Raw genomic sequence first — 72,089 nt, 5'->3', positions numbered from 1 at the left:
TGCGGCTGCAATTTTGCTGCTCGAGCAGCGTCTTAACAGGACATGAGGTAAGCCTCTGCCCCCCCCCCCTGTTTGTGCCGTTCTTTTATCTGCTCTTACTTAATTCCTACTAATCTTTCATTCACCTCTTCATTGCCGATACCCGTCCCATCTGCTATGTGTCTCTCTCGATCTCTGCTCTCAGGCCTCATCTGCCCCCGTCTCCCTTTGTTTTTGTTGACTCTCGCTTTCCTTCTGTCTGGGCTCTGTCTCTTCCCCTGGCCTTCCCTGTCTCCGCTCTCAGCACTCCTCCATCCCTGTTGTCCGTCTCCTCTCTCTCTCTGCTCCTAGCTTCCTTCTCCCTGGCCCTGCTCTCCTCTCTACTGCCCAGCACCCTCCTCCCACTCTCTGTTATGGAGACGGTAAACGTGCCATTTGACCTATAACTCCGCACAAGGCTAATCTACTGACAGCCCCACAGGATGCTCGAGCCAGCGCTTGAAGTTTGCTAACCTAGTTTTAAATTTTGCTTTACAGTTTGTTGGCAAGCTTGTGCTTTTATTTGCGTGCAGATTAGCAAGCAAGCTGGGTGTGCCCTTACCGTTTTAACACCCAAGTACACAAAATTAGAAAATGAGGCCAATATATTCTGCTGCTTTTGTCAGAAACAACCAAGTGTTTAATTTAGAATTGCTGCAGTAACAGGGTCCCTTCTGAAACAGTCTTTTCATTCATTAGCAGCGGGTTCTGCAGTAGACAGTATTCTGTTTTGCTGCTCTCTTCACTCAGCTGTGACACTACCTATTAGCGTGCCGTTCGGATCACTCACTGAGCTGAATTTCATTTCTTGAAAGGCAGCATGACACCAGTTTGAGTCCGCTGGCAAACTCAGCTTCCCCCTCTCCCGTAGGTCTGTAAATTCAGCACCATAATAACTGTGACAAGCTGTTACTTACAGTGCATGAAAAATTAGCGCTTTGTAAAATACAATGTTGCGTGTGTGAGGAAATGCCCCTCCCGTGCCGGTGACACCCGGCAAAGGCAGATGAGTTGACCGGTATGATTTCAATCTGTGTCTCTTTCCCCTCTTTCATATCTCTCATCTTCCATTATTTTTTCCTTTTTTTTTTACTTAATTCTTACTAATCTTTCATTCACCTCTTCATTGCCTATACCCATCCCATCTGCTCTGTGTCTCTCTCGATCTATGCTCTCAGGCCTCATCTGCCCCCGTCTCCCTTTGTTTTTGTTGACTCTCACTTTCCTTCTGTCTCAGCTCTGTCTCTTCCCCTGGCCTCCCCCTCAGCGCTCCTCTGTCCCTGCTGTCCGTCTCCTCTCTCTCTCTGCTCCTAGCCTCCCTCTCCCCTGGCCCTGCTCTCCTCTCTACTGCCCAGCACCTTCCTCCCACTCTCTATTATGGAGACGGTAAACATGCCATTTGACCTATAACTCCACACAAGGCTAATCTACTGACAGCCCCACGGGATGCTCGAGCCAGCGCTTGAAGTTTGCTAACCTAGTTTTCAATTTTGCTTTACAGTTTGTTGGCAAGCTTGTGCTTTTATTTGCGTGCAGATTAGCAAGCAAGCTGGGTGTGCCTTACCGTTTTAACACTTCCCTCCACTCTTCTGCTCAGCTCTGTTCTGCTTAATGATTGGTGTATACGTAAAATCAGGCAGCAGATCCCTGAGTTCTGAGGAATGATTGAAGCGTGCAATGTCGTACCATAGATGCGTCCATTCCTCATCAGAAATAAAACGGTGAATTAAGTCTTCCCACTTAAACATATACCGGGGGTGTAGGGAAAGCACTGTTTTAAGGTGGAAGCTATAGATAAATGAGATCACCCCTTTCATGTTAGCAGTCTTGGTGCGAAAGGCCTCAAATTTTGTGAGAGGTCGAGTGGCAGCCTCCCGTATCTGAGGTGTGAGGGCCCAGGGTATCAATTGGATATACTGATATCTTTCCGTGTTCTTCCATTCAAAGTCCCTTTGACATTGATCGAAAGTAAGGGGATCAAAATTGTGGAACAAATGTATTAGAGACAAGCAGCCTCCCCTTCTCCAGGCATCAAATGGTCCCTCATGTTGGGCCGGGGAGAAAGCTGGATTGAAATGGATTGGAGTGAATGGGGATGGAAAAGAAGTCCACCTGTCGTCGCCCGGAATTGAGTCCCATACTTTAAGAGTGGTGCGTGTGGGGCAGCTAAGGTCACCCTGGCAGCCGCCTTGAAGAGCAGGGAGGCTACAGCTATTTCCTTATGGCACCCGCGTCTTTGGAGACTGCTTAGTCTAGAACGTATGGCTGATATTTTCTGGGATAATTATAAGAATTTCGAATTTAAATGGGGCCCCCTTGTCTCCTTCCTCTCCCAGGGCCGTCCGTCTGCGGTGTGTCCCTCCACCATCAGAGTCCGCCATCTCTTCCAGTTTTGATCACAATCCCAGTGTCGACCAACCTCTCGTTAGTATGAACACACAGCCACCATGGGAAGCTCCTACACATATCGGGATCACTACCTGCTGTGGACTGCATCTCCTGCAATTTGTGCTGTTGCTGGGTCCGTTTTCATCCCCCTCCCGCTGCCGCACCAACCACCTAACGGCCGCCGAGCGGAGGGGGGCATCCAATACCGGAGGTCAGCGGGCCTGGAAACTACATTTCCCGCCAGCCCCAGCGGCGAGAATACCGCGACCAGATCGCCCCAGGCGGCGCTTTAAAGAGGCGTCACCCCGGTGGAGCGGGTGAAGCTCCTACACATATCGGGATCACTACCTGCTGTGGACTGCATCTCCTGCAATTTGTGCTGCTGCTGGGTCCGTTTTCATCCCCCTCCCGCCGCCGCACCAACCACCTAACGGCCGCCGAGCGGAGGGGGGCATCCAATACCGGAGGTCAGCGGGGCCTGGAAACTACATTTCCCGCCAGCCCCAGCGGCGAGAATACCGCGACCAGAGCGCGCCAGGCGGCGCTTTAAAGAGGCGTCACCCCCGCGTCGCGGGAGCGCCCGGGGCGAAGCCCGGGCAAAGGGCGGGCCCTCTGTGGCCCTCTGTGGCCGAGGTAGGCCGGGCTGGGCCCCGGTATTTTCATTTCATTTTAAGTAAGACCTTATAATGTTTGCAGATGTGTAAACTGTGAGGAGATATATCTGTCGACTGGCCGAGCATTTACATCAATTCCCTGTGGATTCGTATTTTATTGACTGTTCGTTTATTTAAATTTAAAAAACATTCATATATTCTGCTTTTACAAGCCTGCTGCCTGGTTAGAAATTCTCCACACATTATGACAGCAAAGAAATTACGCTCTGGAAGAGTCCTAGGGGGGAGGTCATGTATAAAAACCAGATCTAAACCCTTGAGGAATAAATATGAAAATAGCGTACAACTTAAGGGACAGATGCAGTTATTGCAAATTTGGGAAAAACCTGTGAACAAACCTATGGAAGTTCCAATAATAACTGATGATGAGATGATAAAACAGACGGAACCGCAGTCTGATGTAGTGAAAGATTTTAATCTTGAACTAACTGCGGAAAAAAACTCGCCTTCCCGGACTCCGACTAATGATGCAATCCTCCCAGTATGTTTATCCAAAGGAGACCACTCTGATCCTATGTTAACAAATTCAAAAGTACTTCAGCATAATACTCTTAAGGGCACAGAAAATCAGGAGGAGGATATAGGAGAAGTATCTATTTCGTCCAGTATCGATCTCGAACTTTGTGGTCGCTATATGGACGAGAGAATTTTGAACCAGCCTGATCCTAGTAAAACTCCAAATGGAGCAACGCCATCAGGATTACTGCTATATAGTAGCACTCCCTCTATAACATCTAATGACATCCCCTCAATGCAGAGTGATTTGAAATCTCCGCAACTTAATCTATCAGGGATCTGCTCTCTTACTGCATCTGGTTACCCAAAAAATGAAAAACCGATTTCTGATTCTCTGATAGCACTTGAACATTTACTGGCTTCTATATTACTCTTACTGGGTAAATTTGCAGGGAGTTCTGATTGCATTTTGGACTCAGTTACTGAGATATTGAAAGTATTACTGGCTAAAAATGCTGAGAATGGGACTATTCCCCCTACTGAATCTGTTATCCAAAATGTCATAGACAGTAATAATTCATTGAGAGAAAATGCACCGGTGGGGATGACATTAAAGGTAGATATTCATGAGCCTTCCAAGACCCCTACCCCATCTTCCTTAAACCGGATGAAAGAATTGGAACCAACCTTGAAGGAAGAAAGTTTGGTAGAGGTTAACCAAACTGCTGGAAATTAACTTTTTCCCATCTTTAATCAGGATAAAAAAGAACCTGAAGGAACTTTAGTGACTAAGGGAACAGTAAAAGAAAAAAGTAAAAAGAATAAAGGGAAAAATAGGAAGCCTGTTCACAAGTACAAGAAGAAAAGGAGGCAAATTATTTTTCAAAAGCACATAATAACTGAAGCGCCTGATGTTATAGAAATTGCAGATAGCTCATTATTGGATACTCCCGGTAAAGAGGCAGTGGGTTGTATCACTAACCCTGTAGTAGAAAGTACCCCTGTTGACAGCACTATGAATGGGGGAGTTCTATGTTCTGAGGTTAATGGGATAGAACCCCCAGCACCAGTTGATGAAGACACAAGAAATATGCCTACAGTAACAAGGGTACTTAATCCATCTGCACCTATTTTTCGGCTTCCATCTGAAGTGACTACGACTTTAACCATTCAGCCATTGAAAGTTTCTATCCCATGTGTGGATACCTTGACATTGGATTTTCTTCCCTTATTTGATTTTGACCTAAATTTGAACAGATCTTGGTTGCTTAATTGCCTTAAGGATATTGAAAGCTTAAAACTTATTCTGTCAAGTGATATTGACTTGGTCTCAGCAATAAGGTTTTAAAATGGGCAACAAGCAAGGGTAAAATTTTGTTCAAAAATAATTGCTAACCTTGTCTTCCAACAAGCGGAAGCATTTCAACGTAGAGGGATTGACGTGTTACCCTTTTTTAATAATGGAAAGCGTATTTTCTTTAGAGAAGGAACTACAAAGTTGGGTTCTAGGCAGGAAGACCCGTCCACCCATAATAAAGATCTAAAAATCTGGGTCTCTAGAGGTAAACGCATGGTTTCTCAGGTACTCCCTCTTCCTGAGAATATGGATATTCCTCTAACAGAAGATAATCAGCTGTGGAATTGGTTACCAGGAGTTTTATCGAATAACACATCGAACAATTCACGACTATTTCAACATCTTTAACAGACAACTAAAAGTCATCTCCTGGAATGCAGCAGGACTCCATAATTGCCCAGAGAAGCTTGATTTTCTATTTTCTTTGAACGCAGATGTGCTATGTATTCAGGAAACATGGTGTAAAAATATCCTATATGGGGGGAAAGATTATTTTGTTCTTGAGGCCGCCGCTACACCTTCAAAAAAAAGTCATGCAAAAGGTGGAATTGCCTGTTTTTTATCTAACTCATTACAATGGCAATTTTCCCATTACACGGACACTAGTAATCTTTTTCAATCAATAACTATCAATAATCTAGCGTCAGTAGGTAGACGGTCTTTGCTTGTAATTTTAAATGCATACATTCCACCTGAAGATACTTTTAACATTGTCTTAAAGCGAATGTTTTCTTATGTAAAACAATTATTAGAGCTCGATCAGCCCCCATATATCTTACTCATGGGTGACTTAAATAGCAAAGTGTCTAACTTTAGTTCAGACATGTTTAGAAACAAATCCAAGGAAGAAGCATATAATATACCTCAAGCAATCTTTCCTAGTAAAATAAAAACTAATAAAAGAGGAAAGATATTGCTTGAAGAACTTACCTATTTAGAGGGGCTAATTGTAAACGGTAGGATGCCTTCCGACATTCCTGCTAATTTTACACATAGGTCATTTAGGGGTGAATCCATCCTGGATTATGTAATTACGGACTATGATACGTTCTCTTTCATTCGAGACATAATGATCTCTCATTCCTCCTTGAGCGAACATAATATGATCAACATAACTGTCTCATTACAACCTCCAGATACTGACTCTTGGTCTTTAGTCAATAAAGGAGTTTCTATTAATTGTAAGTCTGGAAGATGCTTCTGGGACTCTACCACTATGAAGGATGTACAAAATATTCTTGCCCAAACTTTACTAGAATTAGATGAATGGCAGGGTAGGGAATTTCTTCACTTCGAAATCCTTATGAAGAAGCTTATCATGACAGCAAAGAAAATTAGAAATCCTAAGAAGTTGCACTTCCCTCCTAGTATATTATTACCTTTAAATAAGGAAATAAATAAACTTGTGAGGCAACAGTACCTTAATAGATCTAGGGAAAATGAGCATAAGTTAGCCTTACTAAAAAGAAGGAGGGTCAGACTGAGAACAAAATTAAAAAGAGAAAAAGAAGATTCCCTCTGGATTAGGCTAAGAGAGGCTTCGGCCTTTAACAAATCTAGAGAATTCTGGTCCATAATAGGGAAGGGATGTGGAGCAAGAACCACCCCCATCCCCATCTCTATTGCGGAAGATGTCTGGATATTATTTATATCTAGTTTATACGCATCAAACGGTGTAGAGGGTGATAATCGGGACCTAGCCCCGAATAGAGAGCATAATATAGAACTCCCGACCGAGAAATCCATAGCTTCCGTGATAAAGAGTATGCGCTCTTCCGGAGCTATGGGTCCGGACGAGTTGCCCATGTCAATAATTAAGCAAGATGTCACCTCTTGGAGTAGGATTCTTCTTCCAGTGTTTCACGCACGCTTCATATCAAGATCAGTCCCCAACTCTTGGAGGGGAAGTATATTAATTCCCATATTTTTTTATTTTTTATTTTTTTTCGGTTCAAGAAGTCTTTATTCGATTAATTCATCATAAAAGACATAAATACAAAATACACAATAACATATATAAAATCAGTATTAAATCATTGACATCAAATAACTTCATGCAGAAATATATAAAAGTTTAAAAGAGTTACAGATACCGGATACCACAATAATACAAAATAAAACAGTCACTGCTAATTTAGTTTAATAAACCTGCTTCTGATAACCCAGGCCCAGCCAAGGAACTTTGCAACCCCGACAACATTGAGCGGATCCAGATTAGTTTTTAACAATCTCAGGGCCTCAGCAGACGAGCGAGTGCCTAGTTGACTACAAACTGGTTTGAGCCACTTAGATCTGGGAGCAGAGTATAGGGGGCACACAAACAGAAAATGAGATATACTTTCCCCACACCCTTGACAGTTTGCACAAAGCCCCAGACTAGCTTTTCCCCATTTATTGGTGAAGTCCCCAATAGGGAGTGTGCCACATCTGAATTGAAAAAAGAGTTTACGGTCCAGAGGTTTGGTAATGGTTTCCCAGAATTTTTCTAACCTGGGTAGATCTTTGTGTACCAAAAATAAACCTGAAAGACTACTTGGGCTTGTTTTTCAAAAAGTATTGAGCAACACCCAGGCCCAATAACATTTTTTCAGCTCATTTTTAGATGGAAATGTGGCTGTCTCAGGCGACAACCACAACTCAGTGAGGCCCAAAGATTGAAGAGTAGCCTTGAGATCTCTGAACCATCCGATTTTTAAGGCTCCCGGAGAGTTTTTTTAACTCCAGACAGGCTTCAGCATAGTGGTGTAGGTCTGGGGTTGTCCACAGGCGTCGCCAGAATGAGATCGGTCGATATCTAGCACAATCGACCACCGAGTGACACCCCAGATCGTATAGAAGGGGGATTAAAGGTGTCGATTGTGGCAGACCAATTGCCATCCTTAGGAACTTGTTTTGGGCGTGTTTCAAGGAATCCAAGTTGCTTCCACCCCATAGCTCAGCACCATATAGCACCGCCGATAAAACCTTCCCACCATAGATCATCATCAGCGGTGACATAGGTTTGGTAAATGAGCTTTTATGTTCCTTGATCAAAGCTCCACCCAACTGTTGGTGTTTCAGGGTCAGGAGCTCGATCTGGTGGGACCAGTTTAGTGTGTCGCTAAATGAAACACCCAAATAGGTAAAATGCTTGGTCTGCTCTAAGGGGGAATTCCCCATAGTGACCCTAGCCTTAACCTGTTTGTGTCCCCTCATGACCATAAATTTGGTCTTGGCAACGTTCACCTCCAGCTCATGCTCACTACAGAAACTCTCAAACCTCGACAGTGCTAGCTGTAATCCCTGTCTGGTTATCGAGATCAGGAGAGTGTCGTCAGCGAACATGAGCAGAGGGATCTTCATGCCAGCCAAACTAGGAGCATCTGTGGGACAGCCCTCAAAGTACTTGGTGACTCTATTAATGTATAGGGAGAACAGGGTTGGTGCCAAAACACATCCCTGTCTGACACCTTTCAACACAGGAAACTTATTAGTCACCTCACCAGGTTTGCCCCATCTTACAAAGGCGTAGGTCTCAGCATGAAGGTTAACGATGATACGAACCAGAGAGGGAGGCATACCCAATTCCAGAAGGCAGTTCCAGAGCCCAACCCTCGGAACAAGATCAAACGCAGACCGAAGGTCTACGAAAGCCGCAAAGAGGTTACCTTTGCCCAGAGTGACCGTCTTCCAGTGTAGTAACATAAACCGAAAAGCCTGATCCAGGGTACTTACATGGGGTCTGAACCCTGCTTGGAGAGGGGTAAGAATATTATATTCCTCAATCCAGGCCTGGACCCTGGATAGGACAAGTCGTGACACTATCTTTTGGACAGCATCAATAAGGCTGATCGGCCGGTAGTTAGAAGGAACCGACCGATCACCCTTCTTGAAGATGGGCAAAATCTCGGCACCCGCCCAAGAAACAGGCACCTTTGCTCCCCTGGCCAGCGTGTTAGCCAGGTGCAGTAGATAGGGTACCCAAAGGTCTTGATCCTGTTGAAAAATATCTGCAGGAATACAATCCGGGCCGGGCGCTTTGCCCCTGGGGATGGTGTTCAGGACGTTTTCAACCTCTTTGGCCGAAAACACAAGGGTGTCAAAGGACAGCTTCCAGCCAATGGGTGTTTCCCCTTCCCTGAGGCACCTGAACTGTTCCTCGAAATGGGACACCCATTTTTGTTGGTCGACAGAAGCAGGGCTAGGTCGATCATCCAGGGACTTTCCCCATTTAAGGAGGTGCCAAAAGTGCGTGAGATTCCTAGAGCCACAGGCCTCAACAAGGAGAGCCCAGCGATCTTCATCCCAGGCGGCTTTAGCCCGCCTCTTAGCTATATTGTAGGCCTTCCTGGAAGATTTAATTAGGGCTGGGTTCCTAGATTTTAGAGCTTTGAACAGGTTTGAATGAGATGTGCCACACTCATCATCAAACCAGTTCGCGGGCTTCCTCGGCTTTCCAGTGCCCTTTTTTGCAACTATTTTAATAAATAAGGTCTTAAGGGATGTGAACAAACTAGCATGGATGTCGGAAATTTTGTGAGATATTTGGTTCGAGTCATCACAATGCTCAAATAAACTTAGGGAGTCAGAAACCAGGGATCTTATTTTAGTGCGTGCATTCACGTCCACGGCAACCTTAGGCCACCGAACCCTCCTCATATCATTTGTTAATACCATGGCCTCATGTACAACATTGGAGGGGTGCACAGAGGGCCCGGCAAAACTGAAATCCTTCAGTTCTGCTAGGAGAGGTTCGTGATCGCTTTCAGGCCGAGGTCTAATTAACATATCCGAGACTAGGGGCCACATAGTTACATCGACTAAAATGTAGTCGATGCGACTACTAAACCTTCCATTAAAGAATGTTGGGTTGTCCGATCTAGTACGACCGTTTAGGGCACGCAGTCCCCAATTCAGACATAGGCCTTTGATGAAAGTGGCACTTTGGGACCATTTAGTGATCGGAGATAGCTCTAGTTGAGGAATTCCCCATGTCGAGTCCTCGGCCTCCGTTAACATCCCATCCTCCCCGCTTAGTGGTTCGAAACAAGTATTGAAATCTCCCGTAACCACCACATGACCCTCTAGCTGTGAGGAGCCAAGAAATTCATCTAAGAGTGTTAGGGTAGTTGATACACGACCACCCGGTGTTCCTCTGGCATACACATTAAACAACAAAATAACCAACCCACTATTGAGCTTCAGGCTAACAATGAGGATATCAGGACAGTCAATATAAATTTCTTTAACAGAGACTCCTACTGATTGGCGCACCCAAACAGTAAGACCCCCCATGGCCCTGCCTCTTTGACCTCTGACTGCGGGTTTGTTAAAACTCAGATAACCTGGGAGATAAACCGGAAGAGTTGACCATGTCTCCTGAAAGGACCAGACGTCACCTTGTCTGATGAAGTCAGCCCATTCAGGTATACATATGCAGGAATCTATACCCGCCACATTCCAGCAACCCAGCGTGGTACCCTTAAGAGGGACTTGTGCACCCGGAACAATGACATCTACAAGAGAGGATTCACCGGATTGTTGGAGACTTACTATGGATGGGGAAACCTCAGCAGGAACCCCTTCAATTGGCATCCTACAAACCCCAACCTGTAATGCCTGTACTGAAAGTGAGCCTGTAGCAGAAGCAACAGAAGGGGGCAGAATGTCATGAGACGGAGGAGAAGTGACCCACCCAATTGGGTGAACAGGGTTACCTTCCTCACAACCCACGACTGAAACTTTTACACTTACCGCATTGCGAGGGCAAATACACGGAACCACTCCCACATGAGAATTAAACTGGGCGTCGTTGCTTTTCTGACAAGATTGTCAATCATTAGACGACAGCCCTGAAAGAGGATCGTATAAGTTTCTCAGTGGGATGTTCCACAAATCTTTAGGATGGGGGGGCCTGTTGGGATTAGAAAAGGCTGGAAATAAGCTGGGGGGCTGCAGAGCCTGTGTAAAAGCTGGTGTAGGGGGGATCAAGGGGTACGGGGGATTATTAGAAAAAGGCATTCCCAAGGATGTCGGAGGACCAGAAGGCTGGATATAAGGCTTAGCCCAGCCCGGCGTTTGAGGAGGACAGTTATAGGTAGATTGGATATACGAGCGATATAGAGCTTCGGGGTTAAAGTGGGGAACATGGAAGCTTGATGTGAAGTTGGACCATTTGGGGGGTATTTGGATTTAATAGAACCACAAGGCTGACTTTTGAGTGGGTTAGTCAAGGTTTCGGGGTAGAAGTAGCCTAGATTCCTTGTGGAAATCCCACCCTCATTGTTCCCCACATACCAGTCAGTGAGGTGGGATACAACCCTATGATCTCTAAAATTGATAATGACAATATCCCCCTCAATGTCCTTAGGACGCACCCCAACCCACTGACATCTTCTAACCGTGACGATGTCCCCATTAAGGTTCGGAGGAAGGGGTCTGTTTGTTTTTAACCAGAAGATGACTTTATTTTTTAGACTATCGTCATTTTCCCTGTCACCTTCCTGTAATGGTGGCACACCTGTCATGACAATAACAAAGTTTAGAGAATCGGGCGGCAGGTCTACATTTCTTTTTGAAGGTAAAAGTTTCTTCTGTTTGCAATTTGCATCAGCAGATTTGCCCATCCCATTCTTTTTTGCTGGTACTGCCCTCTTGGCCAATGGTTTAGTAGATGCCACACTAGGGGTAGCTGCCACAGAAGGTTGTAATGTTGAGGATTTCGCAACCACTAACGGTGCTTTGCTTGATATGGAAACAGATTTGGTGGAATTGGAAGTGAGTGTTTTGGTGGTAGTGGAGGAAGAATGACTAGTGCCTTTGGTTAATGCACCTGCAGCATGAGGTAAGCTTGCAGGGTTACTGGGGGGGCCTTTGATCTTATCTAAGCCTGAGGTATGAGACGATTCAAAGGACGCCACAAGGCGATCCAATTTTTCGCCCATAACCCTTACACGTTCCAGCAGAGGAAGCATATAAGATTTGATAAGTTTCCCCATGATGTCAAGAGTCGCTTCATTAACCCCTAGGGACACAGACTCAGAAGTTACTACGTCGGGGACTGCATGCTCACCAGCGACAGTGGTGCGGGACTCTGCTGTAGGGGGTTGGCCCAACACACTATTTGTGGTGGGTTTCGGTAGAGGTAGGATGTGGTGACTACGTCCTTTCCTTTTTACCCCCCCTTTACGCCTCTTCTTCCTTGGAGGGGAGTGAACCACCCCTAGAGCTATGTTGGACGAGCGGCCTGGCAATAGGCCATTTGCCTCCGGCATAGTCTCTCCTGGGACTATACAACCCAGAGACAAAATGGGCCGCATAGGGGAAGTATCTGCTTCCCTACTATGTGACTCAGGGATATTTATTTCTATAATACTAGAGTGGTTAATAGGGGGACAAATCAGCTGGCCTCCACTAGTAGCACTACTACAAGGCGGGGAGATAGCAGGGAACCTAAATATGCTAGGGGTGAGATTGAGATCAGTCGTGTCAGCGTCAATAACGCTCAAACCTTGGGTTGGGAGGTCCTTAGTAAGATTAAGGACTGGCAGTGGAATACTCTTTAGCTGCTCAATTGAGCGTCTACGCTCAGCTCTCCTTTCGGCCAAAAGCAGGTCCATATCGACCTCCTTGGCAGATTTCTTGAAGAATTTATCAAGGGGACCCAAGATGGAGACGCTAACACCTGGAGGAGCAGAATGGCTCATGTTAACAGGGAAAACGGAATATGGGGATTGGAATAACGACTCAAATACAATGCTAACAGTCCCAAATGTCAAAGAGCAAAGTCACTGCTTACTGCGGGTAAGGTGAAAATATCCTGGCCCAGCCCGGCCTCCTGCGGCCCCGGACGGCCACAGACGGTCCCACCCTTGTCCCGGGCTTCTCCCGGTCGCTCCCGCGAGGCGGGGATACTGCACTCCTAGTAATACTACTGCTGTGCTGTCATTCGGTGATAGGCGGGGGGGGCGTGGCCAGCGGGGAGAGCAGCCCAGGTGTTGCTGGTTGGGCGCGCAGGGGCTCCTGGTCACTGGAGTCCCCTGCCTTGCTCGCAGCCCCGCTGGAACACTTGCCTGACCCCGCGCTCCTCCTTTGATCCTAATGCAGCCCTCTGCCGGTCGACGCGCTGCGGGACCCGCGAAGCGGGTCTGGCGAGTCGTGGATGGTGGTGAAGAGGGGAAGGTCCGCTAAACAGCAGGTCCGCTGCGCTCCAAAGGTAGGCAGAAACAATCCGATAAGGTGTCCCACAGGCGCTGGGGAGAAGGCTACTTTTCACTCCGTGTGCGGGGGGCGTGGCCAGCGGGGAGAGCAGCCCAGGTGTTGCTGGTTGGGCGCGCAGGGGCTCCTGGTCACTGGAGTCCCCTGCCTTGCTCGCAGCCCCGCTGGAACACTTGCCTGACCCCGCGCTCCTCCTTTGATCCTGATGCAGCCCTCTGCCGGTCGACGCGCTGCGGGACCCGCGAAGCGGGTCCGGCGAGTCGTGGATGGTGGTGAAGAGGGGAAGGTCCGCTAAACAGCAGGTCCGCTGCGCTCCAAAGGTAGGCAGAAACAATCCGATAAGGTGTCCCACAGGCGCTGGGGAGAAGGCTACTTTTCACTCCGTGTGCGGGGGGGCGTGGCCAGCGGGGAGAGCAGCCCAGGTGTTGCTGGTTGGGCGCGCAGGGGCTCCTGGTCACTGGAGTCCCCTGCCTTGCTCGCAGCCCCGCTGGAACACTTGCCTGACCCCGCGCTCCTCCTTTGATCCTGATGCAGCCCTCTGCCGGTCGACGCGCTGCGGGACCCGCGAAGCGGGTCCGGCGAGTCGTGGATGGTGGTGAAGAGGGGAAGGTCCGCTAAACAGCAGGTCCGCTGCGCTCCAAAGGTAGGCAGAAACAATCCGATAAGGTGTCCCACAGGCGCTGGGGAGAAGGCTACTTTTCACTCCGTGTGCGGGGGGGCGTGGCCAGCGGGGAGAGCAGCCCAGGTGTTGCTGGTTGGGCGCGCAGGGGCTCCTGGTCACTGGAGTCCCCTGCCTTGCTCGCAGCCCCGCTGGAACACTTGCCTGACCCCGCGCTCCTCCTTTGATCCTGATGCAGCCCTCTGCCGGTCGACGCGCTGCGGGACCCGCGAAGCGGGTCCGGCGAGTCGTGGATGGTGGTGAAGAGGGGAAGGTCCGCTAAACAGCAGGTCCGCTGCGCTCCAAAGGTAGGCAGAAACAATCCGATAAGGGAGAGCGGGATAAGCCTACGAATTATCGTTTAATAGCTCCATTGGACTCAATAGGAAAAATGTTCGCCAAATGTCTTTTAATGTTAATTACTGAATGGGTAGAATTAAATGGTATTTTACCCTTGGAACAAACAGGATTTCGTAAAGAGCATGGTACTCTTGATAATTTGACAGCATTACAGGTGATTGTTGACAAATATGTACGTGTTCGAGGTGGTGGCATATACTTGGCATTTATAGACTTCTCCACAGCGTTTGACAAGGTAGATCGTCCAACGCTGTGGAGAAAGCTTGCTGCATTGGGCATGCCAATGCAGTTACTTGAATTGGTAAAGTCTCTTCACTCGAACACGTGGTGTAAGGTGCTACAAGGCGGAGAAAGGGGTCTTTCTCACTCTATCCCTTCTCTGAATGGGTTGAAACAAGGGTGTATACTGGCCCCTATATTGTTTTCACTATATACAGCAGACCTACCTACTTCCATTGCAGCTTGTGGGGGACTAGCCCCGATAATTGGAGGGTCACCTATATCGGTTCTAATGTATGCAGACGATATACTCATCTTAGATTTAACCCCGAAGGGCTTGTCTAACCGCCTACATGCATTAAACCAATTCGCAGAAGCACATTACATGAAGATCAATGCTTCGAAAAGTAAAATTATGTGCATTTTTGGAAAGAAAAAATGTAGGTCTGAAAGTTATAGTTGGGCTATAGGAGGACAGAAACTAGAGGTGGTTAAAACCTACACCTTCTTAGGTAAAATAATCTCAGCAAACCTAAGTGAGAAACCCCACATTGAGCACAATTCACGTAAAGCATTGGCTCATGGCATGGGGTTATGTTCCTTGTACAATGCCACGGGGAAGAGACACTTTATACTATTTTTGGATGTATTTAGAGCAAAGATACCTGCAACTCTACTGTATGGAATTGAATTAGTGGAGTTAAAACATTGGGGATTCTTGCAAAAAACGGAAGGAAAGGTACTAAGAAAAATCTCTTCCCTCAATACAGCTTGCTCTGTATCTTCATGCAGGCTGGAATTCGGACTCCGAAGTTGTTGGGTACAGGGGTTGATTGCCCTCGTAAGATGGGTAGCCTGTTTGGCTAGAGGTAAATCGGGTTCCTTACGGGAAGCCATTAAAAGGGAACTCCTGGGCAATTTTAACGAGTTTTCTCTGTTAGTAAAAAACTTTAGAAAAGCAGTAATTCTGTTAGAGCTGGATGTAAGCACTTTGTTCTTACTTACTCCCTCTGAGCTAAAGTCTAAATTAAAACGTGCATCTTGGGAACTCTGTTATAAATTGGATATGCTTGCCCAACCGAGAAAAAAAGAAAGGCAATCACTGTTAAACACATATACACCAAAGCTGGCCCAACAATACCTTACTTGGAATATTCCTCATAGAGTCCGTAGGTTATGGTACCTTTTAAAACAAGATTTGCTCCCACTAAATCTCCTTTTTGCAAAGTGGTATGGTGTATCTCCAATATGTAATCTCTGTCATAATGCTGTACAGGATCGTAATCATGTCTTGTTTATTTGTCCCGCACTACGCCCATTGCGCTATAAATGGTTAAAACCAATTTGTCTACAATTAGGAATTTTAAATGTAAAAACCTTTTTCCATGCACTTTATTGTCCTCCAAATGAAATGTTCTGCTTCAGAATTTTTTATGTTTTTAAAGGATTTTTAGATATTTATTAATGATACATAGGGAGATGTTAGATGATTGCTCGACCAGTGAATATGAAGTGTTTCCTTTTTGTTTTGTTTAGTGTGACTTTATTGTAATTAATGTTGTATAATTGTGCGTTTATTTTATGTGGCCCTCATTGAGAGCCAAAAACATAATAAACTTTTGAACACCATGGGTGGGGGTGGATTTTTTTTTGTGGTTTTTTTCTTTGTTCCTTGTTAGATTCATAATTACTTATCCCATGTTAGGATGAGTTTGTCCACGCTTTTTGGCTATTCTGCATACAACACCCCGGTGGAGCAACCTGGAGAAATTACCGTTACAGAAGGCTGTTAAGTTTTCTTTAGACCTATCTGCTGGCTTAGCAAAGTTGCATGATCTTCTTCTTTTTTTCTTTTTCATCTCTGTGTCTCAGCTCTGGGGCACTTAGAAGCTGTATCTTTCATTTGGCTGATCTAATAAGAGGAGGAGCTGGTTTATATTGATCAATGCACTTTGTCCACCTGTTATAATTCTGTTGAAGCTTTCTGATCCCCTGCGTGGGACCAAGTGATGATGTCATTTTTGCCTGTGGAATTAATGAACACATTTTTGACATAAATCAGGTGGCAGGCCAAGGCTCCTCTGTGCCTTGCAGCAGCCGCCACACGAGCAGCAACACAAGCGCCTTAGCACCGCGGTGCCGGCAGCGTCCGTTCCTGCCCCCAAAGCAGATTTGTAGAACTTAAAGCGCCCGTATAGTAGGACACGGGTGAAGCGGGAACCGGTCACAAAGCAAACCCTGGCAGTCGTCCCAGGCTCCGCTCGCTCGTTAACTCCTCTTCGGCTCGGCCCCTCGGCTCTAATCAATACGCTCTGCACTCAACGCCGAATCACAGGCCGAAAACAACTGTGAATACCAGCAGAGGGAAGAATTGTGTGTTTCCCCCAGTTAGTGAAAAAAAAACGGCATAAGTCTTGGCTGCTTCTGCTGCACCCAGAGTCTTGTGCGTCTTTTCAGTCAAATTTTTCTGTCTGGAAAAAGATCGTGTCCTGGTTTTCTGCACCCAGTAAATCTAGGTGCAGGAAAACCTAACAACTGATAATCAAGTGGAATAAAATGGACACATGAAAGTACGCCTTAATTTCATTGCCCTTGATTCATACTCTGGACCATAGTTGAGGGATAGGTCTAGGCATAGTCCTCGCAGCACACAATAGGTTTGCTTTAGGCAGAGGCCAAAACTCAAAAGTCAGGAAACCAGATACAAGTAGGTGGTAACTTAGGGCAGGGGAAAACACCTGTTGTCCGTGGAGGAGTCATTCCCTTCCCAGGAATCTGCATTACAAATTAATTAATAGTATAGTATAATAGTATTAATAGTATATATTTTTTTTGTATTTGTTTGGTGCCAGTGCATATGACTTTAATTTCTGCTTTTGGGATTCTATGTTGCAACTCCTTAGGGTACATGTAACCTTTGTGAGCTTAATAAAAAGTTGAAAATTCTATAAATCCTCACTCCTACATCCAAGTACGCTCAGGCTACCATTCTACACTCTGCTCTGTCTAAAAAACAGCTCAACATTTTCAAAATTCTGCATTGATTTGGCTTGTAAATTATATTTTTGGAAATGTACATGTATTAACTATTTAATTTTAATGCTACAGGTGATTGAAATTACGGACGAAGAAAGCAAGATTTAGCACTAAGCAACTGAATGTCAGTGCCATAAGAAGGATTATTTTGAAAAACTGAAGGACATCCAGCATTCTACGTTTAAACAATTTCCAAAAATCTAAGTGTGGTGAGGAAAGTACTATACCTGTAAGTGAAGTCTCTAATTTTGCATTTCATTAACCCAGAGCAAAGCATATCTGTGCACACAGCATCAGAAATAATGTAGAAAGACCGCTTCAGCATCCTCATCTGAAATATTATCAGAAAGACAAATTGCCTCAGCATGACAAAATAACGTTCATCTAAAGCATCATGTAATTCTAGAGAGGAAGCACACACTGCATAAAAGAAAATTACAACTAAAGGTTTCTTCTGGATACCATCAAAGAAAAGACACTGAAAGAAGACTCCGAAGCTGACACGTTAACAACGAAAAGATTGGAAAATCACCATTGTTCAACAACCGTTTTAACCAGTTACGCAAGTTCGAGACTATCTGCTTCGGGATATAACACCTCGACCCACTCTGCTCACTCTTGCAAAAACCTTAAAAATTCAACACTTTATTGTGTTCATGACCATCTCTGATTGTTTCCCTTTTATTGTGTACTGTTCTGTAATTCTATGTAAATCGCCTCAACATTATCTGTCGTGCAGGAGTGATATGTAAAACTGTTAAATATAAAAATGGATCACCGTTGCGATATAGCTAATGTAAATAAATCCTCATCTTCAGAACTACAATCCTTAACCTTACACCAAACATAGAAAGGGTAAAAGGAACTAATGTTCTGCGACTGGTGATCCACAATAGTACTGTGCACGTTCAAACGCCCTCAGTTACTGCCATTACGTCAGTGCAAAAAGGTACTTCTCAGTTTAATCATTACATATCAGACTAACACCTTATCACTGCATTGCTAAGAACCTATACAAATAGATTTGAGAAAAACGTCAGTCACAAATTAAGTTGCTGCCGGAGAGGCTATTACCTAAAGACTATTATCTGCTAGAACAATTTCAACAGGTGTTAAAGGGCTGCTTCCAGACATTTTTTGCTCAATTCAAGTGTTGAGAAGATTCCACACAATTTCTTTTAGAGATAAGTGCTGAACATTATCTAAACAAGCACGACTCTAAAATTGAGGCAAAATAACCGAAGTTGGGGGGAAAAAGTTACCTGTGCCCAAAAAGATACAGCCATAAATCTTATCTCACAGAATTTGACAGAATGCACACAGGGGGAAACCACTTTCAGTGCGATGTATGCCAAAAAAGTTTCAGGCGTAAATCTTATCTCACTGAGCATATGAGAATCCACACTGGGGGAAAACACTCTCCGTGTAAAGTATGCCAAAAAAGTTTCAGGCGTAAATCTTATCTCACTGAGCATATGAGAATCCACACTGGGGAAAAACCTTTTCAGTGCTCTGAATGTCAGAAAAGGTTTAGTATCAAACCGAGTCTATATCGACATGCATTAACCCACTCTGTGGAAAAACCTTACCAGTGCGCTGAATGCCCAAACCGTTTCAACCAAAAATGTCATCTCACTGAACATATGAGAATCCACTTTGGGGAAAAACCTTACCAGTGCTCTGAATGCCCAAAAGATTTCAAACTTAAATCACTTCTAACTGCACATGTGAGATTCCACACAGGGGAAAAACTTTATCAGTGCTCTGAATGCCAGAGATGTTTCAGTGACAAATGGAGACTCACTAAACATACAAGGACCCACACTTGGGTAAAACGTTATCGGTGCACTGAATGTGACTATTGTTTCAGTGAAAAAAGCAGTCTCACTCAGCATATAAGAACCCACACTGGGGAAAAACCTTATCAGTGCTCTGAATGCCGCAAATGTTTCAGCCAAAAAATCAATCTCACTCAGCATATAAGAAGCCACACTGGGGAAAAACCTTATCAGTGCTCTGAATGCCAGAAATGTTTCAGCCAAAAAAGCCATCTCACTCAGCATATAAGACTCCACACTGGGGAAAAACCTTATCAGTGCTCTGAATGCCAGAAAAGTTTTTGTAACAAACTGAAGCTATCTCGACATGCAATAACCCACTCTGTGGACAAACCTTATCAGTGCCCGGATTGTCAGAAATGTTTCAAAGACAAAAGCAGTCTCACTCAGCATACAAGATACCACTCTAAGACTAAGGAAAAACTTTATCAGTGCTCTGAATGCCAGAAATGTTTCGGTAATCAAAGCACTCTGACTCAGCATACAAGAACCCACACTGGGGAAAAACCTCATCAGTGCACAGAATGCCAGAAATGTTTCATTGACAAAAACAGTCTCACTCGGCATACAATAACCCACACTGGAGAGAAACCATATCAGTGCACAGAATGCCAGAAATGTTTCAGTCAAAAAAGCAATCTCACTAAGCATATAAGATCCCACACTGGGGAAAAACCTTATCAGTGCTCTGAATGCCAGAAAAGGTTTTGGAACAAACAAAGTCTTTCTCATCATGCAATGACCCATTCTGTGGAGCAACCTTATCAGTGCTCTGAATGCCAGAAATGTTTCAATCAAAAATGCGATCTCACGGTGCATATAAGAACCCACACTGGGGAAAAACCTTATCAGTGCTCTGAATGCCAAAAATGTTTCAGTTTAAAAAGTAGTCTCACAAAGCACATAAGCACCCACACTGGGGAAAAACCTTATCAGTGCTCTGAATGCCCAAAACATTTCAACCGTAAATCACTTCTAACTGTACATTTGAGATTCCACACTGGTGAAAAACCTTATCAGTGCTCTGAATGCCAGAGATGTTTCAGTGACAAAATGAGACTCACTATACATACAAGGACCCACACATGGGTAAAACGTTATCGGTGCACTGAATGCGACAAATGTTTCAGTGAAAAAAGCAATCTCACTCGGCACATAAGAACCCACACTGGGGAAAAACCTTATCAGTGCTCTGAATGCCAGAAATGTTTCAGTGAAAAAAGACCTCTCACACTGCATATAAAAACCCACACTGGGGAAAAACCTTATCAGTGCTCTGAATGCCAGAAATGTTTCAATGAAAAAAGACATCTCACGTTGCATATAAAAACCCACACTGGGGAAAAACCTTATCAGTGCTCTGAATGCCAGAAATGTTTCAGTATAAAAAGTAGTCTCACACGGCACATAAGAACCCACACTGGGGAAAAACCTTATCAGTGCTCTGAATGCCAGAAATGTTTCAGTATAAAAAGAAGTCTCACTCAGCATACAAGAATCCACACTGGGGAAAAACCTTATCAGTGCTCCGAATGCCAAAAATGTTTCAGCCAAAAATCTCATCTCACTGAACATGTGAGAATCCACACTGGTGAATAAAATTATCAGTGCTCTAAATGTCAGAAAAGATTCAGAGGTAGAGATGGTTACAAGCGCCATAAGAAAACACACTGTAGGAAGGTGGATATCTGACTATGGTTACCCCCAACTTTTTGCCTAGTGTTTAGCTGGTTTTCGACTTAGTTGGCCTGGGATCCTGCTATTCAGGGCCCCAGGCTATCGGCTCTCTCCTTAAAATGGACTCCATGTACCTTAGGTACATACACAATTGGATATTGGTTCACCTTATGAGTCCCTGTATAGTATACCCTAGGTACTCAGGGCATAGGTGCAACCAAGGCCTACCAGGGGCTGCAGCATGTTTTATGCCACCCCTGGCTGGCCACCCAAATAGACACATCTGGCTGATCACTCAGCTGGGGCAAGGTCGTGTAATTACCCCTTGCTTAGGTGTAGTATTCCTATACCTACATACATATAGATACATAGTAACTTATAAGTCACTCCTATGGCAGGCCTTAACAATCCTGAAGGCAGAGTGCTTGGTTATATGTGAGATGGTGCTCTAGCATGAGCTGAGCCTGTCTGCAGCGTTCGGAACTACTTCCTTATAGCTGTTCTTTGATATTGCCATACAATATACTCTTAAGTGCATTATAATCCTCGCGGTTAATGCTAACTTTGGTTTGGCTTTATCGAAACATGTCGTGTAAGGTGTCATACACTTTGGAATACTACCCCCTCGCCAATGTTGTCGACGGGGGTAGCATTCCACTCTTCTAGACGGAGAAGACATGTTAGTTCTGACGATCACGGTTAAAGTTAACCAGATCCCCAGCGTTACAAAATGGACGCTGCTGCCACAGACACAAGTCTGGCCTCCTGCTGCTGGGAGTCCTTCCAGCTAGGGAGGCCTGGACAATAGGTTTACTGCCTGGAGAGGTGCGAGCACCGCCCCAGACAGGAGTTTGTGTATTAGGACAGGGAGGGTTGAAAAGAAACACACTGCCTGGAGCACTCTAGGTGCTCCATGCATACCCCAGTTCAAACCGGTTGCTGGGGCAACCCTGCCCCAGCTCTGGCGCGAAACTGGAGAAAGGAAAGGGTGTGTAACCACCCCCCTTCCTGGTCCCACCCATAGGAGGGACGTAGTAGGTAAACCAGCCCACTTTAGTTGTATAAAGATAGGAGCTGACCCAGGAGACTTTAGATTAATCCTGGAATCGAACTGAAGACGAAACTCTGAACCCTTCGACATTCACCTGAGCTGACGACTGAAGAATCTCCCTTGTGGCCGAGGAGTGACCACTCTGGGCAACCAGGCACCATCCAGCAACTTGAAGGCTTGCTTTGCCCCCGTTCCCGCCGGAACCCGAGCGCAGTGCCTGACAAGATCCTGACTCCCTGAGCCCTCTGACCCCACTGCACGACTCCAGCACAGCTGAGCACCGTGGACTGCGTTGGACCTCGTGGACCGGACATCTTGAAAAGTCCTTCTGATTGCTACCAGCGCAGCTCCTGAGGCATCCTCGAAGCTGTGCACTGGGGACTGAGACACCCAGAGACTGAGCACCACCTGCACCGAAGATCAGCCCTCCACATTACACGTGTTCTGCGTGGGGCCCTTCTGTTTGTGTTCTACTCAACGCGTTGTCCCGGTTGCTGGCCAGTTGGCTAGTAGCCCTGTGACGACTATCCTTTAAGAAATCCATCGCTGGTCTGGTTGCTCCAGACTGCCACTTGCTTCCCTGAAAAGGTGAAGTACCTCAGACCCTCCTGGTCTGCACCAGAAGCCTTTTGTGTATCCTGGGTGGGTTACCTTTGCTTAGGCTTGTTGGCTCCGATCTTGAAGTCGACCCCTCCTTCTGCGAGAACCTTCGTGGGACAGCTCCTCGCTAGCGCCTGGTCGTCCAGCTTCACGACAGCACCTGATTGCTCCTCGACGACGTCTGGTTTCTTCCTGGTTCCACCCGGTCACTGGCTAGTGACCTAGACTCTGTCCCCTCTGCTTTTAGGTCCTTTTTCAACTTCGATCCACCCTTGGATCCACCCGGACATCTTCCTCCTGGTCGCCTGCAGCATCTTTCGTCACGGCTCCATTGGAATCAACGGCGAAACCCGACACACTTTGACACCTATGCACCCGCAGCCCGTGGGTGAGGTAAAGCGAGTACTTCGGTGCTCCTGTAGGGATTGACTATCCTAGTGTCCAGATGTGCTTGTAGTTTCCTCCTATCTAAACCGGAAGTGTCCTAAAACTATAATTACTTACCTTTTAAGTTCCCATAGACTTTGTATTGACTGCCGCGTGAGTGTTCCGACTCCGCACGCGCCGCCTGTGGGCCTCCTACTCCTAACCTAAGGGTCAGATAGTGTAGCCCCAGCGATGCCCTAAGCCTTCTCCTTTCACAAGTCGTGGTTCTTATACCACTTAAATTAGTATATGGTTTTACACGCCCCTAGGGCCTAACTGTAAATTGTGATATTTAAAGTATTTCTAAGTGTAAGGCTTTTGCCTCTGTCCTCATAAAGAGTTCAGAGGAGTATGTTAGTGAATAAATACATATATATTTTATATATATCCTGTGTGGTGTCCTTTCATTTGGTATTCAAGGGGTTACGTATGGTAAAACAGCTGGCTTTACATGCCCTCTAGAGTTATAGCCTAAGACTGCTCTGTCCATGCTACCCCTAGGATAGCTGGTCTATAAGGGGTCACGTGTTTGTAATTATACCTTCACACTGTGTTAAGTTAGCATGAGCGTTTTACAAGTTTAAAAGCCATTTTCCTTTTCTTCTGCCTCTGCACACGGCACATTATGTTATTACAGCTTTTCGCCTAGTTGCATATTTTGTTTGACACGAGAATAACAAGGTTTGCTTGATAATCTATGTCCGTACAGTGAGTGCCGATGCCTTCAAGGTTTTTCAACACAGTGCTTGTTGTTCGAGTTGATCAGCGCACGGTCTAGACATAACACATATGCAGCTGTGGCCAACTTTGGGTTTGAGCGGGTTTAATAATGCACTGCACAGAGAAATAAAATACACTTGATGGAGATTCGTATGCTGAGTGTTGGTGCAGGAGATGATGTGATCCGTTTCTGCTAAGCACAAGAGGTATGGGTCTGCCCTTCTAAACCCAAAAGAGACCTTCTTTAGATATAATATAATATACTGGCTAGGGAGGGTAAACTTATGTTTAATGTAACCTTTTACTATTAGCATTTTGACATGCTTTCTCCTTTTGTATTTTATGAAATAGTAACAATGCTGATAACCTTGTTCTTGATAATGTTTCCTTGTATTATCTAAGACACTGCGCTTAAGAACACGGCATTAGAAATAAACGTTTCAAAATTGCACGTGTCTTCATTTACTCCTCGTTCTGGACTGATATGTTGGTATGACGAAAGAGTGTTCATGTATTCCACTTTACCTGAGGTGTTCTGAGTTCATGTTCTGGGTTGTCTAATCATTGGGCATGAGAAAGAACCAATGAGACACTGATTGCTAGTCTGGTAGGGGATTTTGGATACTGAGGTGAGTTTTTGGCACACCCTCATTCACTGATGTTCTGGGTCTCTATGCACAGTTCTGTATAGGTACAGAATCCCTGCTACAAAGGTTGAGTTTACAACCATCACCATAAGGGTTGTTTGGACTTGTTCAAGGTGCTCACTAGAAGAGTGAACATCATTTATGTGTGTTCTGAATGTCAGATAAGGTTTAGTCTTGAATACAATGTCATTTCACATGAGAATTCACACTGGACTAAAGCATTATACAGGAGGGGTGTTGGACGTGGCCCTTCTGGCAGGTCCCCCCCTGAAGTTTTGTGCTTGTTATATGTGACCTGGGACTGGTGATCCCCCTTCTGAGTGTGTGTGTGGTGAGAGAGACCTGCCTCCCATAGGAATGCATGGGGAATGTATGTGGCTCTGGTAGTCCCTGATGCTTGGGGCGTGCCGGGTCGAGTTTGGTATGTGTGCCCTCGTGAGGTTGAATGCTACAAGATGATGTATGCGGCATGTGGGTGACTAGAAGGGAAGTGCCACTTCTAGACCCTGGTGCGTGTGTGCAGTAGGTGTGCTGGCGTATGATTGGCTGAAGCCGGCTGGGCCTCCCCCCACCAGGCTGGCTCCACCCCCCAGGGGTGCGTCCAGTGTCCCTAGCCTGGCCAGTACCAAGAAATTCCTTATAACCAGTTCTAGCTGGTTCTCTCCCTGCCTGCCCCTTTTGGAGACAAAGGGAGCTCCTGTATAAAAGGAGGGTGGGCCCTCTTCTCTCTCTCTCTTCTTCTTCCTGCTTGGGACCCTGTCAGGGTCGTGCTGCTGCTTGGGCTCAGGGAAGGGCGTGCCTCCCTGGGCCCTGCTCTGCTCCTGAACTACGGACTTCCTATGGACTCTGCTTTCCATGCCAATAGCCCTGGGGAGCGCTTTCCTGCTGTCCTAGCGCCTTGGGCGCTTCATCAATGCTTCTAGCGCTCGGGAGCGCTCTCCTGCCGGCCTAGCGCCTTGGGACGCTTCATTTATGTTTCTAGCGCTGGGAGCGCTATCTTTCACCAGCCGGTGCCACCCGGCAATTGCCCGATCGTGTGAGGGGCCCGAGCCCCCAGCGAGTGCCTACCTCGCTTGCCCCCGCCCTTGCTGTAATTATCGAGGGAGCCCACTCCTCGTTAATCCCCCCGGTGTTCACCGCCGCAGCCCGGGAACCCTCGTGAGGCCCGCCCCCGGGCCGCGCTCTGATTGGCTGATGACGCTCCCCCGGGCCGTGCTCTGATTGGCCGGCGGCCCGGGGAGCTGTGGAGGTGGGGATAGAGAGCCGAGCAGTGCAGGGGGCAGCGGGAGCCGACTCCGCGCCCCTGCGTCCCCCAACAGAAGTGCCGCTTCCCCCCGGGGCCCCCCAGGAGTGAACGGGAGCCCCGGAGAACGAGGAGGAACCGGCGCGACCGGAGCGGTGAGTGCTGCAGGAGGGGAGGCGGGGCATCGGAGCACATTGCCGGTGCTCGCCCCTCCCTTCCCGCGTGGGCACACATGTGCATAGAGGCCCGCGGGGCCCCCAGGGATGCCGGGTCCCCCGAGGGGGACCCCACCTGTCCGCAACTTCCTCCCTGAGCCCCGCGAGGCTCCGTCACGGCCCCTGGGGCCCCCATTGATGCCGGGTCCCCCGAGGGGGATCCCGCCTGGCCATCCCTTGTCCCCTGAGCCCCGAGAGGCTCCATCTGCACACTCTCCCCTGAGCCCCGAGGAGGCTCCAACGTGTCCTGGTCCCCTGAGCCCCGAGAGGCTCCATCTAAATTCCCTGGGCCCCGAGGAGGCTCCACCCCGGGCCCATTTGCCCCTGAGCCCCGAGGAGGCTCCACCATGTGTCTCTGGCCCTCCGAGCCCGCGAGGCTCCGCCCAGTGTTCCTGAGCCCGAGTGGCTCCAGCTATAATCCCCGAGCCCCGAGAGGCTCCACCACGTGTCCCTGACCCTGCCGAGCCTGCGAGAGGCTCCACCATTGCCCCCCTGGCCCCCTGAGCCTGCAAGGCTACGTCCAAGTCCCCCAGCGGCCCAGCACTTCGTGGGCCGCTGCCACGTTTAGGTTTGCCCCGGGCCCCTTGCAGCCCACTCTGGACATCGAGACTCTAGAGCGCCCTTGCCCCAGGAAGGCCATCTGGCCTAGGGGGCGCTGCTGACTATTATCAAAGTAATGCTGAGAATTCTTATGTGTTGCCCTGCTGATGGGGGCCTCTGTTGTGTTATGTACCTTGCCATTCCTTCCCTCCTGTATAACCTTGCCTCATGTATGTCTATACTGGTTAGAGTGAGTTCTATTGCTTTTTCTATGAGACCCCGGGGCGTGACGTATTCTAATGCTAAGCTCCTGGTGATTATGTGTTCTAGTCCTAGTCCGAGGAAGCTCCCAGTGGATATGTGTTCTAATGCTAGATCCATCATGTGCATACCCCTGGCAGGGGCCCCTTGGCCCTGCCCTGTACCTTCTTCCCTGTAAACCCTGCCCGTGCCCCTGGCACCTTGTACAATGTGTGTTCTTATGTGTCCTTCTTAATACAAAGACTATTTTCATATATACTTTGTGTGGAGTTCCTTTTGTGGGAGGCCTGGGATGTTGCTGTTGGTGGGTGCGTGCGCAAATGCTTCACACATGTCCTCCGAGATAGGCCTGACTGCCCACACCGCGTTACCTAGAGGGTGAGCAGGGGTCGACTTTATATAGGGGTGGCGGTCTCTGACTGGCTGTGGCGCAAGCCCTGGCCGGCCGGGGGTCCCATTTCCTACACTGGTGGCTAGCGGTGGGATCCGGACTTGTGTTTGTGCAGTACCACAACGATAACTGGTCTCCCTACAAAACTCTGCATTGTAAAGGGTCGCAAAGAAAGGAGATTATTGTTTTTAAGAGGTTACTTAAATGTCCGTTCTGTGAAAAATGTATTCTGGTACGCTATGAGTTAGGTGGCCCTAGCTCGGGAGGGTAGATCAACTCCCTGGTGCAATGTGTTTTCTGGATTCACCAGAAGGGTGGGATCCAGTGGTGGCAGCGTAATTGTGTTCAATGTGTATGATCCCTGTCCCTTCCCTGGAGTAATGATACCTGCGCCACATGGGTCAGGTCAGGTTGCTAAAAATGTCTGTTCTATGGAAATGTTTAATGATTAATAGAAATACCCGTTCTGTGGAAAGTTTTTAAGGTTACTTAAATGTCCGTTCTGTGGAAAAATGTGTGCGTATACACTGTGAGTTAGGTGTCCCTAGCTTGGGAGGGTAAATAATCTCCCTAGTACAATATGGTTTTCTGAATTCACCAGAAGGGTGGGATCCAGTAGTAGTTGCGTAATTGTGTTCAAGTGTGTGGTCCTTGTCCCTTCCCTAGAGTGATGGTACCTGTGCCACAAGGGTCAGGTTGAGGAATCAGGGGCGGTGGAAAACTGTCTTACCAGTCTAGGGGACGGTGTGTGGATGAATGTTGAGGTGTGCTGAGTAATGGAGTGTAAGTTCTCTGGGATGGGGAGCTTGCTGAATCAACGATAATAGTGTCCTTCCTTACCCCGCTGAATGTGTTGGATGCATCATGTGTTCCGTACACCGCTGAATGTGGTTGATGCGTCAGGGGTCCCCCCTTTTCCCAGCTAAATGTGTTTGACGCATCATGTCTTCCTTACCCCGCTGAATGTGTTTTAGGCGTCAGGTGTCGCCCTGGCTGAATTTATGTTGAGTTGTATCCCGGACAAGGAAGACCTGCTGGCGCTGCCGCGGCTTGCCTTGGGGAGAGCTGAACACTGAGACCTGCTGGCGCTGCCGCGGCTCATCTTGTTGTGGTTTAGGCGTCATGTGTTGCCCTGGCTGAATTCATGTTAAGAGGTATCCCGGTCAAGGAATACCTGCTGGCTCGGCCGCGGCTTGCTTTAGGGGAGAGCTGAACACTTAGTTCCCAGGTGGAAGACCAGTGGAGGGAGGAAGTTCCAAGACTGGTAAGCGAGTGTGTTCTGAGGGTGTTCTCCTGGGAGAGCGCGGAACCTCAGAAGTAGAGGTAGGGTGGGGCATTCTTGCCCGTGACCTCTGGCAAGCCTGAGGGTGCGGACCCTAGGTGGAAGGAACAGTGGTAGTCGTGGCTACCCTGAGAAAGGGAGTGGAGAAGGGCTATTGTGGGCCAGGGGTTACCACCACCCACTTCGGATTAGCAGGGACCAGTGGTATCTGGGTGGCCTAGGGCCTGGTCCTAGTCACGGACAACTAAGGCGTGCCAGTGGGGTAGCCTGGTTGGGCCTATGTCTTTATTATTTTTTATTTTTTTTAATTTTTAGTCTGTGTGTGTCTATCGGTCCATGTGGCGTCGAACTGGAGGGTGGCTCGGCAGCGCGGGCCACGTCCATGTTCTATCGCCCTGCAGCAGGGAAGTCCATCACGGTAGTGATTGGTCTACCCTGCGTTTGGGCTGGGAGGGGCATGTGTTGGACGTGGCCCTTCTGGCAGGTCCCCCCCTGAAGTTTTGTGCTTGTTATATGTGACCTGGGACTGGTGATCCCCCTTCTGAGTGTGTGTGTGGTGAGAGAGACCTGCCTCCCATAGGAATGCATGGGGAATGTATGTGGCTCTGGTAGTCCCTGATGCTTGGGGCGTGCCGGGTCGAGTTTGGTATGTGTGCGCTCGTGAGGTTGAATGCTACAAGATGATGTATGCGGCATGTGGGTGACTAGAAGGGAAGTGCCACTTCTAGACCTTGGTGCGTGTCTGCAGTAGGTGTGCTGGCGTATGATTGGCTAAAGCCAGCTGGGCCTCCCCCCACCAGGCTGGCTCCACCCCCCTGGGGTGCGTCCAGTGTCCCTAGCCTGGCCAGTACCAAGAAATTCCTTATAACCAGTTCTAGCTGGTTCTCTCTCTGCCTGCCCCTTTTGGAGACAAAGGGAGCTCCTGTATAAAAGGAGGGTGGGCCCTCTTCTCTCTCTCTTCTTCTTCCTGCTTGGGACCCTGCCAGGGTCGTGCTGCTGCTTGGGCTCAGGGAAGGGCGTGCCTCCCTGGGCCCTGTTCTGCTCCTGAACTACGGACTTCCTATGGACTCTGCTTTCCATGCCACTAGCCCTGGGGAGCGCTTTCCTGCTGTCCTAGCGCCTTGGGCGCTTCATCAATGCTTCTAGCGCTCGGGAGCGCTCTCCTGCCGGCCTAGCGCCTTGGGGCGCTTCATTTATGTTTCTAGCGCTGGGAGCGCTATCTTTCACCAGCCGGTGCCACCCGGCAATTGCCCGATCGTGTGAGGGGCCCGAGCCCCCAGCGAGTGCCTACCTCGCTTGCCCCCGCCCTTGCTGTAATTATCGAGGGAGCCCACTCCTCGTTAATCCCCCCGGTGTTCACCGCCGCAGCCCGGGAACCCTTGTGAGGCCCGCCCCCGGGCCGCTCTCTGATTGGCTGATGACGATCCCCCGGGCCGCGCTCTGATTGGCCGGCGGCCCGGGGAGCTGTGGAGGCGGGGAGAGAGAGCCGAGCAGTGCAGGGGGCAGCGGGAGCCGACTCCGCGCCCCTGCGTCCCCCAACAGAAGTGCCGCTTCCCCCCAGGGCCCCCCAGGAGTGAACGGGAGCCCCGGAGAACGAGGAGAAACCGGCGCAACTGGAGCGGTGAGTGCTGCAGGCGGGGAGGCGGGGCGTCGGAGCACATTGCCGGTGCTCGCCCCTCCCTTCCCGCGTGGGCACACATGTGCATAGAGGCCCGCGGGGCCCCCAGGGATGCCGGGTCCCCCGAGGGGGACCCCACCTGTCCGCAACTTCCTCCCTGAGCCCCGCGAGGCTCCGTCATGGCCCCTGGGGCCCCCATTGATGCATGGTCCCCCGAGGGGGATCCCGCCTGGCCATCCCTTGTCCCCTGAGCCCCGAGAGGCTCCATCTGCACACTCTCCCCCGAGCCCCGAGGAGGCTCCAACGTGTCCTGGCCCCCTGAGCCCCGAGAGGCTCCATCTAAATTCCCTGGGCCCCGAGGAGGCTCCACCCCGGGCCCATTTGCCCCTGAGCCCCGAGGAGGCTCCACCATGTGTCTCTGGCACTCCGAGCCCACGAGGCTCCGCCCAGTGTTCCTGAGCCCGAGTGGCTCCAGCTATAATCCCCGAGCCCCGAGAGGCTCCACCACGTGTCCCTGACCCTGCCGAGCCTGCGAGAGGCTCCACCATTGCCCCCCTGTCCCCCTGAGCCTGCAAGGCTACGTCCAAGTCCCCCAGCGGCCCAGCACTTCGTGGGCCGCTGCCACGTTTAGGTTTGCCCCGGGCCCCTTGCAGCCCACTCTGGACATCGAGACTCTAGAGCGCCCTTGCCCCAGGAAGGCCATCTGGCCTAGGGGGCGCTGCTGACTATTATCAAAGTAATGCTGAGAATTCTTATGTGTTGCCCTGCTGATGGGGGCCTCTGTTGTGTTATGTACCTTGCCATTCCTTCCCTCCTGTATAACCTTGCCTCATGTATGTCTATACTGGTTAGAGTGAGTTCTATTGCTAGTTCTATGAGACCCCGGGGCGTGACGTATTCTAATGCTAAGCTCCTGGTGATTATGTGTTCTAGTCCTAGTCCGAGGAAGCTCCCAGTGGATATGTGTTCTAATGCTAGATCCATCATGTGCATACCCCTGGCAGGGGCCCCTTGGCCCTGCCCTGTACCTTCTTCCCTGTAAACCCTGCCCGTGCCCCTGGCACCTTGTACAATGTGTGTTCCTATGTGTCCTTCTTAATACAAAGACTATTTTCATATATACTTTGTGTGGAGTTCCTTTTGTGGGAGGCCTGGGATGTTGCTGTTGGTGGGTGCGTGCGCAAATGCTTCACACATGTCCTCCGAGATAGGCCTGACTGCCCACGCCGCGTTACCTAGAGGTTGAGCAGGGGTCGACTTTATATAGGGGTGGCGGTCTCTGACTGGCTGTGGCGCAAGCCCTGGCCGGCCGGGGGTCCCATTTCCTACAAGGGGAAAGCCAGAAACGTTTTACTCAGAAAGGAGATCTCACTAAACATGAGAAATGCATCAACATGAGGTGAAAAGTAAGGCGTATCTTGAGTTGCAGAAAAGCTTCTAACAACCTGACTTTATATGAGAGAGCACATATTGTAGTTGCAATAGAATTCATCAAGAAACTCTGCATGATAACTTAGGCTGCCCGCTTGCAACCTCCAAAGAAATTTCAGGCCTGGAAATATTTTTCATTTCAACAGAATCCACAGTTTGAGTATCTGAAAGTTACAAAACTCTCAATGTCTTTACTTTACACGGAGAAGTGTTAGTGCTTGCAAAAATCAACTAATAGCACAAAAAATCACAATAATAAATTCTTAAATTTTACTCCATCCAAAAGGTTTCTACTCACCCTTGTTTCTTAACATATGACTGATATCTATTTTTTCATGATAAGATTAAGCCTATGTGGAGTTCTTCAGTGAGGAACTCCGCAAAGTGACAAAAAAACTCTGGCGGTCTACGCGGAGTTCCGCAAGCAGCGGAGTGCGTCAGGGTCATGCAGTTTGTGGTGATTTCATCCCATGTCGGAGGATCATTTGGCCCTTCTCTTCCAGGAAGTTATGGATCTCTTTGCCAAGGGAGCTATCAAACGCATCCCTGTGCCAGAAGTAGGTCGGCGTTGCTACTCCCACTACTTGTTGGTACCCAAGAAGGACAAAGGCCTGCATCCTATCTTATTCCTCAGGGACATCAACCGCTTCCTCCGAAAGGAGAAGTTTAAGATGTTAACCATGGCTCATGTCTTGTCTGCCTTCGAACCTGGAGATTTGATGGTAGCGTTGGACTTGCAGGATACTTAATTTCACATCCCCGTCTTGCCTGCCTACCGGCATTACCTACGGTTCACGGTAGGCCACACACATTTTCAGTTTACCACGCTCCCCTTTGGCCTTACCAGCCCCCCCCCCTCCCGGGTGTTCACGGAAGGGATGGCGGTGGTCGCAGCTCATCTGCGCAGATCAGGGGTTCCAGTCTTCCCCTCTCTCGACGACTGGCTGTTGAAGGTGAGCTCGCCCAGGCTGTCGTCTCCCGCCTCCAGACTACGATGGACTTCCTGCATTTGCTGGGGTTCTCAGTTAACGTGCTGAAGTCACACCTGATTCCCTCCTATAAGCTCCTTTTCATCAGAGCGGTTCTGGACACAGCACAGTTTTGGGTCTATCCTCCCTAGCAGCAAGTCCAGTATATTTGGGCTATGATACCGATGTTTCAGCCTCCATCCAGGTGTTCGGTGACAATGACCCTGAGGCTGCTGGGCCTTATGTCCTCCTGCATCCTGCTGGTGCATCATGCCAGATGGCATATACGTGCTCTGCAGTGGGACCTGAAGTTCCAGTGGGCGCAGCACCAGGGGAATCTTTTCGATGACTTTCAGATTTCGGAGGGGACTGCAAGTTAGTTGCAGTGGTGGTTCACAAACCAGTATTGGGTCAACGGCAGATCCCTCTCCCTTCCCCAACCTGAGTTCACAGTAGTAATGGATGCGTCACTCCTGGGTTGGGGCAGCCATATGGGAGTGGCGGAGATCAAAGACCTCTGGTCTCTGGCAGAGTCCAGGCACCACATCAACCCTCTGGAGCTCCAGGCGATTTGTCTTGCACTGAAGGCATTCCTTATTTCTGTCAAAGGAAGAGTGGTGCAGGTGTTCACGGACAACACCACCGCCATGTGGGACTGCAACAAACAGGGCAGGGTGGGGTCGTGGACCTTATGTCAAGAGGCTCTTCGCCTTTAGACATGGCTGGAACATCAGGGCATATCTCTGGTGGTTCAACGCCTAACAGGTTCACTGAACGCCAGGACAGACAAACTCAGCCGTCAGTGCATGATGGATCACAAATGGCATCTTCACTCGAAGGTGGTGCTAGGTCTCTTTCAGTAGTGGGGAGAGCCTTGGTTAGATCTATTCGCCACCGAAGAGAACGCTCAATGTCAGCAGTCTGCTTGTTAGAGTTTCCAAGGCGGCTTTCGCTCGGCGACCCTTTTAGTTGCGAGTGGAGTTGCGGCCTCCTGTACCACTTCTGCCAAGATTGCTGAAGAAGATCAAACGCGATCAGTCCCAAGTATGGTACCCCGAGCCCTTGAGCATGGTCAACGATCCTATTGTTAACAGATTTTTGAAGTGCATTACTCTTCTCTTTCCTCCTTCTCCTTTCGTAATGCCCTAGTGGGAGTTGAATCTTGTCCTCACTTGTCTTATGTTTGCTCCCTTTGAGCGCCTACCAAATTGTCCTCTTCGCCTCCTTTGAAGACTGCTTTTTTGCTTGCCATCACCTCTGCTTATAGACTGTTCACACACTTTCCGTAGTATGCTTCGTTCTGGGCAGATAAACTCTGATCCCCACTCTACTTCTATCCTCCTGTTAGTGCAGCCCGATGTAAACAGTAATTGTAATGTATTTAGATTTACATAACACTTACTACCCCATATGAACTTTGAAACGCTTTTTCGGCGAGTAGCACGCTACTCCAGGATCCAAAAATGATTATTGGTGAATTAGTATAGGGAAATATAAAATGTATTTGAGAGCTGTACATGTTGGTCTGTTAGTTGGGTTAAAAAAGATAGTGGGGGGATAGAAGAGGGAAGGTTTTGCATTTATATAGCGCTTGCTGTGAGAAGTTGGCCTGGTATATGATGCTCACTAATTCTAGTGATCACCTTGTACCATGCCAAGCAACCCTTATGATGATTGGTTGTAAGTCAACCTTATAGACCAGCTATCCTAGAGGTAGCATGGACAAAGCAGTCTTAGGCTAAACTCTGGTAAGGCATTTGAAGCAAGCTGTTTTACCATATACAATCCCCTTGAATACCAAATGAAAGGACACCACACAGATATGTATTGAAAATATATATATATTTATTTACTACAAGTATCCCCTATACTCTTTATGAGCATAGAAGCAAATGCGTTAAAACAGAACACTGTTTAAATATACAAAAGTTGCACAATATGGATAGGCCCTAGGGGCCACTCAACTCATATACTAAAATAGTGGTATAAGTATCACTAATCGAAAAGGAAGTAGGCCTAGGACCTTGGGAATCGCTGGAGCTATGCGGGACTAGCAGTGATGAAGTCGGGAAAGGCCCGCGGGACTCGGGTGCAGCTCTTAAAGCACACGCATGTACCAATGCAAAGTCAATGGTGCGTAAAAAGTACAAAGTTACTGCAAAGGGAACCTTCCGGATGACCTAGAACCTAGCAACTTGGAACAAAGACACTAGAGGTGTATTGCTACACAGGAGCACCGGAGTGCCAGGGTTACCTCACCCACAGGAAGCGGGTGCATATGTCTCAAAGTGTGTCGGGTTTCGTCGCGCTGGTCTAATTAGCCTGTAGATGAAGATGCTGCAGGCGGGTCGTCGAGAAGAGTTCCGGTGGATCCAAGGGTGGATCTGAAGAGGTGAAGACCTGAAAGCAGAGGGGACAATGTTCAAAGCCACTAGCCAGTGACTACAGTGTAACCAGGAGGGAACCAGGCGATGTTGGGTGCAAACAGGTGAAGAAGTGAAGATTGTCTCTGCAGCCACGTGGACACGAAGAGGTCGAGGATGTCCAGGAGTCGATCACGAGCTTTCCCATGAAGGCTCTAGCTGATGGCGGTGTCGGCTTCTTGATCGGAGCAAACAGGCCTTGGCTAATGCAAGTCACGCAGGAAACGATACAAGCTTCTCACTCGGACCAGCAAGGTCAGAGGGGCTGCTCCTTTTTACAGGAGCGAGGGCCAGTCTGGAGCAACCAGACCAGTGGTGTTGAATTCGGATTTTGTCACCAAGATGGCCACTAGCCAACGGGCCAGTAACCGGGATGACGCGCCGAGTGACAAAATGCAAAAGGGCCCCACGCAGATCGTGGAGATGCTGGGGGGCTGATCTTCGGTGCAGATGCTGCTCGGTGGCAGGGCTTCTCAAACCCCAAAGCACAGCATCAAGGGTGCCTCGGGTGCTGCGCAGTCAGCTCCTCGTGGATCTTCCAAGATGGCCAGTCCCACATCTCTTGGTGCCTCCATGGGTCTCTTCTTTTCAGGGACTGTGGATCGGGCTCTGAGATGTCTGAGAATCCAGGTCTTGTCGAGCTCTGGGCTCGGGCTCCGGCGGGAGGCGGCGGCAAAGCAGACGTCGAGTTGCTGGATGGTGCCTGTATTCACAGGGTGGTCACTCCTTGGCCACAAGGGAGATGCTCTTCAGTCTTCTGTGCAGCAGAATGTCGAAGTCCAGTTTTCTTCTTAGTTTCAAGTTGAGTTCAGGATGATCTGAAGTCTTGGGACACAGCTCCTACTCTTATTCCAAATCTAGGGGCCGGATCACCTGCTAGGTCCCTCCTCTGGGTGGGACCAGGAAGGGGGGTGGTTACACCCCCTTTCCTTTGTCCAGTTCCGCGCCAGGACTGGGGCCGGAAAGCCCCAGCACTGGTTTGAACCGGCATATGCACAGGGACACCTTGTGTGCCCCAGGCATGTCTCATTCTATTCAGCCCTGTCCTACCTAATACACAAAATCCTGTCTTGGGTGGTGCTAGCACCTCCCAAGGCAGGAAACCTTTTGTCCAAGCCTCCCTCGCTGGAAAGACTCCCAGCAGCAGGTCAGACTTGTGTCTGTGGTGGCAGCATCCATTTTGTGATGCTGAGGCTCGAGTTAACTTTAACCGGGGTTCAGGTTATGTACATGCCGTGTCCCTCTAGAAGGGTGGAATGCTACCCCCGTCGCCAGAATTGGCGAGGGGGTAGTATTCCAATTCGTATGACACCTTACTCGACATGTTTTGATAAACCCAAACCAAAGTTAGCAAGTAACCGCGAGGATTATAATGCACTTAAGAGTATATGGTATGGCAATATCCCGGAACAGCTAAGGGAGTTGTTCCCGACAGCTGCAGACAGGCTCAGCTCGTGCCAGAGCACCATCACACATGAAACCAAGCACTCTGCCTCCAGGATTGTTAAGGCCTGCCATAGGAGTGACTTATAGGTTACCATGTGTCCATATATGTTAGATATAGATATACTATATCTAAGTAAGAGGTGATAACACCAACTTACCCCAGCTGAGTGATCAGCCAGTTGTGTCAAATATGGAGGCCAGGCCAGGGGTGGCACAATACATGCTGCAGCCCCTGGAAGGCCTTGGAAACACCTATGCCCTGGGTACCTAGGGTACACTGTTACAGGGGCCAATAAGGTGAACCAGTTCCAATTGGTAATGTACCTAAGGTACATGGAGTCCATTTTAAGGAGAGAGCAATTAGCCTGGGGCCCTGAATAGCAGGATCCCAGGCCAACTGAGTCAAAAAACAGCTAAACACCAGGCAAAAAGTTTGGGGTAACCATAGTCAGGTATCCACCTTCCTACACTTGCTACCCCTGATGAAGTGTTGAAGTGCTTTTCGGCGAGTAGCATGCTACTCCAGATCCCCAAAAGATGAATAGACGGATCAATTATGGTGGGTAGGTTGTTTTATTGTATACACACAACTGTACAAAAATTAATACAATTCTGTTGTAAAGTTGTATCCAAGAGGCAAGTATAGTCTCTGATAATAATGTATACAATACTGATAAGTTTTAAGTTGGCTTTCCATCAAGACTGATGCCCCGTAATGTTGATGCAAAGTCAGTTGTGCTGGAGTATCTTAGACTCTTGTTGAATTGTACCATCCACCTTGTAGGTACTGCTATTCATATCAGGTCCACGTTGTAGATAGACACGAACGCCTAAATTGTGCACTATTTATATTAGGCATAATGTAAGTGAGCAGATGACAGTAAGCACTGTACAAGCTGTATTAGGTGCTTAGTAGTAGAGTGACATAGAGGGCGATAAACACTCACTAAATCTTTTTTTATTATTAACAGTCCTCATAAGACCATACAATTCAATACGATGTACAAATAGCCCATTGGGGAACAGTTCAGGCATCATCTGGGGATTACACATCCGAGAAACACAAGTGTCTTTCATGAATACAAATTGACTACTCCTCCAAGGACTGCACTGTATTATTGACACGGGCGAAAAGGCAAACAAGCAGTTAGGAGGCGCACTGATTGTATACCCCTACCTGACAGGATGGTGACAGACCCCAACCACCTACAGGGAAAACGTGCCACCTCATTTAATAGCTGCCAGACGCTTTACTTTGTAAGCAGACTGGTAGTTTACAACTGCGCCTACGTTGGGGCACCACATGTTTTTTCCAGCATAATCTGGTGTACTCCCCCTGTGTGGGATGATAGCACCCACTGAAAACTGCACCGTTGTGTAGTCTGGGGCAGTGCACCTTCCATGTAATTCCGAACTGGGCCTTTAAATACAGTACTATTTTGTGTGCCTATTTAATTCAGGTATACAAAGAATGTGGTACTACTTGTATACTAGGGTAGGACATGGAAGATTGAATTTCTATGGTGGCAGAAATGTTTTTGTCAAAGTGCCCTAAATACTCTCCCATACCCTGAACATAATGAGATTACGTAGAATACACTTCTGCGTGCCTAATGCTGCTATTTGTATTTCAAGACCAGTGATTAATGTGGCTTTATTAAGTTCAAAGCCATTAGGCGTTTCCGACCTGTCTGATACTTGCATATCGAAAAGATGGGTCATTTGAACCTAAAGATAGATAAACATATTCATAGGTCACTATGTATGTCTGCATCTAATATAAAACTGTAAATTATGAGTGGTGATAAGTGAGAAGTTAAAGGCAGCCGCTAATCGAGCTGCATTTGTATATAGGCCTTCCTTTATTATGATATCTATTCCTGCTTAAGTCTTTAATTGTAATGAATACTTTAATACCCAGGCATGAAGTCATCGTTGATCTGTTTAGATAATTCACCTGTCTCGCCACTTCTTCCCCACTGCATCCTTAACCAGTGGCCTATCCAGTGTGCCCTGGGCCCAAAGGCAAGAAAGGAAATGTGACCTCTGCCGTTTATTTGGACTGTGAAAAACAGCAATAATCATTGTTCTGTGGGCCCCTCAGGCCTCTGTTTGAACTGTGACAAACAGCAGTTATCAGGGTTCAGTGGGCCTTTAAGGCATCTGTGACCTGGTGCCACTGCACCTGCTGCACCAATGGGAAGCTAAGCCCCTGCCCTTAACAGCTTTTATTCTAGCCCCACTGGAGAACCAAAACAGCCAAGTACTGATCTGGCCATATATGCAGGCATGCAGCCGCCTCTTCCACTGAAGGGATTTAAGTCGCATGAAAGCAGCATGCGGGAAACAACCATTTTCTGAGGTAAAGTCAACTAACACCTCTTCTGTTCCAACCTGAATCCATTTAAAACCAGGGACGAAAAAACGGTTCATCGTCATCCCTTGCTTATCAGAAGGGTAAAACAGATTCATCTAACATTACAGTTTACCACATAACAAATTGTGATTCTGTTTACAAATTAAAACTAGCATGCATATAGAAAGGGGAGCCTTTGGCCAAAATAGCCATTTTCCCTACCCATACTTTTAACACATCTTATACAAAAAATGCTAATTACATTGTCATCCGGAAATTGTCATTAGCGCCTACTCATAACCAAATGCCACTTAGAATTGTCTTTCACTTCAAGCTTTCAAAGGTATATTAATATAAAAGCAGTATTGAATTTTTTGACGTTGTGTACTCTTACCAGAAACGTTTGATTAACCAGTTATAAAGTCACGTCTAGCTTAGTTACTTTACAGTCTTCTTTTTTTTAATAGTAATTATTTCACATTGTTACTGAATATGCATGGCTAAACACTTATAAGGTCCCAAAGGCGAGACCTATTGGCTATGACAATGCTTGTTATTGATTGAGTAAATTGAGCGGCAGAACATTTGATTAAGTCCTGCAGAATGCCGCAAACACCTATTTGGAGGGTTAATAGGCTGAAACATGTTGACCTCTTATTGACTCTAACAGTGCATATATATTTCTCCCACAGTGTCCTATTTTTAATCCTGGCCCAGGGGTGTACAAATAATGGAAACCACTTACCCTTTAGCAAGTTTTAACTTTCACTCTGCTGCCCCCACTACCCTGAGCTCATTATTGTGGTATTTAGTATACCTTTCTCTATAACAAAATATGCCTGAACTCCTCCCTCTCAGTGAGGGGGTTGTTTCATGGTGCAAGGAGATTCCCAATAAGGAAGCATGCCAACTATGGTGGGTGGGGGAAATTGTCCTTTTAAAGGGATATTTCATCTTAGCTAGGTCTTCATTTGCAACAGTAATCCTCAGAGACCCAAGGGTTTCTTGATTGTGGTAGAAATGCATTTTTACCCCTTCATTGTACGTTCAAGCACAGACCATTGCATGAAATGTGATCTATGTAGGGAAAATACTCTGTGCCCTGACAAAATGTGTTAAAATAACAGAAAGTTGATCATCGCAAATATAACTGGAATGTTAATTCTAGCATATTTTTGATACCACAAGGTATAAGAAATTTGGGGATCTTTATCTGATATCTTTATCAGTAAGTTATCTGAAATTATTGAACATAAACTTTTCCAAGTATTATTTCGAAAGATTAAGGAATTGGTCTTTTCTGAACTAACCCCCAGTGCGTATGACTAGCTCAGGATAGCTCCCAAAGAGGTAAGCGCCTCCAGGCAATGTCCAGCTCAAAAGGATATAGCGTCCCAAGAAAGCAGGAAGACGTGGGTTTAAAAAGCTCTCCAGTGGGCGGTGGGCGGGCCAACAGGGAGAGCGGACCGGAAGGTGTCACTCGGTCTCGCAGGGACTCCTGGGAAATGGAGTCCCTGCTACGCTCGCAGCCCTGCTGTAGCCCTCAGTCCCGGTCCTGCTCAGTTCCACTCCTGGCAATGACTACAGGTCCAGCCCCTCTGGTGTAGCGGCGAGGTCCGTGTGCAGCCCAGGATAGCTCCCAAAGAGGTAAGCGCCTCCAGGCAATGTCCAGCTCAAAAGGATATAGCGTCCCAAGAAATCAGGAAGACGTGGGTTTAAAAAGCCCTCCAGTGGGCTGTGGGCGGGCCAACAGGGAGAGCGGACCGGAAGGTGTCACTCGGTCTCGCAGGGACTCCTGGGAAATGGAGTCCCTGCTAGGCTCGCAGCCCTGCTGTAGCCCTCAGTCCCGGTCCTGCTCAGTTCCACTCCTGGCAATGACTACAGGTCCAGCCCCTCTGGTGTAGCGGCGAGGTCCGTGTGCAGCTCAGGATAGCTCCCAAAGAGGTAAGCGCCTCCAGGCAATGTCCAGCTCAAAAGGATATAGCGTCCCCAGAGCTTATCTGTCAAATAGAGGAGTTGGTCCTAGACACAAGAAATAGGATGACTGTATTATCTCCCAATGGCGGGGTAGAGTCCATTACTATTGATCTCCATGAGAAATGTTTTGCGGCTCTCAAAAATCTTCTCACTAGGCCATCTAAAAATCAGAAAGTCAACCCACACAAAAGATGGTACAATAAGAACTGTAGAGAAGCCCACAGCAAACTAATAGCAGCTGTTAAAACTAGAATAACCCCTGATATCAGGAAAGCTAGACAGTTTTATAAACACACCCTTTGGGAAGCTAAGAGGGATTGGGACGATTCGTACTGGTTAGATCTCCTCAAAGCCTGTGAGTCGTCTAACCAAGTAAAATTCTGGGAGATAGTTAGATGGGGCAGGGATTCGGATTCCCAAATCCCTGTAAATCATGTTTCCGCTATGGATTGGGTGGAATTTTTCTCCGCCCAATTTAAAGGTACAAATACTGAACAGGAGCTGGCAATTGAGCCTACAGTGGGGATAACACCAATATCGTATGGGGACAGGCTTACTTTCTACACCTCAGACACTGTACATGCCCTAGGTTCTGTCCAGTCTGGTAAAGCCCCAGGTTTAGATGCCATACCAGCGGACCTTTTTAAATTGAACCTTGATCTGTGGGTTCCATATATCACAACACTAGCAAACTCTATTGCAGCAGGGGCAAGGGTACCACAATCCTGGAAAGGTGCTGAGATACTTCCAGTTTATAAGAAAGGGGACCGATCATCACCGAACAACTATCGCCCCATTAGCCTGATCGACCCTATTCAAAAAGTTGTATCAAGAATGTCCCTAGCAAGAATACAGGGGTGGATCGAGCAGAATAGCATACTCTCCCCCATGCAGGCAGGGTTTAGATCAGGCACCAGCACCCTAGATCAGGTGTTCCGACTTACTATGCTGTATTGGAAGGTGGTTTTCTTGGGCGGGGGGGTCATCTATGCCGCCTTTGTTGATCTTAGGTCGGCCTTCGACTTGGTCCCTAGGGCAAAACTATGAGAAGCCCTCAGACTTATGGGTCTCCCACTTGAACTTCTAGAACTAGTCAGGCGCTTACATGAGGATAATTTTGCCCAGGTAAGTTGGGGGAGACCGGGTCAGGTGACCAACAGCTTCCCAGTCCAACGAGGGGTGCGCCAGGGCTGCGTGTTGGCCCCTACCCTGTTTCTCCTGTTTATCAACCAGGTGGTTGCATTCTTTAGTGATACGCAAACAGACGCACCTATCCTGGGGAGATTAAAATATCCCATGTTAATATTCGCCGACGACACCCTGCTCCTTTCTAAAACCCGGAGCGGGTTACAGGTAGCCCTGAATAGATTTGCTGAGTTTTGTATAAACAATGACCTACAGATCAATGTCGATAAAACCAAATTCATGGTTTTTAACAAAAACAAACCAATTAAAAGTTCGGTTACTTTGAATGGTGCCCCAATTGAACAGGTCAAGGTCACGACATATCTGGGCGTGACTCTTGATCACCAACTTACCTGGAACCCCCAGTTGGAGGTTTTAAAACTTAAATTTGTTCGCCTTACGGGATGCTTCTTGCAGGAACAAAAAAAAAACCTTGACCAAACGCATTATACCAGCGGTAAAAATTTATGAGGCCAAGGCCAATGCTGCTACCCTGTATGGAGCGGACATATGGGATTACAAAGACTTGTCTGCACTAACCACAGCACAGAATAGGTTTCTGCGGAACCTGGTGGGGCTTCCACAATCATCACCAATAAAACCATTGCTTTTAGATCTAGGTTGTAGACCTCTGAACGAGATGGCGCCTTGTTTTGTTCGCCATTTGTGCCTGTTTTTCTGTTATATTTTCTGCCCGTGTTAGCGTTGTGTTCTCCATTTGTGCCTGTATTTTAATCTTTTTCTGCCCGTGTTAGCGTTTTCCTTCCTGTTTGCCCGCCTACCTCGCCGCCCTCCGCCTTCCCTCCCCGCTCCCCGCTACCGCCACCACCGCTGACCCCGCCCCTTTTTTCCTTCTGTTCCCACCCCGCTCCCGCCTCCCAGCTGCTCCGCCCAACCATGCACTTGGCCTTATATGGCGACCGTGCGACGCAGGTGAGTGTGACCCACTTGTGGGACACCCCCGCGCCGCACGGCCACCAGCTGCTGCGTGTGCCCCAGCGCCTTGCCCTCTGCCTCGCTGCCTGCCTCACTGCCGGTTGTCTCGGCTGTTGTTTGTTTTGGTTTTTGCCTTGTTTTGTTCGCCATTTGTGCCTGTTTTTCTGTTATATTTTCTGCCCGTGTTAGCGTTGTGTTCTCCATTTGTGCCTGTATTTTAATCTTTTTCTGCCCGTGTTAGCGTTTTCCTTCCTGTTTGCCCGCCTACCTCGCCGCCCTCCGCCTTCCCTCCCCGCTCCCCGCTCCCGCCACCACCACTGACCCCGCCCCTTTTTTCCTTCTGTTCCCACCCCGCTCCCGCCTCCCAGCTGCTCCGCCCACCCGCGCACTTCGCCTTATATGGCGACCGTGCGAACGCGCAGCGGTCACGCGCAGCGGGCGCGCCGATTGTGCGCAGAAGGCGCGCCAAAGGTAAGCCCGTCCGCGCCTGGACCGCGCCCAGTGCCAGGACCCCTGGCCCACAAGGACCCCGACCGACCCGCCTGACGTACACCGCCACCACCCTCACCGCACTCAACACCGGCCGAGTCCCGGGATGCTGCCGAGCCACCCCACGACGCACCCACGGACCCTTTAGCTGCAACACCTGCAAGTTCACCTGCATCAGGACCTGCCCGACACCAGCACCCGCCAATCCGAGCACCAACAGCAACCACCTCAAGTGCATCCTGCTCAACACCCGCTCCGTCCACAGACACGCCATCGAACTCTGGAACCTCCTCGACACCACAGCCCCTGACGTTGCCTTCATCACGGAGACCTGGATGAACGCCTCCTCAGCGCCCGACATCGCCATCGCCATCCCAGAAGGATACAAGATCACCCGGAAGGACCGCAACACCAACTAGGTGGGAGGAGGCATCGCTATCATCCACAAGAACACCATCCGCATCACGACCAGCACCGACAACACCCCACCCTCCGCCGAACACCTGCACTTCCAGATCCACACCGACCCGAAGACCACCCTCAGAGGCACCCTGATCTACCGACCTCCGGGACCACGCACTCAATTCAGCGAGGACATCGCCGACTTCGTCAAGCACTCTACCGACGCACGCCACGACCGCAGGACCTCCACCCACCACCACCCTCCGCGCCTGGACCCCGGTCAACACCGAAGACACCATCCACACGATGAACTCCGTCCACTCCGGATCCCCAACTGACCCCTGCCCTCACCACGTCTTCAACAAAGCCGACGCTGTCATCGCACCCCACCTGCAGGATATCATCAACACCTCATTCGACACCGCCACCTTCCCCGAGAGCTGGAAGCACGCCGAACTCAGCGCTCTACTGAAGAAACCTACAGCAGACCCCACCGAACTCAAGAATTACCGCCCCATCTCGCTCCTCCCGTTTCCAGCCAAAGTCATTGAGAAGACCGTCAACAAACAGCTGGCCACCTTCCTCGAGACGAATGGATCCCTCGACCCATCGCAGTCCGGTTTCCGTGCCAACCACAGCACCGAGACCGCCCTCATCGCCGCCACCGACGACATCCGAGCCCTGATGGACAACGGGGAAACAGCGGCCCTCATCTTCCTGGACCTCTCCGCGGCTTTCGACACGGTCTGCCACCGCACCCTAGTGCAGCGCCTCAGCAACGTCGGAGTCCAGGAGAAGGCGCTGGAATGGATCGTCTCCTTTCTCGACGGAAGAACACAAAGAGTCCGCCTACCACCGTACAATTCAGAGGCCACCAAAGTCATCTGCGGCGTCCCTCAAGGATCCTCACTGAGCCCGAGTCTCTTCAACGTCTACATGAGCCCCCTCGCGGCCATCGCACGCCAACACAACCTCAACATAATCTCCTACGCCGACGACACCCAGCTGATCCTCTCCCTGACCAACGACCCCGCCACCGCCAGAGCCAACCTGCACGAAGGGATGAGAGAGGTAGCCGAGTGGATGACGACGAGCCGCCTGAAGCTGAACACAGATAAGACGGAGGTCCTCATCCTGGGCTCCTCGCCCTCCGCCTGGGACAACTCCTGGTGGCCCCCCGCCCTGGGCACCGCACCCTAACCGACGGACCACACACGCAACCTGGGTTTCATCTTGGACTCCTCCCTCTCCATGACCAGGCAAGTCAACGCCATCTCCTCGTCATGCTTCACCATCCTGCGCATGCTGCGGAAGATCTTCTGGTGGATCCCCACAGAGACCAGGAAGACCGTCACCCAGGCCCTCGTCACCAGCCGACTGGACTACGGCAACGCACTCTATGCCGGAACCACCGCCAAGATCCAGAAGAGGCTCCAGCGCATCCAGAACGCCTCAGCCAGACTCATCCTCGACATCCCACGACACAGCCACATCTCCGGACACCTAAGAGACCTGCACTGGCTCCCGGTCAACAAGAGAATCACCTTCCGCCTCCTTACCCACGCACACAAAGCTCTCCACGACCAAGGCCCGAGCTACCGCAACAACCGAATCAACTTCTACGCTCCCAAACGCCAACTCCGATCCGCCAGCCACGCCCTCGCCGCCGTCCCACGCATCCGCAGAGCCACTACAGGAGGAAGGTCCTTCTCCTACCTGTCCGCCAAGACCTGGAACTCCCTCCCGGCCGACCTGCGCCTGACCCAAGACCACCTCTCCTTCAGGAAGAAGCTCAAGACCTGGCTGTTCGAGCAGTAGCGGCTCCCCCCCCCCCCCCCCCCTAAGCGCCTCGAGACCCTACGGGTAGGCAGCGCGCTCTATAAATGTCTTTGATTGATTGATTGATTATCGTCTCGTAGCACTCTGGCGTCACCTTTGGACGACCCCAGAGCTTAGTCTTTTCGCTCATGAATTGGGCGAGGTCAAATCATTGTGGGGTGCTCACAAAATCCCATGGCTCCGGGAAGTAAAACAAATATTGTATTCAATGGGCCTCCCCGAATTATGGTTACATCCTGAATGCTCTAGGTTCCCATCCAAACAAGAGTTTAAAGATCAGTTCTGGGCTGCAAAGAAATCTGCACTGGTCACTCTTTCTTCAGACAACAGCTTAACAGGACTTTTTTTAACACATAAGGTAACACCGTCCCTTGAGCCCTATTGGGACTTGATCGGCAAAACCCTAGACCGTAAGCTGTATCATCAGTTTCGGGTGGGCACTTTGCCGACCAACTCCTTTACTGCAAAGTCGGCGAAGAAAACAAGTAATAAATGTTTTTTTTGTCCTGACCAGGTAGAAAGTATTGGTCATCTGTTTTTCGCATGCCCAGCATATCGATCGCCTCGATTGAAATGGTTGAAACCTATTTGCAAAACCTTGAATTTGGGGGGGAAATCGTGAAGCCCTGTTGAAATTACGTGATATACGAATTGAAATGTCTGTGATTTGTGTAACCAAATTTTTGGGGTGGGTGTGGCTGATTCGTGCAAAAAAATCGAAAACCCTTTTAAATTAATTATTATGAAATGATTGTATGTTGATTATGAAACATTCTGTTTTTTAAATTTTGGGGGCTTGTTTGTAGATGTTTTTTAAATATTATATTATGTATGTCCTTGCATCTTGGAAATGCTGGGCTCGGCTACAGTTAGAGTGGGGACAGGGGGAGCAGGGTTTGGGGGAGAGCAGGGTGTGAGTCCTTGCATCTAGGAAATGCTGGGCTCAGCTACACGTAGAGTGGGGACAGGGGGAGCAGGGTTTGGGGGAGAGCAGGGTGTGAGTCCTTGCATCTTGGAAATGGTGGGCTCAGCTACGGGTAGAGTGGGGATAGGGGGAGCCGGGTTTGGGGGAGAGCAGGGTGTGAGTCCTGGCATCTTGGAAATGCTGGGCTCAGCTACAGGTAGAGTGGGGACAGGGGGAGCAGGGTTTGGGGGAGAGCAGGGTGTGAGTCCTTGCAGCTTGGAAATGCTGGGCTCAGCTACAGGTGGAGTGGGGACAGGGGGAGCAGGGTTCGGGGGAGAGCAGGGTGTGAGTCCTTGCATCTTGGAAATGGTGGGCTCAGCTACAGGTAGAGTGGGGACAGGGGGGCAGGGTTTGGGGGAGAGCAGGGTGTGAGCCCTTGCATCTTGGAAATGCTGGGCTCAGCTACAGGTAGAGTGGGGACAGGGGGAGCAGGGTTCGGGGGAGAGCAGGGTGTGAGTCCTTGCATCTTGGAAATGCTGGGCTCAGCTACAGGTGGAGTGGGGACAGGGGGAGCAGTAATAACAATTACAGCGCCTGTTGCGGTGCCTCAGCATTAGGCTTGCCTAATCAATCCCCGGAGGTGCTGCTGTCGCGTTAGCGTGTTTGGTACTGACTTTGGGTGTTGATTCTATGTTATAAGATACGTTGCTGAGACCCAAGCACATCTGTGCTGCTGGCTGCATTGGAAAGTATCCACTTTGGGGTAATGATTTAGTTTGTTTTGGCCGAGAGAGTAGTCATAGTTTTTATAAATAACTACACTTCCTGGCTGCCGACTCAGCTGTGACCCACCAATGTCACTAGTATGTATGACTAAGCCTTGCTTAGTCATGCATACTAGTGACATGCAAATAGAAGTGATGCAACATGTTTAGGTGCCATTCAAATAGAACAGAAGTATCACAATGTTGCAGTGTGCATTGATAATCTGTAGCATGGGAGCGGATCCATGTTGCTCTTTCTCACCCATGCTCCCTCTTGCTGTCGTTCGTTTGAATGCTCCTTCCGATCCCACAGTATTCCTCTCCCTTGAGTGCTGCTCCCCCCCTCCGCCCCCACCTCAGTCCTATGTATTTTAATTACTGCTTTTTAATTTTATACTTCAAATAAAAAATTCGGGGAAAGCGCTTTAAAAACATAGCGATTTTTGGGGGGGCGTGGCTGGCAGCCTAAGATGGTGGCAGCTTAGAGGGCGAGCTCCGCGGTTGAAGCGGCCTCCAGAACTATCCGAGCACACATCCGGACCAGAAATGCACTTTGCGGGCAGGGACTGAAGCCCGGGACCGGGCGGCACACCCGACAGCAAACAGAAGGGAAATCCGCCTGCGGGAAGTCAAGATATCCGACGCGCCCGCTCTGGCCTTGGGAAGACGCAGGAGCCGGGGGCCCGCCTGGCGAGAAGGTGCCGACAGGAAGTGCCGTGGACTCGGCGTGGAAGGGCCGGAAGTGGGCGCACACAGCGGAACACCAAGACCGCGAGTGGTGAGCAGACCGGAGTGACCGGAGACACATCGGTGGCCCGCAGGAGGAAGAGAGCCGCTCATTGACTGCAGCCCGGTGAGTGAGCGGGCGAACTGGACGTCGGTCCGGACTCGTCCCGTCAAAACGCAGGGCAGACATCTTACCTCCCGAGCAACGGAGGGTCCAGGCAGCGGCCCCGCCGGGAGTCGGACTCACGGACCCGACGTCACAACCGACCGGCAACCAGCAGGGGACCTGACACGGAGACGCCGGGACCCTGAGAGGGGATACGAGGGTGGCCATTGGAGAACTGTAACAGCGGGCACACGGCTAAGGCGGCACCTCACCCTAACGGGCTGCACCGACCATCCAGGGCGTGCATACCCTCCAACATCCTGCTGGGACTGAGAACGGCGGGACCGCGGACAGCACGGCAGAGGATCCTGATTTATTGCCGGTCCACTCAGTGACGCTGCCTGCGGTAGGGAGACATCAGGGACTAAAGAGGACCAAGGGTCAGCTGGACACGCACACCACCCAGTCTCGGAGCGAAACACGCTCCCTCAGGGTCGCTGATCTGCGTCGGACCACACGGTAAAGACACCCCAACGGCTGCCCTCACCGGGGGACCCGAAAGCAGGGTCCTTCTCCATAGCTCCTTTGGCCGGCTGCACCTCAAGGCCGCAATCACGACAGTGGGCACACGCCGGGGCTCCATCTGGGGACATATCTCTTCCTAACTGCTCAACGCTGCACACAGACACCGCCTGGGGGCGACTACGGAGGACATGGCGGGCAAAGGTCCGAAGGGAGGCAATGCACAGTCGCGTCTTGAGAGGTATGCGTTCGAAAAACCGGCCGCCTCCCCACCAGACGCCAAAGCACAGGCGAGCAAGCCGGCCGACCAAAAGGGGGATAAAAAAGCAACCCTTGATGACGTTATGAGAGCCCTGGCGCAAGTTCAAGCAACGGTGGCTGACTTCCATAAGATGTCCGAAAAAGTTTCATCAATGGAGGTGGTGACCAAATCCTTGGTAGAGGACGTCTCGGAACTCCAGATCAGTGTGGAGCGAATCTCGAACGAAAACAGGGACCTACGTGCGAAGCTGGACGAGCAGGAAGGGCGCACGAGGCGGAACAACATCCGCATTATAGGGGTTCCGGAATCGGAGGACACAAGAGCAATGGACCTCTACGTGGAAAACCTGATTGAACATGAACTCAAACCCAAGGGCCTATCCGCTTTCTTCTCTGTGGAAAGGGCGCACCGGATCCCAGGAGGCAGACCAAAACAAGGCGCAGCACCACGGCCGATCATAGCCCGTCTCTTCAATTTCAGGGACAGAGACGCGATCCTACAAGCGGCTAGAAACTCGCCCCCAGTTAGGATCCAAAACTCAACTCTGGCGTTCTTTCCAGACTACACGGCGGAGGTCGCATGTCGAAGAAGGACATTCTTTGAAGTTAAAAAGGAATTGAGGGCAAGAGAACTCCCTTATGCCATGTTGTTTCCAGCCAAGTTGAGAGTGGTGGCTGACAACAGAACTTGGTTCTTCGACACGCCGGAGGCTGCACACGACTGGCTAGAAGGATGGAGACAAGCGGACCCACCTCGCCGCTCCACACGCCCAAATAAACACCGTACAAATGGACCCCATGCGAGCTCCCAAACATCAGGAGGAGACCCGGATCCACACTCACCACTGAGTGAAGCACATGACACCGAGAATAACGATGAACATTGAAATCCCGGACCTAGTAGCGTAGACCAAATGTACTGCTGATTGGACTGGTCGTCAAGGACACCGGGCGGAGGTCCTCCGCGGACATGGAGGGAGGCCGCCGACTCCGGAGAGTCCCTCACCCCGACGAGCAAGTACTTTGTTTGGGTTTCGGGTCAGGGACTCTGCTAAGTTGGGGGGGCGGGCAGTTCTGGGTCCGTCAAGCAGGGGGGCAGGGAGGGGGGTAGTTGGGGATGGGGGGGTTCGGTTCTTTTGAATTGTTTCACAGGTGAAGATTGGTATCACGAGACGCACACACTGCACAGGGCATGCGCAGGCCAGGGCCCTGCACCTCACTCCATTCGAAACATGGGTTTTCTCTACCACGGGAACAATGACACACAATACACGGTCTGACATAGGGAGGGGGGTTCCTGAGACGGGACCTGTGGAGCCGCTACAGCTTATGTCCTGGAACGTCAGAGGCCTGGGAGACAAGGTCAAGCGAGGGCTGGTGCTACACAGTATAAAGAGGTTCGGCCCGGCTCTGGTCCTACTGCAAGAAACACACCTCACAGGCACAGCCACACATGCCCTAGATAGGAAAGGCTACCGGATGATTGCCCACTCGGAGTTCACGAAGGGGTCCCGAGGGACGGGAATACTACTGCATCGATCATCCAAATTTATACTCCAGTCCACGAAGGTAGACACACAGGGGCGCTTCGCAGCGGCACTGGGGCAGTGGGAGGGGAGGCGGCTGAATGTGGTCTCAGTATACATTCCACCGGCACTGCACACGATAGCTCTCCCAGAATTGGGTGCATTTCTGTTGGAACTCCCAGAAGGGGACCTCATAATAGGGGGGGACTTCAACGCAGTGGCACACAATACGCTAGATAGGTTCCCATCGCGAACACAGACACCAGGGCCCTCCCGGCTGCATGATTTCCTGGTAGCGCAGGGCCTGATAGACCTTTGGAGGCATATACACCCAACAGACCGTCACTACACTTATCATTCAGCGGTCCACGACAGTCTGTCGCGGATCGATTATTTTCTTACCCCAGGGCAGGGGCTCCTCACTGTCGACGATGTACAGATCAAACCAAGGGGCGTCTCGGATCATTCCCCGTTGACGCTGACCCTCTCCAACCCAGAGCGGACGCAAAAGCGCATATACCCGATATTCCCGGGCTACCTCAGGGTCCCACAGGTGAACAAAGCTCTTAAAGCAGCGACAAGATGTTACCTAGCAGAAAACACTGGCTCGGTCTCCTCCCCATCGATCCTCTGGGAGGCCTATAAAACGGTACTCCGAGGTCAAGCAATCTCCACCATAACAAATTACAAACACACTCAGAAAAGGGAACTGCTGGACCTAGAGGACAGACTTGCTGAGGCGAACGAGCTTCATACGGCTGACCCGACCGGGGAAACGCTCCACACACTTCAACTGTGTCAGAAACGGCATACGGATCTCCTGAGACGTAGAGTGATTGACAACATGACAGCCACTACGAATAGGATATACGAGGTGGGGGATAAGGCAAGTAAGCTCCTAGCTTGGCTGGAAAAAAAAAGGGAGGGACAGAGGAATATCTTACAGCTGAAAGATGGAGAAGGGGCGCTGCACACCCGCCCTGCCCAGATAGTGGAAATCCTAGCCGATCATTTCCAGACGGTGTATACCTCGGAGATAGAGGTTACAAGAGAGATGGCGGAAGCGGCGCTTGTGGGGGTACCCACCCGAACCCTGCTCCCAGATAATGCCGAGGACCTAGAGGCAGACCTGACGGCTGAGGAGGTACAGGCTGCTATCGCGGGACTACGTCCAGGGAAAGCTGTGGGACCTAACGGAATCCCGATTGAGTGGTATAAAACCATGTCGGAATCACTTTCGACCCCATTACTGAACATGTATATAGACAGCTTGGAACGAGGACACCTGCCACCAGATCAGTGCATGGCCACTATTGTGGCGATCCCGAAACCTGGCAAGCCCCCTGAGGAATGCGGTTCTTATAGACCGATCTCCCTCCTCAATGCTGAAAGCAAGATCCTGGCCAAGTTATTGGCTAACAGGCTGCTGCCCCACCTTGGTCACCTTATCCATCCAGACCAATCGGGATTTATGCCGCACAGAAGTACGGCGCTGAATCTCAGGCGCCTGCACGGTGTTATGGCAAGGGCCCCGCTGTTAAAAACTGATGCAGCAATCCTCTCGTTGGACGCCAAGATGGCGTTCGACTTGGTGGAATGGAGGTACCTTTTTGCAGTCCTACAACATATGGGCTTCGGCCCAAAATTCACAGCATGGATCAGGCTCCTATACAGTGCTCCTACGGCGCGAGTGACAGCTAACGGCCATCTCTCGAGAATTATTGCACTGTCACGGGGCACGAGACAGGGCTGCCCGCTCTCCCCGCTACTATTTGCCCTGGTGCTTGAGCCATTGGCCATGATTATTAGGACCACGACGCTGCTGCGTGGCATTACCTGGGGTGAAGGATGGGAGGACAGAGTGTCATTATACGCAGACATGCTAATCTACCTTGAGAACCCGGCAGAGGGAATTCCAGTGCTGCTGGCATTGTGTGAACGACAGGGCATAGCCTCAGGGTACAAGATTAACTGGACGAAGTCGGTGATATATATGATACATGGGCCCCCGCCGTGTTTGGAGGTAGACTGCCCCTTGGTGGTGGAAACAATCTCCTTTAGATATCTAGGGATTCGGATCGCCCGAGACCAGATGACTTTTCAGGATCTCAACCTCAGGCCCCTGCTCGAAAGGCTGAAGGCGGATGTACGCCATTGGCGGACGCTCCCGCTGACATTACTGGGCAGAGCCGCACTTTTTAAAATGATGGCGCTACCCAGGTTTCTATATATTTTGGAAAACGCACCGGCGCTGGTCCCACCTTTCTTTTTCAAACAGATAGCGGGGCAGCTGTCAGGCCTACTATGGGGAGATAAACCGGCGAGGGTAGCACAGGCGAAGCTGATCAGGGACTGGTACAGTGGGGGGATTGCACTCCCGAATCTGGAATTATATTACTGGGCAGCGCACCTCAAGGTGATCAACCAATGGATGCATGCGCCGCAGGACGACCCGGCATACCTAGCGGACAGACGTCAGCTCGGCACTACCACACTACTTGCCCCGCTCTACAACAAGGGCCTGACAGCGAAGCTAATAGGCCCGACTAAACACACTGTAACTTTATGGCATAAAGCCCAATCTCGTCTGAAATGGGGGGGGGGGTGCTTACACAGCTTACACCCTTGTGGGACTCTAAGGCACTGGGCAACTTGAGACGTAGTAAAGGATTTGATCGATGGGACAATATAGGGATTTCCACGGTGGGGGATCTATGGACACGGGAGGGGGTGGTCCCATTCGACACCCTGAGAGAACAGTATGAGCTGAACACCACTGAGACATACCGCTACATTCAGATCAGGCACGCGTTGCTAGCAGTATTAACACCGGGAACCGAAGTCCCAGAATCTGCCCCCTTGGAAGATCGACTACTTACTGATTACATGGAAGCCAGCGCCACCTCCCTCACATATCGCAAACTAATTAATAACTTGCCTGACCCCTTACAACATTTGAAAGAGAAGTGGGAGGACGACGTTGGGGACCTAGATGAGACAAATTGGAATGCCGCAATGGCATCACCTAGAGAGGCAGGAATATCAGCGAGATTCCGTCTGATACAATTCAAGATACTGCACAGAGTATACTACACGCGCACAACACTCCACAAATTCCAGAGGGCAGAACACCCATACTGCTTACGAAATTGTGGGGAGGAGGGCACATTGTTTCACACCCTGTGGTCCTGTCCGTGTATAGCAGACTACTGGAAGCGAGTGGCACGTGCGGTCGCCCAGACCTTGCAACTCCCGTTCATTCCAGACCCTAGAATCTGTTTGCTGAATGTGTGGGGCCCGACTGACCTCACGCCACAAGGGCGACTATGGGTGGTCATAGGGATGATGCTAGCAAAGCGGGACATAGCACAGAAATGGGGAGTGGCAGAGACACCGACTTTAGCACAGTGGTGTAAGAATATGGACATGACCATGTTGACGGAACGGGCGATATACCAACAGAGGGGAAATCCACGTAAATGGAACAAAATATGGATACCGTGGAATACATATAGAGGGGAGCCGTGTGAACCATTGCCGGAAGAGGATGAAGGGGATAGCTCGGAGGAAGAAGAAGATGTGGAAGGGGACCGGGCATGAGGGGGGAACAGGTTGGGAAGGGCACGGGCATACTGGGTCTCCAAAGTCCCTTAGGCGTAAGAGATAAGGAGACTATCTGTGGGGGGAGGGATGAGGGGACAGTCATGCAATGCGTAAATGGTTATGTGTACAAAATACGTTTCTGTGAAACCATGTTACTCACCTGGATGTTATCGTTGTTAGTTATAAAAAATGAAAATGTTGCGATCCGGAGGGCGGCTGGCGGAATGTTGAAGCCACTCGTCATAATGTATATGAGACTGAATTTGAAATTTGATGCAACAATAAAAACAAATTAAAAAAAAAAAAAAACATAGCGATTTACCTATTCCTCTATTAACAAAATGTCACAAAGAGGCTCTTGAGTCACTTTGGAAACATGGTCATGCACAAGGCCCTTGCATAATGACACATATATAAGATCACGTATGCTCTATCACACCTTTATTCCCTCTTTGTGCTGGTGCTGTAAAGAGTACAGCATGATGGATTGGTAGAGCCAATAAGCCTCATAAACAAGACCTATTGCATTTGATTGATTCCCTGACTTGAGAATATAAGGATACTAGTCCCTCCGCCAAGCTAATATAGCAACAGATAAATCATAAAGCACCCGCGTGAAAAAATAGAAAAAACATTGAAAATACTTAAGGCAGGTTCAATTTGAAGATAAGCCCTGACGAAGCCGAAAGGTAGTTAATAACCTCGGCGAAACGCGTTGGTTGGGATTGGATCTACACAAAAAAAGAAATAAAGAAAGAAAATCTTCGTGGAAACTTTTGGATGTCTTTTTGTATGGACTATAGCTAATTTTGGGCTATTATAAGTTGGAGTGCTTCAAACTTTTTGTTAAATTGAATGTGTTTAATCGTTGGATTACACAGTGAGGAGTTGGGTGTTATCCTCCCCTGAACCTTGAAGCACCCAGTGTCTGCATTCGCGGTCAAGTATTAAAATAGAAGGTGAAATACGTCTAGAGCGCTGGTAATCTCCACCTGCACCCAAAGTTGAATTGATTCCCTGAGGGGATCCAGTGGGGCCCAGTGGGCAAAGGCAGGCTAAGGGAGGAATCAAGTTGTTTTTCTTCTGCCCAACCTGCAACACTACTGAGGGCTGAGATGAGAATTTTGTTGGGGCCTTGCATCCTGTTTGGGCCGGGTTCCATGAGGGACAGAGAGACCCTGGAGTCCACACTGTGATACTCTGCAACTGCACACCATAAATAGCCAGGGAGGAGTCAGGGGCCTAGTCGGCAAAGCCTGGCTATGGCAATATGTTGGTAATTGGCTTTTTTGTCGATCTGTCTGCTAACACATCAATCATTCCAACCAGGCTCTAGCAGCCCAGCTTAGATGTTTTCCTGCCTCAGCCTGTTCTCCTGCCCAACCTTGGTGTATGTCTACCGTATGTGCACAGAACTTTAATACATAACTGCTTCTGAAAAACGTGTTTCATATCATGGTTACTCATTCGTTTAACACTATGATCTGGTGGTTACAAGGGCACACCCGCTTTTTAATTTCTGGTGCTTTGCAGTAGGTTTCAAACCTTGCAAGGGTTTCTTGTTGGTCAAATGGGTGTAATTTCTAATATTATGATTCCCTATATGTTTAACTTCTTGATTTTTGCTCGCGAGAAAGTGTCACTCTTAGTCCTTGAAATGTCACTCACAATTACACTAAAATTATGAAAATGTCACACATAGCAAACCTGCAGAGAATCCCTCCAGGATTATTCAGTCTATTTCTACAAACACAGCAGAAGGTGCAGACAATCTCCTACCTGAGAAGAGACCTGCGCAGATATGTCCAGGTTCTCTCCTCTCCCTGGGGCTGGGGGGGGGGTGGGGGGGCGGGGGCAGATCTGGTGTCTTGGGAGGGGGGTCTGTGAAGGTCGAAAGATGAAGGTAACTGCTCACCAGACACGGCTCCTTCCTCCTCTGCAGCAGGCTGAACACACCAGGAGAGGCCGGAAGTGATGTCAGCACCGCTGCTGATGTTGTCTCTGACGCCGCTGACCCGGAAGAGGAAACCCTTCTCCCTTTCATCCAATGTGCAGCTCAGTGGGTTTCATCAGCAGGCGAGGAGCACCCTCTAGTGGCCACTGACGGAACGGCCGCCTCCAGCAGGGAATACATTTCACACAAACAAGCATTTATACCTGTAAAGACCTGGGACTTCAGATGTAAGGCCGTGCAGCAGTATGAGCCACCTGAGGCCTACCAAGCCACTACTCCCAGTGCATTCCTGGGGTGGGAGTGTCTGCCTCTTTGGAGTATTTTCCATGTACTTGTGTTTGGTGCCCTTTTGTAACATGCACACACCACTTTGCCCTTGTAACACACGGTTGCTACCTCTCACATGTTTTTACCTTTGATACTTGCACAAGTGCCACCTTTGCCTACATAACGCTTGTTCTCGTGCCTGAGTGTCTAGCACCTTTTGCAGTATTATACCTCAAATGATACTTTGTTTTCTCTTGTAACTGCACACTTGTCACTTTTTCCTCCTGTGCACTTTTTACTACCTCATGTATTTTTGGCTGCTCACAATTTTTACTGCCTCATGTATTTTGTTTGCTCACAATTGTCACTATTACCTTTACTCCCTCATGTATTTTTGGTTGCTCACAATTTTTACTACCTCATGTATTTTGTTTGCTCACAAATGTCACTATTACCTTATGTAACGTAACATATGCTTTTGTAATCTGTTCTTTTGTAATGTTTCTCATTATGTTTCATTTCTGTTCCTTTTGTGAAGCGCTCTGACACCTTCGGGTAAAGTCTGCGCTATATAAAAATGCATCAATAAATAAATAAAATAAATAAACTCACGTCAATCACAGACCCGTCCAAAGTCAGGCATGGCGGGGCCTCAGAGACAGACAGGGTTGAGAGCGGGAACCCTGGGGAACTGAATCACTACCGACCAGAAGCGCCCGCAAGTCCCGAACCCACTCTACCCCATGACGGAGAACTCGTACAGCGCTTATGCCGTGATGGTGCTCTCATCGATCATCTTCGCCGTGGGCATCATCGGCAACCTGTCCTTCATATGCATTGTGTGGCATAACTAGTCTGGGTGCACTGCTGACGTTGCCCGTTGGGATAGGGAAGAGACAGCAGTCTGAACTCGTCTAGTCGAAGTAAGTGTTACTTAAGTTACATCAGCCCAACGGGCAAAGTGCTGCACGTCAGGCAGAGCCGTGACTGACTTAGAACTGTACAGCCAGTTTATTATTGTACTTTTGAGTCAGTACAGCTGCGGAGCGACACAAGTCTGTCTGATCAACAGAAAAAAATATTTCACAAACAATAGCATCTGGAGGCAGTTACGTGATTGCTGTTTAAACGCTGCCGCCCGGCCCTCTGCATCCAGCCCGCTCCCTCCTCACTTACTCTACTTAGACACTTACACACAGTCACACAGCAGAAGTGCTTCTGACTCCCCTCCCCCCCTTGGCCTCCCACTCGTAAATAACAATCGCATAAACTAACTTTGCCCGTCTGTGATTTAAAGCGTCAGGAAACCCCTCAGCCCACCTGACCAATGTGCAAAAATTCCTTACTTAGCATTTACTTCATGGCAATGTCATTTTTGGAAAAGCCTCATGTTAGCCACAATTTCGTACCTTGACAATTGATGGGCAATTAATTATTACGCAGTTTGCAGAGGAAATAAGAGTCTGTATTTTAGAATAACACGGTTGAAATGAAACATCATTCTTTTCTGCACCAATAATAACACTCTCTGTGCAGCTGTGATTGAGATTTGTATAATAGTACAGAGCGCACATTTGCAAAAGAGATTCAGAGTAACTGGCCCGTCTATATTTCTTGACGCACTGGCCTCTGCTGCACAGTGTTGATCCACGAGTGAGGTCTTGTCAAGCTAAGCAAGTGTCTCTCAGCCCCAAACTTCCTTCTCAGGTGTCTTCTTTGCCGCCATAGGTTTAAAAATGTAGTTATATTACAAAGAGGTTGTAGGTTAGTGACCTTTGATTTCAGTCGTTTCCCAATTTTTCCAAAATATGTTTAGAGCTTCTCATTGTTCAAAATATAGAAATTTCGGATATTTATTTCTTCCAATGCACTTCATTCGATGACTTCTCGTGCTCCGGTACAGAGGGCAGTGTCTGTCCTCTGCGCATGCTCAGCAGTTGATATAGGGCCCTGACTAGACTACTGCAATTCTCTTCTTACTGGCCTCCCCAAATCTCACCTGTCCCCACTTAAGTCTGTCTTCCATTCAGCAGCTCGTTTCATCTATGGGGCCAAAAGAAGCGATCACATCACACCGTTGCTATCCACCCTCCGCTGGCTTCCCTTCGAGGCTAGAGCTATCTACAAGACCGCTTGTATCACCCACAAAGCCTTGCACTCCTCCTCTCCCCGCTACCTGGTGAATAAACTGAAACTCTCTGGAGGCTCTAGACCTTCACGCAATGCAGAGAATCTACTGCTTGAACCTCCCACTTTCAAGAAGGAAAGAACAATGGCCCAATCCTTTTCAGGCAACGCAGTGAGAATCTGGAACTCGTTTCCGCCTGAGCTCCGGACCACCGCCTCCTCCCAGGCCTTCAAAAGGGACCTCAAAGTTCTCCTCCTCCAGAGACACCTCCAAAAGTAATTCACGTCCTCTTGCTATTCGGAGGAAGACTTCCCACTACTGATATTTACTACTTTCCATGTCCATGGGAGTGCCTTCCCAGTGTTTTCCTGTGGTGGGAGTGTCTGCCTTTTTGCAGTATTCTCCATGTACTTGTGTTCGGTGCCATTTTGTAACATGCACACAACACTTTGCCCTTGTAACACACGGTTGCTACCTCTCACATGTTTTTACCTTTGATACTTGCACGAGTGCCACCTTGCCTACGTAACGCCTGTTCTTGTGCCTAGCACTTATTGCAGTATCATACCTCAAATTATACTCTGTTTTCTCTTTTAACTGCACACTTGTCACTTTTCCTCTTGTGCACTTTTGACTACCTCATGTATTTTTTGTTGTTCACAATTTTTACTACCTCAAGTATTTTGTTTGCTCACAATTGTCACTATTACCTTTACTACCTCATGTATTCTTGGTTGCTCACAATTTTTACTACCTCAAGTATTTTGTTTGCTCACAATTGTCACTATTACCTTTACTACCTCATGTATTTATGGTTGCTCACAATTTTGACTACCTCAAGTATTTTGTTTGCTCACAATTGTCACTATTACCTTTACTACCTCATGTATTTATGGTTACTCACAATTTTTACTACCTCATGTTTTTGTTTGCTCACAATTGTCACTATTACCTTTACTACCTCATGTATTTTCGGTTGCTCACAATTTTTACTACCTCATGTTTTTGTTTGCTCACAATTGTCACTATTACCTTATGTAAGTAACGTATGTTTTAGTTATCTGCTCTTCTGTAATGTTTCTCATTATGCTTCATTTCTGTTCCTAATGTGAAGCGCTCTGACGCCTTCGGGTAAAGTCCGCGCTATATAAAAATGCATAAATAAATAAATAAATAAAATAAATAAATAAGGGCCCGAGGGCAGTGTCTGACCTCCGCGCATGCTCAGGTGGTTCATCCAACTGACCCTCAGTAACCCTCGCTCGGGTGCTACGCAGTGGGAACGAAATGACAGAACTCCGCGCATGCGCAATTGGTAATCACTAGCTAATGTTCAGCCGTGGTCATTCCTCCGCGCATGCGCAGGTGTTAATCAATATGCAAATCCAGGACAGTCTATCCTCAGCGCATGCGCATTTAATGCAACGCCTCTAACCCGCGCTGATAGGTTGTTTGGCACAGGCGCCATTGGCAGGTCACTGGGTGTCCAGGTGGGTCTGGGACAAGGTGTCTCAGTTTCTAGTTCCTCAGGGGGCCCCATGGCGGGTGTTTGAAGAGTGGATACTGTTAAACGGAATTTCAAAGCACCGGGCTTCTTGTTCGAGGTATAGTTGAGTGCATTCGGTCTTCTCATTTTTCTGCTCAATGTAACAAAATGTTTACAATATGAACTGATTCTAGTGTTATTTCTTACAGAAAGTCGTTATAAAAATAGCTCGATGTTTCCACAAAGCAAATGGTGCAAGCACATTAGTTGTGAAGTGTTCACAGCTCTGGGGCCCATTTCCTTTAAGTGCTTAACTCTACAAGATGCTTACACTGCATAGTTATCAACATTATTTAGATTCTAATGGGAGAACTGTGAAAAGTAGTACATTCTACCTGGTCTTTTCTCATTGGTGCATTGCCCCAACCCCGAGAAAGATGTGTGTTCGCGCCCTTGGATTCGTAAGCGCTGGACATGTGTATTGACCTGCCATTTGCACATTTGAGTCTAAATGACCAACCTGTGGCCTGCTGAGTTATGTGCCACCGTCTTTGTTTTATCAAAAATATATGTATTGCTTTAGCACGAAAATGCAAAAGGTGCACATGGAAAAGAGTTTGTTTTAAAAAGGTCGATATTGCTCATGCTAAATTAAACTAGCATTTGCAATGCAATAGGTCTCGTGTTTACCAGAGTTTTGTAAATGCGACACCTATTGCATTGCAAATGCCTGTTTGTAAAAACGCCCATGCAGCGCATTAACTTTAATGTTGGCCGGGCCCCTTTTCTCAGACGAGCCGTCTCCAAAGAAAGGGGTGGGTCGCCATTAAAGTGAAAGATCAGTATGGGGTGCTTTTACAAAACAATCATTTGCAATACAATAGGTCTCACATTTACAAGAGTTTGAGCTATTGACATTACAAATAACAATGCCTTTTATTTATTTATTTTTTATTTTTTTATTTTTTTTTCCAAAACCAGTTTATTTCTAGAGCGTAAAACAAAGTGTAGCAAGGGGCAGCAGGTAAGGGGCACAGAGAAAAGGAAAGGAAACTGGAGTCTAGTCCCGCTCAGCGAGAGCTACCAAGTGCACGTCGATCTCCGTTTCTGTGAGGATCCTGAATTTGGGGTTTTCCACGGTTACCACGCCCACCTCCAGCTCTGAGGGCTTGAAGTCGATGGACAGCACTGTGGACAAGCAGGTGATTGCAGTCTCCACGGTCTGCTCGAAGCTCCAGTCGTATTTCTTCTTCACTTTCTTCTCCAAGAAGCTGGTGGCCTCGGTTTGTTTTACGCCGGTGGCAGTGGCTTTGAAACCACAGTAGTATCCGGCGGGGTCACACTTGTACACCTGGGCCCCGTGCTCCTCGTCCACTCCTATGAGAATCATACAGCAGCCGAGAGGCCTCATCTCCGCGTTCTGCGTGTACACCTGCGAGATGTCGGCCATCCTCTTGCACAGCATGTCCACTGGGATCTCATAGCCGTATTTGTACTTCCAGTTGGCGGCTTCGTAGCGCGCTCTCTGCACCTGCGAGCGACTGTCGGCTGTCATCCCCGTCATCACACAGCCGATGTTCTCCGTGATGCGGAAGAGGTGGCTGACCGTGCTGTAATCCAGCAACTTGTCCGGCACCTTCTTCTGTGTGACCAGCACCGCACAGTCCTTGCCCCGCACAGCTACGGACGTCAGGCCGCCCTGATTAATAGCCTTGAAGGCATACTCCACTTGGTAGAGCCGGCCCTCCGGGCTGAAGATGGTGATGTGCCGGTCAAAGCCGGCGCTGGAGCCGCGGGACATGATGCAGCGATTACAGGAGCGGGGACTGCTTAAGAAGACAGCCGGAAGCACAACAAGACTCTTCCGGGGCCAAGTGGAGCCATCGACACAGGAGAAGGACCAGCGCCTTTTATTTTTGATTCGTTTTTAAAACATAAATAAAAGGCATTGTCATTTACAATACCAATAGCTTAAACTCGTGTAATTGCTAGACCTATTGCATTACAAATGCTTGTATATAGATTGGTAAACAGAAACAGGCTGTCTTTTACTCAATGCAAACATGGAATGGGGGACAGATGTATTGATACAATAACAGTCACACACATCAACACAGCTCCCATTAACGTCACAGCTACACCTGGCAATATTTGGAATAGCGGTATTTCATTTCTTTCTTTTACCAATCAAGTGGCATAACGTATGCAAAATGAAGCCGCATCCACTGTAGTTAAATGAAGTAAGCCATCCCTTTCCTCGGGGCAGGAAAACAATGCAGCAAAAGAGAAATGCACACATGCTGCTGCTGTTAATCTGCTGCTCGCGGGTGTCTCCGCTCCAGATACAAGCTTTCTAGGACCAGTTTCTGGCATTTCAGCCGTCTTCAGCCAGGCTTGCTCGAATCCAGTGGCAAAGTGAGCAAGGGACTCACGTCCGAGCATACCCTGCCAACTTATGGCGAACAAAGCGGTACAAAAGGGGGTGGTGATGGACCGCTTTGTTCAGCTGAAATGCGAGAAACCGGTCCTAGGAAGCTTGTTTACAGTCCAGGGAAGGCATGGCTTGGCATTTCGGGCTGGACTGTTCCCAGAAGGCACAGGGTCAGACTGATTTACATTTGGCCATGTCTGAACTGGGGTGGCAGAGTGTGCTAAAGAACAGTGATGGATTAAATCCAGATCTGTTGACTGGGTGTGACTGTTTGATTGGTTCAGATGCTCCGTCTATCACCACCCCCTTTTGTACCCATTTGAAACCAGGCCTTTTTTGCCTTTATTACGCCACTCCCTTCATGGTGACATCACTCTTTTCGCATGTGCTTCCAGGGCGAGCAATATTCCTCGCCCCGGCCAGCACATGCGCAGGAGGTCTCTGACCTGCTGTGCCCTCGTCATCGTCCGTCCCTTGACAAAAAAAAAACCAAAACAGTCAGAGTCAGACTGCCTGAATTTAATTTGTGACACACGGGGCAGTGAGCAGTTCATCGATTTGACGCTGCTGCATTGCGTGCGTGTGGTTCGTGTCTCTCTTGTCTTCCTCCCCGTCCCGACTCCCGAGGCTAGTGGGGCAACGCCCCATTCACCCCTATGTACCAACCGCCACTGCTTATACCACGTGCAATTCATCCTCTCCAAAGCCAAGCCTCAAGAATTCCTGGGTGTGAAGGGTGGCTGATCCTAATTGGGTGCTTGATAGTTTTCCAGAAACTCATGTTCTTGATTGTTCATGTTTGTCAGTAGTTAATTAAACACGCCCAGGGGTTTTATCTCTTCAGTTGACCGAAGCTCCAATAAAAGTTTCTTTGTCATTGCAAAAAAATATGAATGGCGAACGAGCCTCTGTCTGTCAAAGAATGGAAGGGCTGGGGAACTGTCATTCATCTCACTGCTAAGCAGAGCCATGTCATTCTTCATCCTCCGTCAGGCCTCTGATTTTGACCAACATCGCTTAGAACACTGGGACTTTAGAGCCCATCCTTTTAATGAGAAAAACAAAACTACAAGTCCCATAAGCAATAGTGGTGGAAGGTGTCACGCATGACCTGGGACAACTTCCGATTCAGCACATCCAATTCCATTTTTTAAGAATTTGACACAATATTGAATTTATAACCTTTGTTTTTTATGGTCATGAGTCACCAGGATACTAAAAACGTGTCTTTTATTTTCAAGGTCAATCAAGTAATGGTCATCAGCTTGAAAGCTCAGTTAATTCTTCAGTATTTGTCCTTGATCTCCATGTGTGGCTGGTTTGTGTCTGCCCCCTGCATCGTTCCCGATAAGTCACACAGGTAAGGACCTTGTAGCAGCAACATGATACCCCCATACTCGTCTGTAAGAAGTGCGCTCCGAGGCAGGTATCCGATAATTTTTGTGAAACAAGCAAGCACCAATATCTGCTTTGTACATTTGTTAAAATAAAACACAATCAAGTCAATTCAAAATATACTTTATTCAGCATAAACTAATACCATAAAAGTACAGTGTTAAAAAACAATATCTCATACATTATAAAAATCATACTAAAAACCTGTTTAACATCAATACATAAAATATAAATGATTCGTCACGGGGATCATCTTATAGAAATGACAAGGAGGTACCCTGTTAAAAATGTTTCATCCATAGTATAGTGCAAATCAGAGCAAATATTGAACAAACAGGACCATTATTCCTCCCCTCTACTGGTTCTGAGTTTCATCGCTAATCTTAGAAAATGTACTACACAGAAAAGCGTTAAAGGTTCTACTGACAATTTCAGAAACAGTAGGGGCACTTTAGCTTGTTTGAACTTGGCCTTCCTTAAAATACCTTTTAAAAATAGTTGCCTAGGGTAAGCGTAAAATGGGCATAGTAGGACCAAATGGAGCGTATCCTGTGGAGACCGTTGGTCGCAGCCACAGGAGCCCTTACTCTCCAAATGCTGTGTATACCCTGCTGGAACCGCCAAAGTATGGTGTAACAAATCTAGCCTGAAACGGGTCATGAGAAATCTGTCTTGAGGATTGTAAATAAGACACAAATAATGTTCCATGCCCAGGCACGACTTTGTTAACTGATGAGTTCCTACTGATGGCTTAGTCAGCTCTCTTGCTTCCCTATTTGACTTGGCTCTGTTTAAACATTCTGACTGAATACAGCCCTTATCCTTAGATAGCAATTTGGTCGGGTGGGTATGTATGTATAGGCATTTATATAGCGCACTACTTACCCGGAGGGTCCCAAGGCGCTTCGACCGCTGCGAAACCCTTCCTGGCTTCCCTGAGAGATGGTCCCTTAGTGGGTATCTCCAGGGTGAGACCAGGCATCCCCGGCGGTCTGGTGGGGCCGTTAGTGAAGATGAGGCAAGCTAATGCCCAGAGTTGCCGAGTGTGATCGCTGATCAGAGTGGGCACCGAGGCGAGAGAATTATCGAGTCCGCTGACCCTGGTCCAGAAACCTGCCGCGCTGGGAATCGAACCCTGGTCCCGGGCCGTCCTCTGCTCTCGGGTCTGCCGCCTCTAACCAGTGAGCCACACTATTCACTATATTCAACACAACCCATGGCTAACAGGGTTTCCTTGATGTGTCTACTCCAAGGAATATTGTAACCCGGTGCCCGTGCAATGCAGTCTGATATTATTTGTTGACTTAACGCCGCCTCTGGGTTTGTCCATACCTTAATCCAGCATGCGAGGGGCTTCCATTGCAGCCTATCGCACAGATGGGTTATACCCAGATCCTCATGAACCACGTAGGAGGATGTGCTTTGTGGGACTTTCAGTACCCACCTCAAATATTTGTTTTCTTCTGTTTGTAACTTAAGCGGGTCTATAAAGCCTCAGACCTCACTCCCATATAAAACTTTGGCACAGCTTACAGAACTGAAGAAGTTCAGGATTTGTTCCGGAGCCCATCGGCCTCGTCTCTTTGCAAAATTCATAGTTACCCCTGTTGAGTTAATTAGTTTATTGCATTTCTCCTCCACAAGGGCTTTAAAACTATGGCGACTGTCGAACATGATCCCCAGATATGAAAATGACTTGACCTTTTCCAGTCCCTGTGTGCTTATTGTATACTTAGTTTTGTTGTATGGTCCTTCCCTACCTCCATAACATATGATTTGGTGAGGTTCGGAGACAAATCTAAGCTATCCATAAAATGGACAAAGCCATCTATGAGGCGCTGCAGTCCACGCGCAGTGCGGGACAAGACTACTGCGTCATCTGCATACAGTAACACCGATATCCCTCTCCTACCTATCTGCGGGCAGTCCACCCCTAGAGCTACCAGCGCCTGGGTCAAACCATTTATATATATGTAAAGAGGAAGGGGGACAAAATACATCCCTGCCTCACTCCCCTTGAGCATGGGACGTGGTCTGTGACATTTCCCTCCTTATCATATCTGACCTGGGCAGAAGTATTCTGATGCAATGTCCGTAAAATATTTACCAGACCAGGGTCAACTCCCAAGGCCCCCAATAGTCCCCACAATTTCTTCCGATTTACCCGATCAAATGCTGCGGTGAGGTCCATGAAAGCCATGTACACCGTCCCCTCACTGGCTACGGTGTACTTGGCTGCCAGGACATATAAATTAAGGCATTGATCTGTGGTGGAGCGGCCGTACCTAAACCCATACTGGGTATCCGTAATGATCTCATGTTCCTCCGCCCAATCAATCAATCGCTTAAGAATGGCCCTACCTAGCACTTTCACGGTAACATCAATTAATGAAATAGGACTGTAGCATTGAGGGCTATTTCTGTCCTCTTCTTTAAATATGGGGACTATTGTGGCCGTAGACCAGGATATTGGCATCATTGTTTGCGCTGCAGTATTTATTACTCTGGTGAGTATGGGCACCCAGAGTTCTTTCTGGCTTAAGAGGAGATCTGGTGGAATCCCAACAGGTACTGGTGCCTTGTTACGGGTTAGCCCCTCAATCCCGCCTTTATTTCTCCCAAGGAAAAGGTAATCTGGGGTGGGTTCACACTTTCCAGTTCTCAATGCTACCATGGTTATACAGGCCCTTGTAATGCTCAAGCCAGGTTTCTGGGAGGGTGTGGCAGGCAGGCTTGGGTTTATTTGAATCCTGAAAGCACGGTTCATTAACAACTCTCCAAAAAGCTGTCGAGTCCTGTGTCTCGGCCGCTTCTCTCAAGTTTTCCCATGCCTGGTTCTGCAATACGGTTCTGCAGCATCTTAGTGTTTTATTGTACCTAGCCCTGCAGCTTGATACCTTCCCTCTGTCCCTTGGTACGCATTTCAGAGCCGATTTCAGATCCCTCAAGGCGAGGGTGCAGTCATGATCGAACCACCTTGGTGCTCTGTGTTCCTTGTTGACCTTCCTGCCCCTAAGTAAGCCATCTATTTCTTTGGCTGCTCCCTCAGATGCCTTGTTCAGGTCTGCCCCCTCAACCTCCAAGTCCAAACACTTCCAAACATTGGACTCGGCCTGTGTCAGTAAGATTCTGTAAAATGCCTCACTGTCCGTGTTGACCCACCTTAGTCTCCTACCTTGGATCACTGCACCCCTTGCCACAGGAGACGTATTGACGTATTGACGCATTGAAGCAAGGAGGAGGGGCCGCGGGTGCCGCGAATCGCAGGAGACACGCAAAGTGTGTATCGGCCGAAAACGGCTCAAAATCGGCCAAAAATCGACCCGAAATCGGCCAAAAATCGGCCGAAAACTGAACCGCGGCAGCCCAAGAAGCCCTGGGATCAGCCCTGGGACCAACCGCAACCGGGCTGAGGGCGAGCATTTACTGACTGCCAAAGCCTGATACAACAGACTGCTGACTGTTTTTGGCAGAAGTGAGTCCTCCAGGGTGCTGGAAACAGTGGAGAAACGTCGCGCTTCCAAACAGAAGCATCTTTGGAGCATTGCCAAGGCAGAGCTGAAGCAATCGGAGGAGGAGGTGTCACACGCCATCACTGTTACAGGCTGCACCCGCCTTTGCCGGTCTGTTTGTCCAGCTTGACCCGCTCCCCGCCTGCAGCTACTCACCGCTGCCCACTTCTTGCAGCCTGCAACCTGCCTGGCATTCCTTCCCTGCCATTACACGTCCACTGTCTTCCGGATTGGACCGGACCTGACTGGATTGGACTGGACAGTACGGTGTTGCAGTGCAGGTGGTCAGCAGTGCCGGCGGTGGAGGCTAACTCCGGGAGCCTCGGAGGTGAGGTGAGAGCTGCGTGGGGGGCTTGTGTCCTGCGGCACGGGTGCGCACCTAGCGTGCCTTGTTAATTTCCAAGGAGGTAAGGCCAGGACTTGTGGAGTGCCAGGATTTGGGCGCTATAAGTGGGAGAGCGCAGGAAAAAGAGCGTGCTCTCCCTACTGGAGGACACAAAGTGTAGAGCCCGGGAGCACTCACGTGGGCGCCCACATCTAGGTTGGGTTTAGCCTGTGGAGACCCAGTGTGCCCTGCTCCTGCTCAGCTTCTGCCGCTGCTTTTTTTTTGTTGCATTTTACGCCTGAGCTCTTGGACTCTTGCCCAGTGCCCACTGCAATATACCATCATATACTGTTATATACTGCCGAGGATTGACGTCCTCATTACCCTGCCTCAGACGCATATAATCACTTGCCACCCAACCACTTACCACCCAGAGGAGGAGGAATCTGGGAAAGGGTGGCGGCGAAGGCAGTAACAGAAATAAATTAAATAAACTAGAAAATAAAATCACTGACTCTCTCGTGGTCAGACTAGTAAATTAAAAACAGTTACTAGTATGGGCAAACCAACCAGCGCAGGAAATGGTACAGGTTCTAGATCAAAGCCATCGACAAGGGGGCAAGTGCGGTTGGAATCTACCGCCACAGTGCAATCATCAACCTCAAACCCACATTTAACAAATCAAACAATCAGCAAATACTTTATGCCATCAACGCCAACCCTAACAATGCCAACACCAACAACTCCAAAGGTAGTGCCAGCAATGCCTGCCCAAAATCAACTAGGAAAATGTTTGTCATACAGCAGGGCATTAGTACACTCAACACCACAAACTGCTAATGTCCCGAATTGCGGAACAGGAAGTTCAGATAGTGAGACACGGTTACCCTATGGGATTAGCGGTGGAATGGAGAAAGACGGGTTAGAGCAGGGGAGCTCAGAAGTTTTTGAAGCAGCCACACGGCCCGAGTGTTCGGGCACGCAGGAGAAAAGGCTTAAAGACATTTCTTTGCTTGGGGAGAAAGAGCAAGATATAAAGGGGCAAGTACAGCAAGAAATATTGGAAATCTCATCAGTTTTAGAGCACATGGAAGTGCCTAGAGGGCCACAAGATGAATCAAGTCAGGGAAAATCGGACGTCTTGGAAATATCGTCAACATTGGAGCAAACAAATAGACCCAGTCAACAAATGTGCGCAGAGGCAAAAACAAATCTACAGGCCGGGGGCAGGGAAAACCAGTATAATTTGTCACAGTCCTCGGCCCTGATATGGAGTTCATCATTAATTCAAAGCTTTGTTCTGGACCAAAATTCAATCTTGCTGCAGGAGGAACAGAAAGAGAATAGTATTTCAGGAAATCAGAATTTGCTCCACTCTACCACTGAAACAAAATGCACACCCCACAATGGATGTTTTAACCAAAATTCTCTGCTATCAATAAATTCTACATTAGCAACAACCATCAACGCACTTACATGGCAAACGCAAAAATTGGAAACTCAAATGGAAACTATACAGGCTCTTGCAATAGCCATGATTAACATTGAAACTAAAATCAACATCTTAGACGAAAAAATGGAGTTGTTGAGGCTGCAACCACCTGTAAGGTGCTCATGCCTTCCAATTGTAGACAAACTTAGCACTCTGCCTGAAGTGCTAACATCCATCATTATAGAACTAAAACAAAGACAAGAGGGAACTTTAGTTCAGAGCTTACAAAGAATAGTTGAAGGATCTGCAAAAGATGGCACACTAAATGGCACGAATAGTCTGGTAGGCGTAACAATCCCCCCTAATGAACTACAAACTGAAATTGGAGTGAGTACTGTAAACAATCCAGAGGGGAAAACAGGCTTAGCAGAAATTAATTCGACACTGTTGAATATACAAGTCAGTAAACCAATTTTGTGCTCGAAGATATCTCCACTAGCTTTGCAGTCGGCTCCTGTTTCCCGACAAAGCACAACATCTTTTGAGGAATCTATAATCAATGAGAACATACATGGCAATAACAGTGGGGCCACAAAATTAGAGCATACCACAGAATCGAGTAAAAACCTTTCGAGAAGGGCGAAGAAACGTTTGAAAAAACAGGCCAAAAACTTAAAACAACAAAGAAAGGCACTAGACTTACAACTGGGCGCCAGAAAATTCATTGATGCACGACCCAAAAAAACACCCGAAATACAAGCGCCAACACAAAAGAACCTGGAACCACAGAAACTTTTCCCAATTTTTCAAAGGGGAAGACTGGTGAAAAATCAATTAATACCAAATAATCCTATACCCCTACCAATTGTGAACGGACCGGCCAACAACAAGGAAGAGCAGCCACAACACAAATTAGAAGTGACTCCGCAATTGGTCTGTACAGGCAGTCTGAATAAGGTACAGCACGAAGAAAGCTATAGGAACACTCAGCAGATATCACTAGACAGAGAAATGATAATACCCATATTACTGAATAACAGGGAGTTTCAGGGGTCCCAAGAAACTAATAACGACCACAAAGTATCTCCAACAAAAACGCGACAATTTGCCGCATATTCACTTGCGGCCAGCCAACCAGCACAAGGGTATAAAGAGGAGAGGAATAATATAATCATTTTTACACCTGAATACAGATCACGGGGAAGTCTGGACACATTAAACAGGTCCAACATTCTGCAAATTTTTCATCATATCCCAGAGCTCTCTACCATTTCCAGTGAAGATCTTACCCAAGTTCAATTCAAAATTTTGGACAACAATACAACCAGAGAGTCAACGATATTAAAATGGACCGACAGGTCGTTTGTACAAAAAATTATGAAAGAAAAAGAGAGGTTCGCAAATTGGGGGATTAATGTTCACATCGTAGAGGAAGAGAAATATCCATTTATGTTAAAAAGAGGATTGCATCCAAATCCAACACTGCGCCCACAAAAGTCCATTCTAAAAGGGACAAAATATGTCCCTTGCACAACAGCATACTCAAACATAAAAATTCAGTTTTTGCCTGAGTCCGCTCAAACAAAGCGCACGTGCTCCTAGCACACACGGAAATGGTTGCCTGAGCAATAAACCAGGCAACTTGCTCAAAGTAATCTCCTGGAATGTTTACGGGCTAAAAGCTTCACAACATAATAAAGAAGCATATGAATTCTTGCAGTCAGGGGACCTGTTATGTCTGCAAGAAACTTGGTTGCTTACCCCAATGGCTATACCAGGCTTCATGGAATTTCAACAGCCGGCAAAAAAGCGTAACATATTTGGAAGACCGTCAGGGGGCTTATCAATATACACGCGGATTAGTAGCAACATAAAAATAAAACCTCTATTAAACATGGACATGGTTCAGGCAGCCTTAGTACTAGGATTGAAATTAAATGGATGCCCGATAAAGATCATTCTCGTGAATATCTACTTTAATAGCAATGAGGCCCCCAGACGTAGAGACATGAAAACGCTAGTGGATACCCTTGAGGAATTACTGAGCAGTCAACCAAATTGTGGAATTGTAATAGCTGGAGATTTTAATACAAAAAATCCAGGAATGAAATCAGATGAAGCTTTGCCCTCAGATTAAGCAGGAACGTTGATGAACACATTTTTAAATATACATAGACTAAAATCAATACAACCATGCTATGGTCTGAAATCGGCCTCCAACAAAGACACACAGGGGCTAACTAAATCAACAATTGATTATATTTTCACGTGTGGTCGCCTATATGGGCAGGTGACGGAATTTCAAAAGCTACCTATCCCGGCTAGTGACCATCTCCCACTATCCATATCTATCACCCTACACACTGCCCGCCTTCAGACTATCACCTCCGTGGGTAAGATCAATGGAGAAGAAATCTATGTTCTGCCAAGGAGACTAAAGTGGACAAAAATAGACACAGCAGCTTTAACACAGTGGAAAAATATTTGGCCTGGAACTGCCAAAGATTTTACGACCGGTAATATTAATGAGAACTGGATTAAATTAACGACCTTGGTATACCAACTTCTAAAAGGTAAAGAACACTCACCAGTTACTGTAGAAACGTCTTGTCGCCAATTTCAACCACTATGCGAAAAAGTGGAGCAAAGTAAGAGGTCGCTCAGAACAGCCACACGGATCCATAAGCAAAACGGAAAATACGAAACACATCAAAACAAACTCCTAGCAAAGAAAATCCACAGGAAAAATGTGTGGGACAATAAAAGAAAACAACAAGACTCAGAGTGGCTACATGTCTTTTCCCTGCTAAAACCAAATAAACAGGCTGAATTCTGGGCATATATTAACAAGCTTTCCAGTCATGGCCAAGACAGGTGCAATGTGGTTGCTAGTGACATTTGGATAACCCATGTAACTACATTATATTGTAACGCACAAAACTTGACATCAGCACACAACCAAGAGCTTCTTACCAGCACTGCTCTACCCGAAATCTCACTGGTAGCCACAGAAGACATACCTGGATTGGCAGTGGTAAGGAACCCATTAAATATGGAGATACCTCCAGAAGCCTTCGACGTAGGAAAACGCGTGACAACAATTCTAAAAAACATTAGAAAGGATGGGGCACCAGGCCCTAATGGGTTACCAGGACAATTGTTTAAAGAAGACCGTGATTTCTGGAGTAGCATACTCACGCCGCTCTACCAGCATTGTCTGGCCAATTCAACGATCCCAGAGACTTGGAAAGGATCTTTACTACAACCTATCCACAAAAAGGGCAATACCGGGGACCCCTCAAACTATAGGTTGATAGCCCTTTTAGACATTGAAGCGAAAGGTTATGCTAGCCTCCTGCTACAAGACCTGCAGAGCTGGGCTGATGAAAATGAAATCCTACCAAGTTGCCAAAATGGCTTTAGG

The 72,089-nt window shown here is 48.5% G+C and overlaps 1 protein-coding gene and 1 pseudogene across 2 annotated transcripts; one reads left to right on the top strand and one right to left on the bottom strand.

Moving 5' to 3' along the window:
* The first annotated feature begins 17,846 nt into the window (after window positions 1-17,846).
* On the top strand, window positions 17,847-21,027 carry LOC147737081 (uncharacterized). The gene has a single exon (XM_086963074.1). The coding sequence runs from the start codon at window positions 18,676-18,678 to the stop codon at window positions 20,797-20,799; it is 2,124 nt and encodes a 707-aa protein (XP_086819200.1). The 5' UTR covers window positions 17,847-18,675; the 3' UTR covers window positions 20,800-21,027.
* Window positions 21,028-60,504: 39,477 nt separating this feature from the next.
* LOC147737080 (proteasome subunit alpha type-6 pseudogene) lies at window positions 60,505-61,431 on the bottom strand (annotated as a pseudogene). The gene has a single exon (XR_015309593.1). The product of XR_015309593.1 is annotated as a proteasome subunit alpha type-6 pseudogene (transcript).
* Window positions 61,432-72,089: the final 10,658 nt, after the last annotated feature.

This window comes from Lissotriton vulgaris, chromosome 1_1 (genome assembly GCF_964263255.1).
Source record: "Lissotriton vulgaris chromosome 1_1, aLisVul1.2, whole genome shotgun sequence".
NCBI lineage: Eukaryota > Metazoa > Chordata > Amphibia > Caudata > Salamandridae > Lissotriton > Lissotriton vulgaris.
This window is presented reverse-complemented; position numbering and strand designations above follow the sequence as displayed.

What these genes read in the sequence shown, in the direction of transcription:
- LOC147737081 (XM_086963074.1), top strand. Translation starts at nt 18,676, where the DNA reads ATGCACACAGGGGGAAACCACTTTCAGTGCGATGTATGCCAAAAAAGT.